Source organism: Panicum hallii, chromosome 8, assembly GCF_002211085.1.
Source record: "Panicum hallii strain FIL2 chromosome 8, PHallii_v3.1, whole genome shotgun sequence".
Lineage (NCBI taxonomy): Eukaryota > Viridiplantae > Streptophyta > Magnoliopsida > Poales > Poaceae > Panicum > Panicum hallii.
The window spans coordinates 197162-268596 of record NC_038049.1 but is presented as its reverse complement, the minus strand read 5'-3'; the positions used below and the strand labels follow the sequence as shown (position 1 = coordinate 268596).

The window sequence follows — 71435 nt, the reverse complement described above, 5'->3', positions numbered from 1 at the left end:
TGCAGCTATAGACCCAGGACGCTGTTTTCAGTTGCCAATTGGTTGGTAACATCAATGGAGTCCCTTTAAACCAATCACAGCACTGCCTGCTCCTATTGTGGCCACACCCTCTCGTGAATCCCTACAGTAGCCCACTCAAAAATTTGTGCCTCGTTGACATAGCCTGAGGACTTCAAGTGGCCTTAGCCAACCGACAAGATAAAGTCAAAGGGCACCATAGATCCATTAGCCTTTGACATGGGCCAAATTGCTTGTATTGTGTACACCACAGTGCTTACGACTTCCATCTAGACACAACCTGCATCAAGTTCAAGATGCCAAAACAGCCACAAGTTAAAAAATTTTGCACTTCTGCTGCATAGAGACGGGAAAAACAGTATTTCACTGAGGCAATGCCTCTTTGTCAAGCAACACGTCAATGCATCATTCTTGTAAGATAATGAGAACAAGTGGGACTAATAGGATAGTGCGCAGTTCTCCTAGATTTTCCTTTTCTTCTACTAGGTCAACTATAAAAATAGTCACACCACTATAGCTTTAGTGGCAATGCAATGATTGTTTAGTTGATGTGTATGAAGAACTTAACAACAGACTATATAGACATGCAACTATGCAAATAATTGGTTCAAGTAGAAGGAACTTCATAACCTCCTAAATTAACTCAAATAGGATGCTTATATCAATGTAAATTGTAAATCACTATTCATATGCAATGCGAAGTTCAGAATAACTGGTCGACCATCTCAACTGTCATATGCTTGACCACATAGATGAAGGATTTCCAACTGTCATAAGCTTCAACTGGAGACCACATAGGTGAAGGCTGATAAGACCTCTCATTCTGGTGGGATGCATGATATGGAGAAAAGATTTTGGTTCTGTCCTACATCTTCCTACAGGTGCGGTGCAATGGTGGGTATGCCTTTTCATCACGATCACGGTCTCTCGAACCTTTTCACATCAAATTCATTAGAAATTTAGAATCATGTCATTGTATGGTTGATGTGCTGCCCTGTGTAATCTAATTTGTTAAAGAGGAATATTTTACCAATACTAGTAGGATTTTGGTGTTACACCTCCCAACATAATGACCTGAACTAACCACTGCATCTAAAATCAACAAATAAGTGCTTTTTACAAGCCACAGCAATGCAAACAGATCCTTACTATGCTTTCTCTATAAAGAGAAAATTGATAGCAGTTCAAGTTATCATGAACTATATCGATACAATACTAAGTAGAAAGTAGAGAAAACAAGAGATATACATATCCAATTTAATCTTTCCAGAAGGCATATGAGAACAGTACAACTGATCTAGTTGATTCGTTACACTGTGGGCAACATGGGAGCACAGATATGATAGAATATTTGTTTACACTAATTTATAATTTTGCAGGTTCCAGGTACTATAATGACACACAATTTGTCCAAATGCAGTTAACAGAACATGGTACATTTGGTTTTAGTACCATTGCTTCATATGATTCCAAGGCAATCACTATAAAGCATATCGCCATGAATATTTTAAGAGGTTCCAGTGCTATGTTTACTGCATCAGTGTTCCTAGTTAAATAGGATAGCAGGACGAATAGTCAATAGAGATGATTTGATGCTACTTCAGAAAGCCAACAAACCCTAAGAATCTCAACATTGACAAAGCGGCCATGCACCCTCAGATGCAAGTTTCTTCTCAGTTAATAAGGAAAAAGCTGCTCAAATTGAGGCACTACGTAGAAGCTGTTTCAAGGTTAGAGGCCTAGACATGGAAATGTTTTCCAGTGCATAAACTAACGTTCGCGATTATAGAATTCAGTAGTGTAAGCATCTTGTGGCAAACCCCTAGCAACAATACCTACTTCAAATTTCAATTTGAATGTATGAAAGCCCACAATTGACAGGCATTGAAGAATGAAGTCAGATAGACCCATCACCCATGACAGGCTGATAAAAAAAGATTGAGCTAACAGTTAATATCTTCCTAGAATCATAGCATACACTGGATTCGGCACTAATGTAAGTTAGCATTGTCTAGCACACTTCATAAAAAAACATGCAACAAATAGCATTGTCTAGCACACTTCATAAAAAAACATGCAACAAAAAGGTTTTTCTTACAAGTACAGTAAACTCGATCATACTTGAGAGAATGTAAAACCACCTAAGAATCGAATTAATACAGAATTACTAAGCCTGTTATGTGAAAAAAAGATGACCAAATTGTTACCATGTCTTTGGGCATTGGCAAAACAGTAAACCAACACATCTTTTATTTTTTTTCCTTGAACTGTTTTTCCTTTCAGACAATGGACAAACTTATAACATGTCTACTGCACCATTTATCATATTTCATGAACTTGTGTATTAATTATAGTGGGTCAAGTGGAACTGCCAGCCTCGACAGTCACTGGTCAGATCAATATATATCTTAATTTTGCAAGGTTGGTTTGGCAAAACATGAAAGTAGGAACTGAAAGGAGAGTTTCCCTACAAAAAAACATGAAAGTTGAGAGCTTTATAGTGTCACTGGGAAGAGTTCAAGATCTAGACCACGTATGCAGGAACCAAAAAGGAATTTTTCCCACCTCTCAGGTATGACTATTTTCCATGGGTACAATAACAATACAGCTGATGGTAAAAGAGTTTCATTTGAGGTTGAAACTTGAAACTGAAATTTTTCAATGGGAAATTCTTCAATTTTCCCTTGTTACATAATGATTCAGGGATGGTAAGTGACACCACATTCCTATCAAAGTGAAATAAAACCTCACGTGTGTTTGATCAGCCCTCTTACTTTGCATATTTTCTTCTTGAAATGCACAGACCTAAGGAAGCCCAAGAAAGGAAGATAAGCTGGACGGTACAGCCTTAGTTTATGTCTTTGCTTTTCTGCAAAAACAACAGAACTTTAGACTTGTTTGGAAGATAGATAATCAACTTATTATTCGTTTTCTACAAAACAGAGTACTTAGCACTTGGACATCATATCGTACCTGATCTGATTGTGGACATCTCAACCTTACCACTTGGATAAGAATATTTTGGTAGTAGCTCATGTGTTTTAGCAACACTTCTCTCCAAAGAAGCATTTGTTTCCTCAGAATTTAGTTGTTTCAACTCGTCACTTTCACAACTTGCGTCAGTACTTCTTTTATAACTAGTCAAGCTGATCTCCTGACCATGGAACGCATGGTTCAATGGAATAGATGTTTTTATTTTATTGTCATTGGACTCTGTCTCATTTTCCGCAGTTCGTTCTATGTTTTCATCCATACTTTGCTTTATTTTCCCCTCCATAACTTTCTGCTGAATTGTAACATCCCTGTGTAATTTATGACACGAGTAAAATGCAAGATCCAATGGTGCCTCGTCATCTACCCCACTTGGGGGGCACTCTACTAGTTCTGAAGTACCTCTGTAAGTCTCAGCATCAACTTGCATGCCCCTAGACTGGTCCAAATCCTTGTCCTCAGGGAAAACAACAGAACCAGAAGGAATTTCATGATCCAGTAGGGTTTTCTCCCTCTCACTACTGGCGCAATCAGTGTGATATTTGGTATAAGATTTAGCATTGGCTAGGATTTCACTAGATTGGCATGGACCATGATCCTCGAGATTACTGCCAGAAGAGCATGTTAACTTGATACTAGTACCACAAGTTGAAGGAATATTGTCACCCACAACAAGACTGCGTGATTCTGTTCCATCTACTTCCATTGCATCCTTCACAAATTTGACATGCTTCACTACGCCTTTTGGACTAACAGAACAACCTGGACCAGCCTGCACGAAAGGATCCGGAACAACTTCACTGTTTCCAGCCTTCGCAAGAACAGCATTTTGATAATTGAAAGATGTTGGCAAGAGAGACTGGCTGCAATCTGTTAGAACTTCAGTTCTGTCAACTTGTAGTGTCTCTTCTTGGGTTTGAGATGGGATTTGTTCTTGATCATTAGATTGTTCTGACTGTTTAGCTAATAAAGACACATCAGAATTGTGAGGTTTTTCATATGACCCTTCCATTATACCATGTATGGGTGAACCAGGAAGTTCATCAATGTTGGAAGAAGGTTCTAGGTGATTTACCCCTCCTTCAGATGATACAGAATTCCAAGCAATCCAATCAACAAGCTTGAATTTTGTTGAACTCAACTGTTCATTTGGCAACAATCTGTCAACTCTAATTGTTTCTTTGTAGAAATGTTTCTTCCTCAAAGCCTTCAAAATAAGTGACCTGGCAATGAGCAGATGGCACAGTATCACATTGCAATTCCGGCAACATATGCTGCCTTTGTAAGTAGAAAGTAGGTGGCATAATTTGACAGAATGGCTGGTTGCAGGTTGCAATCATAAATTTGAAACTAAATAAAACAAATGGATGCTAAATATTTACCAGCACTACAAGATGCTCCTTTGCAAATGGGTTACACTGAAATACAATGCACATTCGCTCCTATCACATTTTCTAAAATAAGGTGCATGCTTGAGAAACGAACAAATGACCTGCAGTTTGTGGACATTGCAGATTTTGCTCGGTTGATGGGAAGGCCAAGCAAATAATCAGATAGATTGATGACATCATAGGGCCCTCTGAGCTGGGAAGCAGTGTGAGCAGCGCTTGAGATGACGAGATTCTTTCCTTTAGTCCAATCCACCAAGAGCTGAAAATAGAACGCATTATTAGATATAAGTGCTGTATATCGGAAACCAATGTTGGTTTGGGTGGGATTTGGATGTGTGATTAACCTTGACTTCAGCTAAGAGGTTTCTCTTGGCATTGATGTCAGCAGAAATGAGTGGGGAGTAGGCAATCTCAAAATGCAGCCCCTTTTGCAGCGCAAGCTTGAGCATGGGGAGCTTGATGCGGAAGGGCAGCTTGCTGTGGGAGGAGAAGTCGATGGAGATGAGATCAAGGTGTTGGGCAGAGAGGGGAGCCTGGCAGAGGTGGTCGAAGGCGGCCTGGGTGAGAGGGCGGGCTGCGACGAGGTCGTAGGTGCGGAGGAGGCGGGCGGCAGAGGGAGCGACGGCGGAAGCGGCGGCGGCAGCGGAGTCGAGGGAGAGGGTGATGCGGGTGTACTGGCGGAAGGGCTCGGAGGCGGGGGAGGCGAGGCGGCGGCGATGGAGAGCGGCGGAGGACGGGAGTGGGAGAGAGGAGAGGGGCGGGAAAGGTTCGGTGCGGCAGCGGTTGGAGTCGGCTAGGAGGCCGCGGTGGGGGTGGTCGAGAGCGACGGCGGCGTAGCCGAGCTCGAGAGCGCGGGCCGTGGCGGCTAAGAGTTGGAGGCGGGAGGAGGAGGGGTTTGAGTTGTCATCGCCGCCACCGCCAACGGAGGAGGGTGGGAGGAGGCTGAGGTCGTAGAAGAGGAGCGGCGCCGCCATCTGGGCTGCGGCGGCGCGGCAAGCAAAGGAGGAGGAGGAGGAAGAAGAAGAAGAGAAGGCTGTAGACCTTAAAAAGGCCCGTCAATAACAACAACAGACAGCCCAGGCCTGCGCTCTAGATAAGTCGGCCCGCGTACAGATAGACATAGATGGAATTTTTTTTAAAAAGGGGATAAAAAAAACAAAATTCGAAAAAGGGGTGCCAGTTGGAGAAATTTAGGGAAATGGGTGCCTCCCGCCCGCTGGGAGGGCGGAAAGGTTGGGCGGGATGCTCAAAAAAAATTTCCAGGGACCTCTTCGCGAATAAGAAAACTTTTTTCATTCGCGAAGTGGTCCCTGAAGGAGGCCTCCCGCCGGCCACTGGGCGGGATGCCTCCCGCCCGGCCACTGGGCGGGATGCCACCTGGTCCTGGTGCATTGTTATTTCGTGTGTATGTGTTTTCTGGCTTCCAAAATTCGTAACAATTCACAGAAAAATCCAAAAATAGCAAAACTAGTTTTGTTAGAAAGTAGATTTCAAACTCTATAACTTTTGTTAATGGAGTTTAGTTTCAAACAAAATACTTTTACTCCTATTTTAAAACTAAGATTAAGAAAAGTTTATGCATAACTTTAGGATTTCATGCTTTGTTGTTTATGAAGTTTGGTATGACTATTCTATAAACTCTAGGTACCTTTGTGCAAAGTTTCAAACTCAAATTTGATGTAAATTTAACTTCTTTTGTCTTGAATTTTTCAAATTTGAAATGTTAACTAAACCTAATTATAACCCTTTTCTAATTAAAATCTATTGTTATTCTCTAATGTGATATTATTTAATATCTAATATATAGTCAAAGTTCTAAAACCTATAAAGTTGTAAAACCTATAATCTTATGCTCCTGGCCCATTTTTGTTATATTTTTTCTTAGATTATTTGTTTCAGAAACTATTTGAAATTCAGAATTTTTTCAAATATAAGATTCATTCGCCATACTCTTATGTATGCACATAAAATTTTAATTCAATTTTCCAAAGAAGATTACGGTATCTAAAACTCGTACGAAGATAGTTAAACGATAACGTTTGCAACGTAGAATCTAAATATTACGATAGTACAATACATGAAGCCATTTAAAATAAAATAATATGATAATGAACATTACAAATATTACAAATACATGAATCCAAATATTGTGTCTTCAGTCAATGCGGCAAATAATACAAATACGTATCTAGGTCTGATAGAATCTCAACGCAGCAAATATTACATATGAGCAAACAACGTGTAAATAAAATTACAACTAAATGATGCCTGATGACGTACTAGCACTCGATCGGCGACGTCTCCCACTTGTTGATGCAACCGGAGGTCTTCCATCTGTAGCATCACCTGTAGGGCCAGCTTCAGCACAACTGGGGCCAGCATCATTGGTTGGACAACGTTTATACGTGTGTCCAATCTGATTACATGCACTGCAGCGTTGTATCCTCGGACGGAGCTCTGACTCATCCATATCATTACGAATACGCCGTGACTGACGGCGTCCTCTCTTAACCCGTGATGATCTTGGGTCTGGAATATAGATAACAGGATTCGCTGTCTCAGTGAACGATCCAACCAAACGGAACCCATAGATCTCATACTGCCAGGTGCTAGCAATTGTCTCCTTTCTGAAGTAATGTGAAACATATATATCGACAGGATGTCCAATATCTGCACAAGCAGCCATTACATGAGAACAAGGTAAGTGCAGCAACTTGGGCCTCATGCATGAGCAACAACAAGTTCCATCGAACTTGAGAATGCACTCCTTTACAGGAGTTTGACGTCTCATGCCATGTCGCGCCCTATCTTTAGGAGATACCTCAAACTTGAGCTCCTGTGTTCCACATTGCCGTACATGGTGTAGCCGGGCGCTTTCTGCCTTCTTAGTCATGTATTCTGTTACCTTGAATCCAAAATTTCTGTCTGGATCTCGCATGTATACCTGATTTTTATTGAACCGCTCCCGAAAGTAATCGGTACACCCGCGGACAATGAATTCAACAATTGCAACCAGTGGAAGCCCACGAACACCTCGCAGCACCCAATTGTAAACTTCGGCGAAGTTGGTGGTCATTATACCGTATCTTGCACCATCGGTATCATAAAGTAACGCCCACTTCTCCTTAGGTTCATTCTCAATCCATTCAGAAAATTTTTTCACCGCTGACCCAGATCTTCTGCGAGTACGTGCAGTATCTGTTGGCAAAGAGCACAAAGCCTCTGCTTCATCCTGTGCAGTTATGTTTTTTGATGCGTCCTCGGCTCTTTTCTTCCCGGTCAGTTCATCAAGTTTCTGCCACTGCTTGTTAAATTTTTGTTGATTCGTTTCCTTGCATAGCCTCTTGAACATATCCATAAGGTGCTTGTTCTTGAATTGCCTGAAAAAGTTTGCACCGATATGCCTCATGCACCACCTACTGCGAATATCACGCCACTTGGGCGGCTCTCCGGTCTCCACACACCCCTGCTGCAAATCTAGAATTGCCCTCAGTATGCCGGCGTGACGATCATGAATCAGGCAGACATCTTCCCTATCCCGAACGACTGCAAGCTTAACCCGTTCCAGAAACCAGTACCAACTGTCTGTGTTCTCACTCTCAACAAAAGCAAAAGCAACAGGCAGCAATTGATTGTTTCCATCCACTCCAATAGCTGTCAGCATTTGCAATCTATACTTTCCTGTGAGAAAGGTCCCGTCGATGCACAGGATAGGCCGGCAGTGATGGAATGCGTTAATGCATGGACCCAAGCTGAAAAAGACCCGCTGCAATATGTGGGGCGGACCTTCTCCTCTGTCTAGAGTTTTCAGGTCATAGTAGCTTTCAGGATTTCTCTGACATAGGACGGCCAGCATTCGAGGAACATTATCATATGCAGCCTCGAACGTACCAAACCTCATCTCCAACACCTTTTGTTTTGCACTCCACGCCTTACTGTATGAGATGGTATACTTGTACTTTTCCTGAATGTACCTGATAATAGACTTTGGTTCATATGACAAGTTCTCTACTATCGTCCCGTACATCTCATTTGCGATGTATTGCGACGTGAGGTTGCGATGGCTCTTCTGCACCCCAGGCAAATGACAAGTGTGCTGAGTGACAATGGAGCATTCCCAATAATCTTTCCATTTACCCTTGTAGGCATGCACCCGCCATGGACAGCCATCCTTCACACATACCACATCGTACTTACGAGATTTGCACTCGACTGTCTTAAACTCTCGCATAAGAGAGAGAGACCAGCACTTAACAGCTTCCTTCACCTCTTCAATTGAGTGGTACCTTGCACCCTGGATAATTTCATTCTCCCTGCAATCCGAAGGCCAGCTACATCCGTCATCTACGACAAGATGACTGAAGTCGCTGCTTACCCAATCTTGAGGCACATCATCGTCGTCATCAGACGAATCGGCATTCATTGCTTCATCCAATTCACGTTCTTCGTCTTGCAGCTGTTCAACAATAAAGGGTATGTTCTCCCCCTCATCAGCCACGCATTGAGGTGCTGCCACCTGCCTCAATGTTTGCCTCCTCGACTTCTTCATCAATATTTTCATCCCCCGGACCAGCTTCAATGTTTATCAAAGGAGGGTTTTGGTGCACACTGACAAGGAGTACCAGTGGCCACTGCCAATGACTTGCATTTTGCAGATAAGTTAGCCAGTCCTCGTTGCTTGCAAGTGGCATAAGCTCCCAGATCAAAGCGTGAGTGGTACGATTTATGACGCATTGAACACTCACAGTGTGTGTCTCCTGATTAATCCTTAGTCCCCTCATTAACCAGTTGCATAGGGATTCAAATGTCCTCTCGTGCGGTCTGGTAATTCCTCTGACCGCACAGTTGAATTCACTTAAATCTACCCCATTCGGCCCATAAATCACATTTCCTTCTCCGTAATATATACTGAAAATACCCTTCTCGGAAGACATATCTGTCAATCATTAATAAACTAGTTATACTACATATTAATACACAACGAACAACGATCCTAAATTTCAGCGACTCTCAGATTATATTTTACAGATTCTAAACTATTCAGATTATAAATTATACTAAAAACAAATGAAAATACTAAAACTATTCAAAACATAACTACTCTAACAAATATTTCCTAAATTATAGTTATTTTCAAGTACTTATATGGCTAGAACGAGAATATACCTCAAAATCGACGCGTGGACAGGGCTTCGCCGCTTCCTCTTCTCTCTTCCTCTTCTCTCTTTCTCTTTTTTCTGATTTTTGCTGGATAAAATGGCATTTTTGGGGCAGGTTGGGGTTTAAATAGCCGGTGGGGGGACCTCCCGCCCGACCAAAGGGCGGGATGCCTCCCGCCCGCTGAACGGGCGGTACGCGTGGACATCCCGCCCTTTGGTTGGGCGGGATGCCCTCCCAGGGACCTCTTCGCAAATAATTTATTTGCGAAGAGGCCCTCGGGTGACATCCCGCCCACTGGGTGGGCGGGATGTCCCGGGCCCCACGCGTCCCGCCCGTTCAGCGGGCGGGAGGCACCCATTTCCCTAAATTTCTCCAACTGGCACCCCTTTTTCGAATTTTGTTTTTTTTTATCCCTTTTTTAAAAAAAATTCGACATAGATGGAGGGGGAGGAAGCAGCCAAGGCCCAGCCCAGCCTCCCCCTTGTGGCCGATCCATCGGATGGTCTCAAATAAAAGTTACCCCTTGCACTTAACACGGTTGAAAACACTTAATATAATTGCTAAGGTTCTATTTGGATCCATCAAACTAATTCATTAGGTATTAGTTGGAATTATTTGTGCTGAACCAGCTAATTGGATGATAGTTATTTAGCTAGTTAGAAGGACTTTAACCGCGTATTATTTATCCTATTTTTATCCATCCTAGCTAAAATTAGCTGGTGGACCTCTAGCAAAGACAACAATTGTTTGTAAGTGCTTTTCTAGCTGATCATATGGAGGAGGAGGACAAACTTTCCATTTTAGCTAATTTTTCACCAAGATTTAAAGGCTTGCCAGATTGTTGTGCTCTTATTTTTCTTTAGAAAATCTAGGACGGTGACTCACTAAGGGCGTGGCATAGAACAGTCGACAGTGTGATTAAAAAGATCTCCTTTAGTAGATGTGACGTCATTCACACTTGGATGAATTATATAAGTTCCATATATCCCTTTATACTCTATATGTAATTCAGTGTTTTAAGAAGTGGCTGCGGACAGCAACTTAAGCTAGCGCTCGATTAAGTATACAAGATTTTGCCAAACCTTGTAGTACACGCTTATTGTCAGCTAGCGCTTGGTTTACAAGGTTTTAACAAGTGGCTTTGTTCCTTTGCCCCCCACCCCTGTAACTCTTTGTGTGTGTGTGTGTGTGTGTGTGTGTGTGTGTGAGGAATCTACTACCATCCATCTCGCTTATGCCGTCAATATGGAAACAAACAAACGGACAATGCAAGCATCCAAGACAACCGGCGGTTTTTGTTTCTGGTATTTTTTAGACTAGTGGAGATGCACGTGCCACAGGCACATATTTTAAAAAATAATTTGATTACATCAATAACTACTGAAACATTAACTTCTATATATTTTCTTACTTATTGAATGAGAATTCGATTATAGAAGATATATATCTATACAGGGAGCCGCATGCATTATCGTCCCTCGTATGGATAGCTTATTGGCTGGTCAATATATTTCCTAATTGGATGGGATCGGGATTATAAAAGTTAATCCCCCACATATAGCCCACCAATACTTTTCCTAATCGAGTTGAATCAATTATAAATATTTATTGGCCGGCCAATACCGTTCCAAATGGAGTTGAACCAAATAGTGTGATTGATTGGTCAATCAATACATTTGCTAAATGTATTGGAGTACTGTATGGAAGGTTAAATAATACTAATATAATATACTAATAATAAAAAAGTTCTTTTCCTTCTACAAACATAGCTGTCCAATATATTTCCAATTAAATTGGTGCAATATTTAGAAGTTAACATGAATTTATTTCCCCCCACATACATGGGTTGACATACACTTTAAATATATATACTATATATGTAATATAAAGCTACCCATGTACGTGGGTACAAATGGATGTCATGGAAAGACATGAACCATCACACTAACAAGATTTTTCTACACTTTCTTCACCATTATCTGACAGCTTAGTTGGATGTCTTCCATAATGGATGTTTGTTCAGATCAATAGTTCAGAACAACAGATAATTACTTAGATATCGATTCAGCAGAAATGCAAATGGTCATGCACCATTATGAACATACTACGACAAGTTCATGTCTTGGCACCCAAATGGTCTGTACAAAGGATGCTCCAAAAGTCTGTGTGGGCCGGAGCCAGAAGAGGTTGGGGAATTCACGTCATATTGTTGGCCTTCTGCTCGTCGCCTCCAGCTTGTCAATCGAATGGGTTTGACAGGATGGCAGCAGGACCGATCCCGTCATTACTGCAGAGACAGCAACTCGAGTCAGGGATTAAACACGAAGCCAATCAGGCATACGGCATACCATAAGCATTTCAGATGGAACAAGACATTGATCGTTGTATCATGACTCTTGCGCCGCAATGTATAGAGAGGCAAAAGCTTCAGAACATCTGGAATAATTAAAAAAGTATATTGATCCAAATATATTAACTCATATCAGGCAATCAAACCAATCCATGTCTTCACCTAGCACCAAAATTAGATTAGCAAATCAGATCAGCATGGCAAGGTAATTGTTCTACCTCTGTATTACTGAAATCTGAAGAGTATTTGGTCAATTGTGCACCGCATTAAGCCATCAATTTTTTTAAAACATTAAGCCATCAATTAATATAGCTAAGCATGAATTATTAGTTGCACAGATCCAACACAAAATAGGCCCTAAGCCTAAAGGTCAACATACACACTTTAAAAGATATAATGACATGATTTCAGGAAAGTAACCAAAGGCTAGTTCATTTACCAAAGATATAATGACAGTACTCATAAAGGATCACTATGTCTGTAGGTGCTAAATAAAACAGTGTGACAATAATAAGAAACACACCCAGTCACAAAGTAAACTGGGTAATAGTTGGCAATCTATCTAGGAAGCATAGTCATTAGGATCAATAGTGGTTGTAGCGGCATGATAAAATGTTTTTGGTACAAAGGATTTATAAATCTACAGGTTCTTATCAGACAAGTTTTGAGAACGGGGAAAACTCAAATGATTATGACACAAGGTTCTTTAGAAAATCTAGTAAACAAGATTTTTTTTATTCATAAAAAAAGCAAAGCTGAAGGTTGATAAGGCAAGCTTCTCGCTGCATTCTTTGTGATCATATATGAGTTTCATTTCTGTATCTATATCAATACAGATCAAGTTGATTATTTCAAAGTCATTGGTTATCCATTGTCTTCCACACTTAGCACCTAGATAATGCAGTGACTATAGATAAAGGGCATAATCCTGAATTTGTAAACAGAGAGCACAGACTCACCCATGGATTTGCATCCAGACAACACCATCTCCTCTGGTGAACCAATTTGACAAACGAAATAATTTGACATCCCCTGACCATTAATCAAAATTTTCATAGGTCTAGGACTTGTCACTGGGAATTGAAATGACGTCAAGTCATGTAGTACACGTTCTGAACTCGTAACAGACAGTAAAATTATTTTAAAATACTCGTCAAGCTAGATAAATATTAGAAATTTCATAAATGTAAGCACCTTGGATAGGGAACAACAAAATTTGAGATTCTAGCATTCATGAGACGTAGCATTTAGCATAACAAAAGACATGGGACACTAAAACCGAAGCTATTATTGATTGGAATTTGTTTCAGTTTCACATCTTAGGACAAACGCGAATGGCTTCAGTTGCACATTGCAAATCAGGGTCAAGGTGGCTCACCATGGCAGGATGAAGTGGCCGGTGCTGATCTTTGCTTCAGCTAGGTAGAACACGCCTACGGGAAGGCTGGCGGGTCATGCACCACCGTAGGAAGGTTTGAACACAATAACACTTAGTGCACATCCCAGGATAGGTGCCTGCAAAGGCCGTTCACATGCTGGTCAGAGATCGATGTTTGTCGCCTGCACAAACAGAATCCCAAACTTTTCACTCCTTGAGGATTATACTTTGTAATTGCAGATATCCTGTGCATATATATATGGTAAAGAAAAGATTTTACAGGAGGCCACACAACAACCAAGCAAAACTAAATCATTGACATATTACTCAAACCTCTGACTGCAATTATATATGATAGCAAATCAACTAATCAAAAGTGATGATGAAACGAACCGGATTCCCAAATCGAGGAATCCGACTCCCTGTATCATTGTGATAGTTCTTGGATCAAAAGCTATCACATACTGAACTCATTTCAGACATAATATCATAGTCATACATTGCATAAGGTCAAACACGGGTTTAATTATTACATAAATCCAAAGGATCTGTAGTACGGAATTTATTACAAGCCTCTCGGCTAGAACGAATAAGCAGAAGGCGCAAACGGTAGCTAGGTCTTCGGCCGTCCTTCATCTTCAGGAATCTTCTCCACAGGCAACTTGAGCGTAGCTCGGGCCTCAGTCGTACCAACCGTCGTCATTGGGGTCGAACTCCGGAATCGGATCCTGCATCGTACCAGGCTATCCCTAAGGAATGTGATAGGTTCACGTCACCATCTGAATGCAAGCTTTATCGTGGGCTATACTATGGATATAACAAAGCTCAAGAGGTAAAACTGAGATTTTCCTATGCATGCAATATATACATACAAGTATACACATCTTCTCCCATCCCCGACTCGGGCCCTTCCGGCATCCTGGACTCCCGTCAACGCACACCTTCCAAACCACCAAGTCGATGCGAGAACTCTCTCTCCTCGCATCTCAACTGTCCCCTGGCAGGAAGTCATTCTAGAGGGAGGTAGAAGTCATGAGTAACACTAACTAATAAGAGCAACAGAGGAGTAGAGATGTCCATGACCGAGGACGCGGCTATACGTATAGTTTTCACCCTGCAGGGGTTGTACACCTAGACCCACTCGAATCGACACTAGACGGAGATCAGCTGACTAATATACGAAACACCGGTCTACTGAAACGGAACTAGGAGCCACGACACCATCTGGCTTTCCCGGGTCTTGGGCGCATCCTCCCACGGGAGGTCGCCCCGGGACTGTGAAGCCTCCTATGCGTCTCGGGGAACGTGAGGTTAGCACCTCCTTCCCCTGCACCGATACTCAATCCTCCCACCGGCTTGGTACCGCGCTTGCTAACCCCGGACCGGGCCTACCCTCATAATCGGTAAGTGGTGTGCACGCTTAACAGATTTCCACAAGTCATAGTTACTCTCATCCGGTCCTTAACTGCCGAAGCGGGCATCTTCGTCAAAAGCGTCTCCACCACGATGATCCGCGACTGCACCCTTAACGGGTGCCTCCAACATCTCAACCTCGTAACCAAAACTGTACCCGCCACAGGTACTCCGTAGGGTGTGCCAAGATACACACCCTAAGCCCTTGATCCAAGATCGAGTTAGGTTGCCCACTCCCGGCTAAGATCCTAATCACCGACTCCTGAAGAGTACCACTTCACACACACCAAGACTATCCATCCATTCTCATACATACACATTCAAAGATTGACAAGGCATTTCATATAATAAATAAGTATGGGTACATAAAATAGGCCATGCAGGTTCATCTCGATAAAATTACACACATAGCGACAGCAATTCTAATCAAGCAATGCCTAATAGGTATTCAATTCGTAGATGGGCGTGAACCTAGCATCTCTTCGAAGTCCTCCTGGGCCTCCGGGTAGTCCTAGCCGTCGGTCAACTCCTCGTGGTCGGATCCTATTCGTAAATACGAGTAAGAGTAGGGACCAAAGTGCAAAAGTGCACAAAACTCTTCAAACAAGATCCAAATCACCACAAAACCTACTCTAACTGGTGGTTTATGATTTTAGAAGAATTATGGAACTGGTTTCATAATTTTCGGAGGTCCGATCGATTTATTATGAATTTTCTAAGGAAAAACCTATTTCTAAAATTAATAAAAGAATTTCGGAAAAGAAAATCAGTCAATAGTGACACGTGGCAGCACCAGAGCGTGCCACGTGGCATGCTGACATCAGCATGACGTCACCAGGGGGTCCAGGTCTGCTGACGTCAGCGTTGACCGGTCAACAATCACCGGTCAAGGGGGTCAACGGGTCCCACTGGTCAGCCTCAACCCGAGGCCGGGAAAAAGGGAAAAAGGGAAAAGGGGTCGGCTCAGGTTTTAGGCCAAAAGGGGTGATGGGCCGGCTTGAGGCCCAGCTAGGCTCGGCTAGGCTCCGTGGTCAGCTCAGCCTGCGGCTCAGCAGGCCAGCTCGGGCAGGTGGGCTGTCCAGCCACGTAGGCAGGCTTTGGCTTTAGGTCTTTCGCAGGCTGACGTGATCTCGGCCTGATTACTTCATGGGCCTCTGTTGGGTTGGCGGCCTCCTCCCCCTTCGCCTCCTCCTCCTCGCTGGCTGGCTGCTTCTGCTCCCTTCCTTCTGGCTGACAGGTCAGCCCCACGCGTCAGTCTTGGCGGGATCCGGTGTGGCGGGGCACGGATCTGGTGCGGCAGGTGGGTGCGCGTGTGGGTGCCGTGGGCGTGTGCGTGTGTGAACGCCCGGAGGGTGTTCGGGGAAAAGCCTCAAAGGCTTGGCCGCGACGTCGGGCGAATGCGACGTCGCGGCCACGTCGCGGGGTCGACGCGCACGGCGAGGTCGTGGCGCGGGCATGGCGAGGCTGGGCGTGGCCGGGTCTCGCGGCACGGGTGCGCACGCACGCGCGCGGGTCCTGGCATCCCAGGGCCGCGGCGTGGCCGTGCCGTGCGCGGGGCACCGGCATCCCGGGCACGCGGCACGACGCAGCGGCGGAGGGGCGACGGCGGCTGCGGGGATGACGGCGGTGCGACGGGTCCCTGCACGAAAAGGCGGCACGGCGGCCGGAGGGGAATGGGAGGTCCTACGGCCGGGCTACGGAGGGTTCATCGGCATCGCCGGCAGCAGAGGGGAAAGGGAAGGAGCGGCGGCGGTGAAGCTCATCGGCAGAGCTGAAGAAGGAGGTGCTCGGGGCAGCATAGAGGTGAGGCCGGTGGGTCGAAGCCATGCAGGGTGCGCTGCGGCGTTGGTGTCGTCGTGCGGGCGTAGGCTTGGTGAAGATGCTCCGGCGGCGGTGGCGGCGTCCTCCTCCTCGAGTTCTTCTCCCCCTTCTTCTCCTCTCCTGGTGTGGCGACGGCGGAAGGGAAAGGGGGCACGGGTGGCTAGGGTTTGCGGTGCAGCGACGTCGGGGTTTTATGGGGCGACCCTAGGGCTTGCGGCGTGGGCCCGGACGCCGAGGGCGGCGATGCCCGGCGTCTGTGCCATGGCCACGCGGCGCGCATCCGGCGGCTGCGGCGGGGGCTAGGGTTTGCGGAGCGGGCGGCCGGGGCGCGGGGGAAAAAGGGAAGCGCGCGCGCGGGTGGTTACGGGGGCTGTCGCGGAGCGAGGCGGCGCGCGAGCTGGCGGGTGACGCGAGCGAGCGGGGCCGCGGTGGGGGAGAAAAGGGAAAAAGGGGAGGCGCGGCGGTTGGAGCTCCCTATCGCGGAGCGGGGCGAAGTGGCGGAGGGGAGCGAGAGGGAGCCGGGGTCCCGGGCGACTGCGGGAGGAAGGGGAAAGCTGGCAGGTGGGACCCGCCCGTCAGCGGCCCCGGGCGGAGGGAAACTGAAGGGTCGCGACGCGTCGCGACGGTGGGCTGGGCCGGTGGTGCTGGGCCGTGTCGTGCGGGCTGGCTCGCGGGAGAGAGAGAGAGAGAGAGAGAGAGAGAGAGAGAGAGAGAGAGAGAGAGCATTGGGCTGCGCACGTGGGTTGGTTTGGGCTGCACGAGTTGGTCCGGTTTCTGGCTATAGGTCCAAGGGGGTTTAGGAGGTTAAAGCTTGGATTTGAATTTGAATAGCCCATTCAAATTCAAATCCCACTCAATTGAATCAAGCAATTTGAAAACGAATCAAATAAAATCCATCAACCCCTCCAAACCAAGATAATTTGCAAAATTTTTTTTTGAAATTCATAATCTTTGCTATCTAAACACCCTAAGGCACAAACATGGGATGTTACAGATGAAGTCAACACCACTCATGACACCAAGTTTAGAAAGGGAAAACAATATAGAAAGGAGACACTATAGCACAATGTTAACTTGGTTTGACTTCCTTCTCTGTAACTCTATAACTCTTATTCTTGGTGGCATAAAGTACACATGTGCTCTTGGGAAGGAACATTTGAACAGAGCTATAATCGATTAATTATAAACAAAGTAGCAGAATCTAACAATCTTTGACTTGTAATGTCCCCAGGTAACTGGCAAATTTCTGTAGAGAAAAGATTGCAATGTACCTAAGAAACATATACTCAATCAAAATTTCACATTGTCCCCTTCTGCCATCGCTGATCAAATCCTCATTGCACACACACCCATAGTCAGTCATGATCAAGTCCAAGATTGCATAATGCTAAAGCATATAAAATACCAGTTGCAAGCACCCCCTACATTTTTGTAATACATCAAGTAACTTTGCTTCATGAAAGAGAGAAAGAAAGCTTTCAAAACTTAACTAGCCAACAATCCATCAATGTTTACCGGCATAACCATGGCTGGTGACTCACTGCCTCTCATATCAAATATCATGAGCTGAAGAAAAAATGAAAGCAAATATTTAGTAACCTAACAAGTAATATTGATTATCACAACAATGAGCCTGTCCAAGCGTGTTTTTATTGTTGAAACGTCAGTTTAGCTGGACAACCAACAATATTAGCCTTAAGCAATTAGGTACCACCAATAGGCAAAATGAAAGCCTTACATTTCGTTGGAATTTTTTTTATGTATGTTGATCTTTATTTATCTCCAAAATCACAGATGCATCTTAATAAAAACCTTGGAGATCACTCAAATTAGACCAATCTGATTGTCCAAAAGAAATATAAGCCATGCACAAATATGTAGAACGAACTCGCCATCTGCTGTGCTTACCACGAGCCGTTGCTGTTCCATGTTGGAGCGAAATTGAGAAGAACAAAGATGCGAGAAATCTGGGCAAGCACCTGCTTCGTCCTTGGACTGCAGAACAGCCATCTCACCACTCCCAACGGCATCGGAAGTCAGCAAGGTGTGGGTATCTTGAAGGACACAAAGCCATATTGGCTGCAGAACAGTTCCCTGTAGTAGGCTGCGAAGAATAAATTAATTGTATACTAAATTTGAAGTTCCAATTAAATTGAATAAATACATGTCACCTTGGCATAAAACTCTTGATGGCACAAACTCTTTGGATCCAACTCTCTCTGTAGCATCAAATCAAGCGCATCTACAAATTGCAGAGAAACAGTGAAATTGCAAAAACCCCACACATCAAGAAAGAATAGAGCAAGCACTATGCATCGGTCTGTGATCAAAATACTTTGGCATAGTAGAACTTGGCAAAGGCGATGGCCGGCCGGCCGACGTGGCCGCGTTCTTCGCAGGGTTGTGGGCCGCCGCTGCTACCTGGTCTTAGAACGGATTGCCGATCTGTTATTTTGATACAAATAAGTAAGATCTCCTGCTGCGATCAGCCGAGGCCAAGAACTTGATCGTGAAACGAAGGAACCAACCTGCGAAGCCTTCGTCGTTTCGTTTCTCCTCAACGTGGCCTCCAGGCAGGCAGGTCGCCTGATCGGCGGCGTCGTGCATCGGCAATAGTGGATACTTGGCGTCGCCGTTCGTCGTCGTGCGTCGTCGAGCGGCAGCATCGGCGTCGGCAACAGGAGAAGGTCGGCGACACTCCAGCCGCGGGGGGCGGGACAGCAAAGGCCAGGAAGAGCGTGTGAGGCGTGCCAGGGAGAGAACGTCAGTGAGAGGGAATGCAATCAGCGCATGGATAGCAAGGAAATCAGCGCACGTCATGGGAAGGAATTTTTTGCCAAAACATCAGCCTCCCAGTCAGGCAATTAGGAAACACTATTATGGGATCATATTTTACTAAAACAATAGGCGCCCGATCAGTGCATGTAACAATGGAAAGTAAAAGGGACATGTGCCTGATTTGCAAGTAACAATGGAAAGTTTAAAGCGGGTATGGTGCGTGGGTATGTTGAAACTTTAGGTGAAAAAACAAGATTTTTGGATGGAATTATTTTCATTCTATCAAAAAATAGATCTCTATCCTCTTTCATCAAATCCATAGATCTGAGTACGGTAAGTCTAATCTTGGTAAACCAAGAGTTTCAATTATTTTAACTTTTATAGTATAGAAAAGGAAAACATCAACGTAGAGCTAAATTTATTTGACGCGAAACAAACAAGTTAAAAGCACAGTTCGTAGTAGACAGGGCACGGGACAACTAGGTCAATAACCTAGCCAGCATTATATATATATATACATACATATCAGCTAGGAGTAGTTTTCAAACACAAGCGATATGATGGGGAAATTTATTTGAAAACAAAATAAAGTTAGGATGGGACAAGTTAGCAAATGTGGTGATCGAGAAGCAGCTGCATGCAGGCTGAAATTACAACCAACCACTCCAGATTCTTCTTCTGTGTATATATAAACATATAAGAGAAGAAGCAGCAGCAACCGCAAATCCAATGCAAATAAAGCTAGTTCTCGGCCTCTGCGATCGATATGATCCATGGCCTCCCCATCGCCACGCCGCCATGCCCTCCCTCCGCCACGCCACCTTCGCACGCTCTCCTCCACGCTCGTCCAAGAGAGCGTTGCCGCTGCCGCCGCGCTCGTCCAAAAGTGGCACCCCGACGACGACAGCGGCTCCCTCTTCCTCCACGCTGCGGAGCACGAGGCCCAGCGCTTCCTGCGCGCCGCCGCCGACCTCCACCGCGCCATGCTCTTCTTCGCCTCCAACGTCACCCACGGCGGCCACGGCCTCGTCCAAGCGCAGGCGCTGCTCCTGACCGCTATGGGCAGGCTCGACCTCGAGCTCCAACTCCTGCTGGATGACATCACCCAATCCGCCGACGACGCCACTCGCAGCAACATCCGCGCCGTTGCGGAGGCCATGATGGCCGCCGGCTACGGCAAGGAGTGCATCTCCACATTCAAGTCCCACCGTCGCGCCGCGCTGGCCACCGAGCTGCAGCGTCTGCTCGGCTTCTTGTCGCCTCCTGACCACTTGCACAAGCTCACCTGGGAGCAGCTCGACGGCAGCATCATACCCTCCTGGCTCGCCGCCGCAACCGTCGCGTTCAACTCCCTCTTCGCCGCGGAGAAAGGCCTCTGCGACGCGGTGTTCGCCGGCGGCAACGCGGCTGTCGGCGAAGCGGTGTTCGCGGCCGTGGCCAACGACCAGGCCACAAGCCTCCTCGCCGTCGCCGAGGCCGCGGTGGCACGAGCAAGGCGCGCCCCGGAGCGCCTGTTCCGGGTGCTCGACGTCCACGACGCCCTTACCGAGGTGCTGCCAGGGCTCCTTTCCGTGTTCGGTGACAGCTCCGAGGTCGCCGCCCGCGCCGCCCTTGTGGTCGCCAAGGTCGGCGAGGCTGCGCGCGGGATCCTGGGCAGCTTGGAGGTGGCCATCCAGAAGGAGCCGTCCAAGGCCACGGCGGCCGGCGGCGCGGTGCACCCGCTGACCCGCTACGTGATGAACTACCTCGTCTTCCTCGCCGACTACCAGGAGGGCCTTGCTCTTCTTGTCTACGACGACCACGAGCAGGAAGCATCGTCGTCGCCGTCGGTAATAATCCAGCGCCTGGTGTCGGCCCTGCTGGGCAAGCTGGAGGCCAAGGCCGGCTGCTACCGGGAGGTGGCGCTGAGCTACCTGTTCCTGGCGAACAACACGCAGTACGTGGCCAACAAGGTGGTCGGCAGCGGCAAGCTGCGGGGGATCCTCGGGGACGGGTGGGCGGAGGCGCAGAGCGGCAAGGCGCGGGCGCACGTCGGCGTGTACGTGCGCGCGGCGTGGGGCAAGGTGATGGCCGCCATCTCGGGAGCCGAGGCGCCGGAGGCCGTGGAGCAGGCGGTGATGGAGGCGGTGGGCATGCAGGAGCAGTGGGTGGCGGCGGACGAGGAGACGGGCGAGGCGTTGAGGGCGGCGGCGACGGCGGCAGTGGTGCCCAAGTACAGGATGTTCTACCGGCGGTACGGCGCGGCGGTGAGGCTAACGCCGGGGGACGTGACCACCATGATCGCCGCCCTCTTTGCCGGGCCGGTGGGATGTAGCAGGAAGATGATGTCCGAGCTCGATCAATCAGTGGTATAGTATTAGTTAATTAACTAGGGGTGGGACAAGTTTAATTAGGAGATGATTTATTTGCTAATTTGCTCTCTCACTCACACACACCGCCGAAGGTGGAGGATGAAATCAATCAAAGAATAGTATTACTGGCCGGCCGGCCGGCCGGCTCTCTTTTATTTGACAGATTCTGCGGCCTCGCTAGCTGTTGCTGGATCATAGCTCAGACACACAGACCAGACAGCAAGCTGAGGTCGCAAATTAGCAAGGGATCAACTAGGTCAATCTACACTATTATATTGGAGATCGAATTACTTGCCCCCTTTGCATTGCTCAGCTCTAATAATCATGTATCATAAGCACATGATATTATAAACTCGATCTTCACCATCTTCGCCTAACAGTGTTGTGGGCCTATGACATAAAACATAGATAATGGTTGTTAGTTTGGAAGACTACTGAGACATCTCAATCTCATTTTGTGGCGCCGTTACAGAATGTAAGCATGATCTATATACAGTTTATTGATTTTAATTCAGTAAGAACCTTGAGAGAGTGGGGGAAGCAGATTGACATCCACATTGCGTGCACCTCCGCCTCCTGAATCTGAGCCATCAGTTATTGAGATTGAACTCCCACAGCAGGTGCTCCTGCAAGGTCATGGACCTTGATGGCACCCTCCGGCAAGTTTAGGGATGTGCTTCTGCAATCTACAAGTTCACGGGCCTAGAAGACACCTCACAACAAAATATGCTCGATTTTACTCAACAAATAGCTTAGGGGGGGTGTCTGGACTTTGTAAGGGAAGTAATTTGAACTTTTTTCCCTCCCAGCCAGATTACCTCTCCAAAATGAAGAACAATGTTCTCAGAAACTATTAATTTATTGTTATAGAATAAATTCATGCTCTAGCTATTAAAGATAAAAACAAATTACAAATGATAGGACTATGCTAATTTATAGAAAGAAGTTTGGGATGAGGGCTTATCAAGTATCTAGTTTGTGTTTGCTAAACTTAGCCCACTTAAAGATAGCTAATCCTTAACCACACAATCTGTGTTGCCATGCATAGATACAAACAACACCACACAAAAAATATGTATCTTCAAATTAATAGCTGTCCACACAATGGGGCACTCCGAAGTATAAATTACATAGGTACAGATTGTTTAATGCCTTAGCACAATCGCTTCATTTTCATAGCAAATGGCCGACGATGATATCAAGTATGAAGAGGTCAATTTATCTTGTTTATTATTTTAATTAGAACTTAATTTATGTGGATAAATTTTCTTATACTTTGTCAAGCCAATATGAAGAGTCATTCAATAATTCTCATATCAAGTTTCTTCTCAATATCATTTATTCGGACTTTTCGGTTCCAGGAATTTGTTTTGAATGCACGAGGAATGAGTCTGTTTACATGTCAATGGAGACCTTCAACCATAATTGAACCAAAAGCCCTCATCTTTCTGTGCCATGGTAACTTGGTTGCGGATATGATGTTGCCTTTCAGTTTCCAATACAACTTTATTGAAGTGAAGTTGTCCTTTTTAACATTATTTAATTTGGTTATCTCTTTTACTCTACAAATTTTAGGATACGCCATGGAATGCAGCATTTCGATGAGAGGTAAATACCATAATGATGTGACTCTTATGCAAACCTTAACCTAAAAAAATAATTGTATGATTGCCTTGGTAAATAAATATATGGTAATGGGTTTAGACCAACCATCGTACATGCTAATTAGAAATCACGTCAACTACTCTTCATGTATTCTTATTAGGGTAATAGAATTATAATTCCAACAAGTTTTAGCATAAGTATATAACAAAAATTCATAATTATCTTATACATCTTGATATTATTGCTTTTAGGCACAGGTACTAGGTTGGCCCAAGCTGGATTTGCAGTGCATGGAATGGATTATGAAGGCCATGGGAAGTCTTCTGGACTTCAAGGCTATATTACGAGTTTCAATGACATTGTAGTTGATTGCTCTAAGCATTTTGCAAGTGTTTGTGGTATGTATAATTGATGTAATCACCTATTCTAAGCTCCATTCATACTTCCCATATGCTTCATCATGCAATCTTTTTATTATAATTCCACGTGATATCTTTATTTTGTAAGAAGCCATCAATTTTCTCTTAAATGGTCATTTCCAATTCTTTTAAGAAAAAATCTCATATAGAAATGTAAATGAAATGTCTAGCACTAAATTGTTTGACATAATTTTTGAACCTCAAAAATATTTTTACACACTGATATTATGATTCCCTTGTATAGAGAAACTAGAATACAAGAATCAAAGGAGATTCTTGCTCGGAGAATCCATGGGGGGAGCTATTGTGCTTATGCTTCATAGGAAAGAACCTACTTATTGGGATGGAGCTATTTTAGTTGCTCCAATGTGCAAGGTTATTTTCGATAATTTGTGTACTCATTGGCATTTGACTTTTTAGCAATAATAGTGTATATGTATGTATTGACATATGTATATACACACACGCACATGTTTAAGTCTCATCATGATGAAATTTATCTTTCAATGGGCTAACATTCACATAGATTGTAGAAGATATGAAGCCTCACCCCATCATGATTTCAATTTTAAGTAAGCTCAGCAATGTGATCCCAACATGGAGGATCATCCCTAATGAAGATATCATTGATAGGGCGATTAAAAGTGAAGAATGGCGTGAAGAGGTACGTGGAAAAGATAGGAAGGCTTAATTTTTTTCTAGAACTACTAGTTAATACCATCACTTATTGTCAGGTAAGAAACAATCATTATTGCTATAAGGGAAAGCCGAGGCTAAAGACCGGCTATGAACTTTTCATGGCAAGCTTGGATATTGAAAGCAACCTTGATAAGGTACTAGAGCAAGGCTTGGAATCGAACTTTTTGTTAAAATGTTACTATTGTTGGTTCTTTATTGAATTATATTTTAGGCGTATGAAATTATGGCATTAATTTTATCATGACTACTCCTATGATTAAGAAAATAACATTTGAGGTATGGAGTGTAGCAAACCTAACATTTTTTTTAGCACTAGCCATTTTGTTTATATTGTTATTGAACAGTTGAAGTGACATGTTATATTTGTTTCGTAATCATAGATATTAGTTTTCTCATATTTTACCAAACAATTGAGGTAGTTAACACTTATGTGGGATGCACAAACTAAAGGTATTTTAAAATTTGTTTGACTAAGTAATCATCTTGTGTACATTTTATTTTTACGTGGAAATGTATGCAAAGTATGCATCATCAGAACTGTAACAAGTTGTTTGGAAATATGAAAAAATATGCCAGTACAACTGTTTTGGCACCATATGTTATAATAAAAAAGCATCCATCATCTATCGGTGCTTGAATTAGATTGTTCTTGCTTGTCTCTATTCCAAATAGGTTACTCTACCATTCATCATAGTCCATGGTGGTGGTGATGCTGTGACTGACCCATCTGTGAGTGAAGCACTATATACATTAGCTGAGAGCAAGGATAAGACACTAAAGCTGTACCCAGGGATGTGCCATGCTTTGACTTCTGGTGAACCCAAGGAGAACATTGATATTGTGTTTGCAGATATCATCAAATGGCTAAATGAGAGGGCGGCATCAACTCCGTAACTTAATTAAGGGCCTGTTCGGATTCCATAGAAAGAGAAAGAGAAAGTGCAAAATTTTTGCTCTTTTGCACTTTTTTTGCACTTTTGGATCCAAACACCCCAAAGTGCAAAAGGGCAAATGCTACCGTAATTTTGCTAATTATGGATTAATTAGGCTTAATAGATTCATCTCGTCATTTAGTCCTCATCTATGTAATTAGTTTTTTAATTAAACTATATTTAATACTTCTAATTAGCGTCCAAACATCTGATGTGACAGGAGCAAAAATTTTGCCATTTGCCCTTTTGCCATTTGCCCTTGGATCCGAACAGCACCTAAGTCATCGACGCGTACTACAGTTATTAACATTAGATGTACAGTGCCGTTAATCAGCGGTGAGTAGTTAGTTGCCAATATATACCGTCATGTAAAGCTTCTCAGTACAAAACTAAATGTACTTAATTAGCATGTAGCTGTTGCAGATATGTTTGATATATTGATGTGAATGCTTGTTTAATTTGTTGTTGCATATATAGTTGGGTGCGAAACATGTAGGAAGATGACGTCCATCCATCCATCCATCCATCCGTGAACGGATGGAGTAGTTGATGGTGTTGACATATGCGAGACGCTCCTCATCTCACAAGTCACCGTTAGGGACAACGTTACTAGATAATTCTTCTTCTAAATTTATATATAAAATAAAATAAAATATATGTGGACAGTACAGGTTTGTTTCTTTATTATCTTTAAAAGGAAAAAAAGATCTGCTGGTGTATTTTGAATCCTACCAGGAGATCATATATCCCTCTCCGTCTCATTATTCCCTCTTATTCTTGCTAATAGATAGATAGATAGAGAGATAGAGATATCCAGATACTCCTGCTTGCATTGGCCTTCATCTCCTCTCATAAATGTAGTCAACTCTTCGCTCCTCTCCTGTTCCCTGCCTGCTGCTTTATTTGACGTTTTCCAATCAATCATCCCTATTATAATTGGGCCAGTTAGTTGAATCAATCGTCTTGGTCGTCGATCGCGATCAATTGGGCCAATTCAACATTCGACTCCTCCGGTGGTCTTAATTGCTGCATTCCCCAGCTAGCACAGACTAGACTAGAGAGATGATGAGCAGCGGCAACGGCGGCGGCCGAGATGATGGCGGCGGCGAGGACGACGACGTCCTGGACCACGAGTACCAAGAGGTACGATCGATACTCCTATTTGATACTCATGTTTGATCTAACAGCTCTCTCTGCGGTCGTCTGCGCGTGCTCCGCCGGCCATCGATCAATCTACTACTATCTATAGGAGTATGTGAGGAACTCGCGGGGGATGAGCCTGTTCGCATGCAGATGGCTGCCTGGGAAGAGGTGGAGGAACAAGGATCCCCATCGTCCTCCCAAGGCGCTCGTCTTCCTCTGCCATGGTTGGTTCTTGGTTCGATTGATGATCTTCTTATTATTTGGAATTTATTTGCTGGATTATATGATTTTATTTGGTTGCAATCAAATGAATCAATAGGTTATGCGGTGGAGTGCGGCGTTACGATGCGCGGCACCGGCGAGCGCCTTGCCCGTGCCGGCTACGCCGTCTACGGCCTCGACTACGAGGGCCACGGCCGCTCCGACGGCCTGCAGGGCTACGTGCCAGACTTCCAGGCCCTCGTCCAGGACTGCGACGACTACTTCGCCTCCGTCGTCCGCTCCCACGCCGACGTCAGACACAAGAGCAGGCGGTTCCTCGTGGGCGAGTCCATGGGCGGCGCCGTGGCTCTCCTCCTCCACCGCGCTCGCCCCGACTTCTGGACCGGCGCCGTTTTGGTAGCGCCCATGTGCAAGATCGCCGACGACATGCGGCCTCACCCGGTGGTGGTGAACATCCTCAGGGCCATGACCTCCATCATTCCCACATGGAAGGTCGTGCCCACCGCCGACGTCATCGACGCCGCCTACAGGATGCAGGAGAAGAGGGACGAGATCCGGGGCAACCCCTACTGCTACAAGGACAAGCCGCGGCTCAAGACGGCATTCGAGCTGCTCAAGGTCAGCTTGGACGTCGAGGAAAACCTCCTACACAAGGTAATTGTTATTATTAAGTGGTGTCCAATTACTGGCGGCGTGTCTGACCGGCCAGCACAATTAAGGAAATTGACCCACCCTCCCCAACGCTATGAGCATTTTAGACTGAAGAAAGAGCACTTTAATTTATATTATATGCTGATTTGATGTTCAAAGAACATCATTATTCCTACCACTCACTAGTTTACAACATTGAAATAAGCGACAAAACAGTCTGGCTGCGTGCATATCAATTTTTTGATTGTAGCTAGTCTAGCTTATATGTGTACTCCTATATGCAAACTCTAATGGACGAAGCCATGATGCATTTGCTGTTTTGTACTATGATAAGCAGGTGTCCCTGCCGTTCCTGATCGTACACGGCGGTGCGGACAAGGTGACGGACCCTTCCGTGAGCGAGCTGCTATACCAGTCGGCGGCGAGCCAGGACAAGACGCTCAAGCTCTACCCAGGCATGTGGCACGCCCTCACCTCCGGTGAGTCGCCCAACAACATCCGGACGGTTTTCCAAGATATCATCGCGTGGCTGGACCACAGATCGTCGATGGAGGAGCCGCCAGAGGTGGAGCAGAAGGCCAGGCATGACGACCAACGGCATCACCAGCGGCACCATGCAGGCAACAGCAAATAGGATCCAATGGAGCAATAGTTCAATTGTGATACAGAAGAGAACCATTATTTTGTGGATTACATGTAGTGTATCATTGTCAGTATGAGGCAAGCATGCATGGAGAGTTAAAACAGAGGAGGCTAGCTTGTTGGGTTGTTGGCAAAAAGGGTATATAGAAGCAGCAGTACATTACTGGGTTGTTGGCCCAACCGCCCAGCTCAAGTTGGAGATTGACTCTATTGATGCTGCAAGGCCTAGCATGGCATGGTCACTGTATATTGGACTAAAAAAACACATATAAACACCTCATATAATCTGTTTAGCAAACTAAGGCTTAATAAACTCTTTCTATCGAGCGGGCGGGCGGGCAACTCAGGCCTTCGCTGATGGAGTAATGGGCCACATTAGGGCCACTTCATAGAATAGCAGCGGGATCATGAAAAAACTAAAATGGTGGCCCAAATCCGCCCGTGCCTGCACCTAGGACTCTCCACATGCGCCATGAGGCTGCAATGGCTTTGACAAAAACGCAAGAACACAAGCCTTTGGTAGGCTTGCAGATTCCATCGCCAGATTTTGCCCTGTGTATGATGATAATGATTGATGATTGGCACAAAAAGCTCCTTAATTACATGCATGATACCTACAAGGACGATGGTCAAAAGGCATGTATCGTACCAGATATTTTTACAATCTCCATAACAAAGGCTAAAAATAGCAAGGAAAGTATTGCCGGGTGGCAAGATATAGGACACACGTAAACCTCAATACTAACTTCACAGCTCAGCATCTCCATGAATTGGTAAACCTTTGGTTATTCATGCACACATGTAAATGTAGCCAGGCATCCAATATGGCACTAGGTGGAAGCCCAAAGCTGAAAATATAGAGCAGAGTGAGCCTACAAAGTGCAATTCCTAGAAGGAGGCCCAGGCCCAAAACCAGCCGCAAACAGGGCATATATCCACCAACCACTGCCATGAGGAGCGCACGTACAACTTGAGTTTGAGATGCATGTGTACTTTTGAACATTGTTTTTTTGGAATTACAAGCAGCTAAGGAGAGTAACACAAATTGGCAGTAGGATGCATGATCATCAACTGGGCAGTAGCCCACCTTCACCAAAAAGCCAAAAGAAAAGCAAAGGAAGAAGAATATGTGTGTGTGGTGCGTGCAGTGCGCGCGCGCGCGCCTTTAACCAACTTTATTCTAGGTATGCCGGCCATGATGGAGGAGGGCCTGATCGATCTAGAGGAAGAATTTAGGTAGAGACGTCGTCAGTCATGTGTTCCCTTCCATGCACCCCAAAGGACATGATGTTCATTCGCTGCTGCCTAGGGACACGCCTGGCCGTGACGACCCGTACGCGCGCGCGTACGGCCGGCGCTATAGCACAGCTAGCTCTGCACGCAGCCACACATCGTCCATCCACCAATATAATATAATATTCTGTCCCTCGCTCTTGTATATTTCTCATCACTAGCTAGATACTTCTAGATCGAGAAAATTAGATAATAACCCCTTTCCTAGTGCAAGTTCTCTCCTAGTGAAAATTACATATTTTCATATTTACTAGCAAATATATCCGTGTGTTGCTACAGAAAGCTATATAAATATATTGATTAGCATATATATATATATGTATATATTATACACTGTATCTATTTTATAATAATATAGAGGACTTCAGTCTTTTTTTACTCGCACTATAAATGGTTTTAAATCCATAACTCAACATATGGTTACCCAGATACGGCCGGTCCAGAGATTTTAGGGGTGTGAAATTAAAAATTAGGGCCCTTCTAGTGCTGATGTTATCGATGAAAACGCCATGTGCATATAAAAATCAATTAATATTCGAAAATATACATATATATTACTTTAAAGTTTCTTTTGACATTTCTAGATACGAGGTCATTGATGATGGTATCGATGTTAACATGCTTCATAAAGTTTCTACAAGGTTTTAGATCAACTCATAGTAATATTACTGAATATTTTGTAGAACTCTAAAATCCTAATATCATCCCTGAGCAATATGTAATCAACCAATTATAAATGGACTAGTTCAATTAACACGATCTAATTGTAATTCGTAAATCAAGCTTCATTTTGGAATAAGATGCTCTCTCTGAACCTATGTGATATAATGCTGAATCTGAACTTTTGTTGTTTGGAATTGCAATCGGGCCAAGGTTAGCCCCTGAAATTCTAAAAGAAAAACGTCCATTTTACTCCCCTCAACAATTCACTTTATCCACTTAACTCTCTAAATAAAATTTAGGCTCAATTTACTTCCCCAAACTATACCAATAATTGGTCCAATCTACCCCCTACCGAGATTTCTCTTTTATTTCTCCGCATACAAGTGGAATTTGAACTTCAAATTTTGCATTGTAACTTATAATATGATGCCATATGCTAGAAAAATACATTATGATTTTTTCATAAATATTTTTTATGCAGAATTGTATTTTTATGATAAATTACATGTTAAATATTTCCAACTTATGAAAATAACCATAAAAATTTCTTAATGTATTTTTTTAACATAGGGCATTATGTTCTCTATCCACTCATAAAATTTGAACTTAAAATTCAATTTGTTTACGGAGAAAAAAAGAAAAATAGCATTAGGGGTAGATTGTACTAGCTGGAACTGTTGGGGGAGTAAATTAATCCTAAATTTTCCTTAGAGGGTTAAGCTGACAAAGTGAATTGTTTAAGGGAGTAAAATAAATTTTTTCCTTCTAAAAATAAAAACCATCCAATCATCTTGATCTGTTGATCACTAGAGGATTAGGTCGAAAATCCTACCTCCGGTTGCTTGCCTCGCTAGATGACTGGTGCCTGCCTGCACAGTTGCGCACAGGTTGATCAGCTGGAAGACTTTGTGAGACGGCGTCCGGCGACTCATGCTCACGCGCAGGAATCGTAGCACCAGTGCGGCGTGAATCCTCCTCGCGCCGGCACGGAGCCACCGCGACACGGACGCGAGCCCGCCGCGATGGCACGATGGCTGTCGCCGCCGTCACGCTGCCTGCCCGCCTCTGATCTCCGTCAATCTCGCTGAAAAAGAAGAAGAGAAAACGAGCATACGAGCGGACAGGATTAATCAGATGAGGAGACGTGCGGTGATGCATCGCTTCATTCGCTCTGCCGACCCTATCTGTACAAAGTATTCTATACCTGCTGCTACTGTATACACACTGGGGAGGAGCCCCATGATTTTGGGGGCGAGAGGGGCGGCCGCGCCCCCCTCGGGGCCGGGCCTATACCCGGATTCCAATTAAAATTTCGATTGACATATCAAAAAATTATTGCTTGTTTTAGCAATAGTATAGAAAAAAAATTCAGCCTACAGGGAAAAAGACCGCCCCTACGATATTATCTTAAGAAGGAGATCTTCTCACACAGGTTGAGAGATCCACTGAGCCCCTACCCTACTCCGTACATACTGGTCCGTCGCCCGTGATGTTAGAGATAGACCGGATCCCAACTATATTTTGGAAAATGGGGCAGACGAGGGGAGTCGAACTCCCGAGCTGATGGTTTCCCATCACGGGCTTCCACCAGCCGGATAAAGCCCGTTTGCAGCAATAGTAGAGAACAAAAGGAAAAGGATAGCCAGCATGACTGAAAGAAATCGGTGCTCGTAGCCTAAGACGGGGAGGGGTGAATTAGGCTAATCTAAAAGCTTAACCTATGGCTTAAACTAGTTAGCATAAAATATAAGCTAAAACATATAATCTAGATGTGCAACTAGGGTTCAACTAGTGTGAAAACCTCATCCCAAAGAGTTTTGCAAACTATAGCCAATCCTACCAAGATACTGTACTAAGAATATAAAGACACACAAGATTGCAACAAGAAATGCGGAAGCTTAAAAGAAAGGGATGAGTGGAAGCAAACTTTCGACACAAAAATTTATCCCGTGGTATTTGTTGGCACAAAGCCACCTCTAGTCCACGTTGTTGAAGCACTTACTAATATTGCTTCCTGGTAACCGAGTATCTTCCGAAACTTTTCTTGACTCGCCACCAAGACTTAGCCATCAAGGCTCTCGCCAAGTCCCTGGTCATCTCGATATCGTCTCCACTACGGAGCTTCTCCATGGAGAAAGGGGGTCTCCACGTTCCCTACACAAATCCATCGTCACCGCTCCACAACAAGCCGGAGGGTCGATGACTTGCCGGCGAGCCACCAAAACACTAAGGGGCCGGCACACCGAGATACAACTTGTGGTTCACTCAAAAACAATCACACAAGGCAGCAACACCTTGCTCTCTCACTCTCTCTAGAGCTAATCCTAGCACTATTACCTTCACAGGTTGTGCTAAACCTAAGGATGTGATCAATGAACTCTTGGGTGATTTGGAGAACTTCTTCAGAGTGTGGGTAGCTTCTCACGAACTCCAGCAATCTCAAATGATCTGGGATGAGGCCTTATATAGGCTAGGGATCCACTCCTAGCCGTTACTTGTTTTTCTACCAAAAGCTTAAAGCGACGGTTAAACCGGTCATAGCCGTCGGTTTAACCGGTTACTTTGAATCTGCATACTAGCCATTCTGTTGAATGTCTCTCTGTCACGCCTGAGCTTGCTTGTGTCATTGCACCGGCTCAATGCACCGACGCACCTTCGGTTCAATCAGTGCTAAAGATTTTGTTTGGAAACCCTTTTGAAACCAAAATATTTTGCATACTGAGTCACCACAGCACGCTTGCACCGACGCCTTCTTTTGCACCATCGGTATAATCGGTGCCTCTGTCATTTCTTCATTTGATTGCCATATCATCTCCTCGTTGCACCGACCTCTCCATTCTTATAGCGTCGGTTCAATCGGTGCAACTAGTTTCTTCTGAACTTGATCGTTGTTTCAACTACCAATGCACCGACATGTTATCTTTTAGGACCGTCGGTTTAACCGGTCCTCTGAATATTTTTGCCACTTGTTCGAATTGTCGCTGCGATCTTTTATATGGATTGGACTCCATCCATGAGATTTAGAAATCCTACAAACTTAAGCTTACAAACTCGTTAGTCCCATTGACTATGTTGTCATACAATCACCAAAATTACAATCATAACCTAATGGGGCACGTTCCTTACAACGACAATAAAAAAAAACACAAGTTAATTTCCAAATCTAAATATAATCATTTATGCGCTTCAACACCGAGTAGGAGACCCAATCTGAGTTGGACAGGTCATATATAGCACAAGAAACCTAACAACTGCATTAGGGCATCAATTCCTTTTGCTGAGCGAAGCAAACCAATGCAAGCAATGCAGCATTAGCCTTTGATTCAACCGTTGAGCTAGCTAGCGCTGATGCAGCATGTGCTCCATGCAACTTTAACCTTTGACGCCCTCCTGCGGCCATCAGCCACATACTAGCTAGCTAGCTAGTGCTGTGAGCATCGCAGCATGCACGCCCTATCTCCGATCCTGCGGCCAGCTGCAACTAATTTGATCGCATGCTGCTTCAGCTCGCTATATGCATGTATTCGATCGACCGCCGCGTCCCAGATGGACTTTGGACTTCATTCATTCTCTAGTGGAAAATACTAGCTAGCTAGCTAGCGCAGCATCCACTACTACTGCTGCTACTACTTATGCATGCATGTCGACGTGGAAGGCATCATCTATCGATCAGTTCTCAATTCACATCCCTCTACCCCTCGGCCGTGTTACCTAATTCTTAGCAAACTAAAATAAAAGCCTAACTAATGTTTCATATATATATATATTGCATACTATATATAAATTCAAATGTGCATATATGTATATATATACATACGATGAGGCTAAAATGCAATAAGGTGCATTCTCTATACAAAATGCACCCACTTGCAGTTGCAACCGAGATACTACACTGATTGCAACTGGGAGAATAGACTAATTGCATCTGGACGCGAACCAGTTGCAACTCCGACCGACCCGGTTGCAACTGGACGCAAACCAATTGCAACTCAGACCAACCTGTTTGCAATTCAGACCGATCTGGTTGCAACTGGATGCGAACCGGTTGCAACTGAGACCGACCCGATTGCAACTGGACACAATCCAGTTGCAACTAGAACTATCACATTTGCAACTAAAATACACCCAGGTGCATTATAACAAAACACTATATATATATATATGCTCTGCAATATAATATATGTATATATAGTAAACATATAATTTGGAACAAAGAGTGGTTACATGTGTGCGAATATAATATAACCTGATTGAAATTGTTCTGTACATCAAAAGACAAATAAGATATACAAAGCAGCTTATTGAGAATTTGTAATATAATATATATTCATGGATTGTAAATGAAGGGTCAATGTAAGGAAGATGCATGATGACGTATTTGGTTGATCCAAAAGAAGTGGAGCAGCAAGAGTGGCCACTAAGGTACCAACAAGCTCCAACTTTTTAGAGCTATGGCCGCACCCACATAAACCAAAAAGACAGACAGATGCACCACCAATTGCAATATGCAAGCACAAAGTAAGCAAGAATCTACCATGAAAGCACTTGCTCTTAGATTTATATATATACATACATCATCTCTCTCTCTCTCTCACGTACTCACGTAACAGCTACCAAATAAGTCACATCATATCATCTCATCACTCGCTCGCTATATATAAGGTCAGGTGCAGTGGTGATCGAGAGGATTCGAGGTGCACGCCTTCAATTTGTTGGCGCCGCCGTTGCATCGTCTCGTCGCCGTAGAACTGTACGTATATGCGCATGCAAGCCTCCTTGATGAATTTCTAGCTAGCCAGCAGCTTATTGCAATCGCCGGCCACCAGCAGATTGAAGCTAGCTAGCAGTCCCTACATATATATAATGGCACCACCAAGGAGGCCGACGACGTTACCACCGCCGCCGCCACCCAGCAGCTTGGTGATGATGGGGCGGCGGCGCTGGCGTTCGTCTCTGGCCTCGGGCCTACGCGCCGCCCTGTCCTGCACCATCGTCGGCCTCGCCTCCCTCTACGCCCCGCCAGCCCTCCGCCGCCACATCACTTTCCCGGCCTTCTCCTACGTCGTCACCGTCATCATCGTCACGGACGCCACCCTCGGCACGGCCCTGCGCGGCGCCGTCGGCGCGCTCCACGCCACGCTCATGGGCGCTGTGCCCTCCGTGCTGGCGCTCTGGCTCGCGCACCGCACCGGCGCCGCCGAGTCCGTGCTGGCCACGTCGGCCGTCGTCGCGCTCACCACCTTCGCGGTGGCGCTGCCGGAGTCGGTGGGCCCGGTGGCCAAGCGGATCGCGCTGGGGCAGATTATCATCATCTACGTGGCCAGGTTCCAGCAGGGGGAGCGCCCCACCCGGGACTTTGCTCTGATGCACCCGGCCAACGTGGTGGCGTGCACGGCGCTCGGGGTGGCGGCGGCGCTGCTGGCCGTGCTGCTGCCCGGCCCGAGGCTGGCCACGCGGGAGGCCAGGGACAAGACCAGGGCGTACAGGGAGCTTGCGGCGGAGAGGGTCAGGGTCATGGCCGACGCCGCCATCGTCGTCATTGGCGAGGCAGCTGCAGCGTGCAGCCGGCAGCGGCGGTGGCAGATGGCGGCGCGCACGTCGGAGGCCAACCGGCTGGCCTCGGCGAGCACCGCCCTCCTCCACCGCGTAAACGCCATCAAGGAGGACGTGCAGTGGGAGCGAGGAGCAGCAGCAGCAGTGGACGACGGCATGGCGGCCATGGTGGAGATGCCACTGACGGGAATGCAGATGGCGCTCGCGATGATGATGGACAACAAGTGCAAGCAGCAGCTGCTAGACCATCACCATCATGCCGACCTCATCATGGAGATGAGGGACCAGATACGCCTCGCCCTCCTCACGCCCAACAACAAGCAGACTGCTGCTGCTGCTGCTCCTGGTGGTGGTGGTTTTATCCGGCGATCCAGCTCCAAGCCGCAGATCAGCTTGTGCTTGCCAAAGACGACGACGTTGCAGCCGCAGCAACTGGCTCCCTGGCTGTTCCTCTTCTCCCTCTATCAGCTCAGAGGAGCGGCATCCGGCTTGTTGGTCGCCAATAATGGAGCCAATGCCGGTGTCAACAAGAAGGTCGCGCCAGCAGCAACGGCGGCCCAAGAATCCGACTTGCCGGGCGACGACGACGACGAAGAAGAAGAAGAACGGCAACAAGCAGCCACTGCAGGAGAAGGGAAACGGTTGGCTAATAATGACGCCGATTGTTCGACGACGACCAAGAACAACCACCCCTGCTGGTTCTGGCGGCGGCTCGTGGCGGCTGCCAAGTGCGGCTTGTCGCTGGGCCTCGCCGTCCTGCTGGGCCTGCTCTTCAGCAACGACCACGGCTTCTGGTCGGGCCTCATCGTCGCCACCACCATCACCACGGGCCGCGAGTCCACCTGGGCTGTGGCCGCAGCGCGGGCCCACGGCACCGCCCTGGGCTCCGTCTACGGCGCGCTGGGCTGCCTGCTCATCTCGCAGCAGCGCCTCCTCACCATGGACCTGCGCTTCCTGGCGCTGCTCCCCTGGATGGTCCTCGCCACCTTCCTCAAACGCAGCCGCGCCTACGGCCCTGCCGGCGGCGTGGCGGCCGCGCTGTCGGGCATCATCATCATGGGGCGCCGCTACGGCGAGCCTGCCATGGCCTTCACGGTCGCCCGCCTCGTGGAGACCTTCATAGGCATCTCCTGCGCCGTTCTGGCTGACATCATCTTCCAGCCAGGGGCGAGGCCGTCGGTGCAGGCAAGGGAGCAGCTCACCCGCTGCATCGCCGCGCTTGCAGCCGCTGATGATCCATCGCAGTCACAGCTGAAGAGCCTGCAGTCGCAGCTGGCCCTGCTCAGGAGACATGCGGCGGAGGCCGGCAGCGAGCCCTCCTACCTGTGGCTGCCGCCGTTCCCGGCGGCCTGCTACGACAAGATCCAGGGCAGCCTCGGCAGGATGGCACAGATGCTGCATCTCTACCACCAGGCACGCATGGCGGTGGACGTCGGCGATGACGACATGTTCCAGCGGCGCTTCCGCAGCCTCGTCTCCAGCTCCCTGAGACACTGCCACCGCATGCTGCAGGCACCCGCCGACGCTATTATGTCATCGTCGTCTTCGTCACCTGATCATCAGGAGGCCAAGGACCTTGAGGCTGGGAATGCCATTACCTCCTCCACCTCCTCCTGCTGCTGCTGCTTCAAGGAGGACGACGACCGAGAAGAGGAGGCAACGACACCGGAGGAGGTGGTGGACTCCTTCCTAGCACATGCAGGAGAGGCAGCTGCCTTGCTGGATGACGACGACGACGGCGATGAAGCCCACGCAGAGGAGGAGGAGAAGGGGCTGCTGGTGTGCTGCCTGGCCTCCATGGGACTGTGCATGGGAGAGATCATCAGGGAGGCCCTGCGGCTGGAGGCGAACATCATCGACCTCAACAACCTGCAACGACCTCATCACTGATGACCGAGTGTGATCATGCATATGTTATAGTAGAGTCAGTCAAGCATCATTCGTACGTCTAGACAAGTCAATGCAAACTAGTGTGGTCACCCCGGCCGCTCTGATTCTACAAGTCAAACTGCCCTCATGGTCAATTTAGCCATGTTCATAGCACTGCACTGATGAAGACTTGCGCTTTCTTCATAATGCATGGCAAGGGAATTAGTGCAAATAAATGAAGACATTGGCATTACTACGTCAGGGTGACTCCATGTGACTATATAATAATGTCTAGGTTAATCAAAAATAGTATCTTTATTGTTTTGTCCCCGGCCCCTTTGTTTTATGCAAACCAACAATATCCAATATTTCTGGTATTTCCATCTTAAATTTGTTTAATGTGGTACTTAATAGTGAAAATTAACTCAGCTTTATTTAACTGGCATGGGTGCAGCATTCTTCCATGGTTGGAATATAATGCTTTAGTAAATACTCCCTGAAAGCTTGTTCAGGCGACCCAACATAAATGTTTTGTAAATTGCTCCATAAAAAAAAATTCATCATTGTGCTTGATTATTATGTTGAACAGTTAAGGGACTGGTCAGATTGCAGTTCATATATATGTCCTGTGGAGTTGCATCGTGCATTCGTTTTGATTACTCGTATGTACAAATAAGGCAATTATTTTCTGTAGCTAGCCGAGCAGCTAGCTGGGCAGGCTGCCGGGTGCTCCCATCCATCTACCATCTTGTGTATGCACAGCTAGCTGCTGGTGAAGCTGTAGAAATTTGACGACGCTGTATCTGTTTGTGACGTCACTGCTTAGCTCAGGGAGAGGGTAATCTATTTATTTATTTATATGTAATATAATCAATGCTTTGGGAGCGAGACTGGAACCCGCGAAACCTGCATTGCACCTGTGCAGTCAAGTCAAACTAATCCTGCTTTCAATAAACTGGTAGATAGCAATCTTGGAAGAGATCAGAAGAAATGGGAACTCGTGAGCAGTTGACCCGCTGATAGAACGAACAATTATTCAATGAACCAATCATGCATCAAGAATGGAGTAAGCATCCACACCGCATCCATTGTAATCCGGGCGCCCGAATGAGAGAGCGAGCTTGAGCAAGACGAAGACACCCAAGCAAGAAGCAGCAGCAGCAGCATTCATCAGATGGAATTGGACGACGAGCAGGAGCACCAGAGGCGGCTGTATGATGATCATTGTCGCTGGACATCGACAGGGAATCAGTGCAGAAGCAGCAGCAGCTGCCGTCGTTGTCATCATCGTGGCGGGCTGCCGCGGCCAGCTTCAGGGAGAGCCTGTCACGATCCCTCTCCCTCAACCAGCAACACGATCAGGAGATCAATGACGATGAGGCCGAGCTGAAATGGGCGGCCGTCGAGAGGCTGCCCACCTTGGACAGGCTCCACACCTCGCTGCTCCATGGAGATGGAGACTCATTGGAATTGCAAATGGTGGACGTGCGCAGGCTGGGTGCGGCGCATGGTGGTGGACACCCTCATCGCCAACATCCACCGTGACAACCTCCGCCTGCTCCGCAAGCAGCGCCAGAGGATCGACAGGGTCGGCGTCCGCCCGCCCACGGTGGAGGTGCGCTGGCACGACGTCTGCGTGGAGGCGGAATGCCAGGTGGTGCAGGGGAAGCCGCTCCCCACCATCTGGAACGCCGCCATCTCCAACCTCTCTGTGCTGTGCCACATCTCTTCTTCAATTCGTCCTCTGCTCTGCAGTATCATTATTGCAAATGATCGATCAAACTGGATTTATTGACTCTTAGCTATATCGATCGATCGATCGATCATCAGGCGGTAAGCAGCATGCTTGGCTTCAACCGCCAGCATGCCAGGATCCGCATCCTCAATGGTGTCAGCGGCGTCGTCAAGCCTTCCAAGCTGACGCTTCTCCTGGGACCCCCGGGCTGCGGCAAGACTACACTCCGCAAGGCGATCGTAGGGAAGCTCAATGCCAATCTCAAGGTCACAGGAGAAATCGAATACAATGGTGTGGGGCTGAGTGACTTCATTCCGGAGAAGACGGCAGCTTACATCGATCAGTATGATCTCCATGCCCCCGAGATGACCGTCAGAGAGACCATCGACTTCTCTGCAAGATTCCAGGGTGTTGGCAACAGAGCAGGTTACTGAAAATATTGCTTCATCAAACGAATGTATCAAGATTAACTTAACAGGCAATTACTCAACCATTCCTGCTGTTTTTTTCCCTCAGAAATCATGAAGGAGGTGATTAGAAGGGAGGAGGAGGCCGGGATTACCCCTGACCCTGATGTTGACACTTATATGAAGGCAAAAAAAAAAAAAAACTAGTCTTGATATGTTTTTCCATGCGTCCACATCAATATTGATAGAATTTACGACTAGGATTTTTTCCTTTTGATTATCTAATATATAGGCAATATCTGTGGAAGGTTTAGAAAGGAATATACAAACGGATTACATTATGAAGGTATAGTAACTGTTGCCTGAGGAAGCTTGCTCGATCAGCCCACTGTGTAAGAAACTTTCCCAATGAATAAGCTCTTCCTCAATTGACAGATCATGGGACTTGACATATGTGCTGACTTAATGGTGGGAGATGCAATGAGAAGAGGTATTTCAGGTGGTGAGAAGAAGATACTAACCACAGGTGATTCCACAATCTAGAATTAGTTGAGGATGATGTCATTATTTTCCCAGCTACAATTATGTAGGGTCTGAATTAAAGTACTACAAGTCATCAACTAAAAGTCAATAATGTTCATGTTATTTCTATTTATTTACATATACTATTATAGCACTTTGTTAAACCGATCTATCAATATAGGGCAAGGCAATACTGCAAACTATGTTTTGATTTATGGAAACCATGCAAGCCACCCTGATTGACGAACTGAAACAGCATATGGTATCCCTCCCTAAGAAAAAGATATATGTGTATTCATTCTTACATAACCTAGGCTCAGTTGGTCTATATTGATTCAATTGTGGGTGCTTGTTTCCTTTCTAAAAATTTTGTCTTATAATCAGGAGAGATGATAGTAGGACCCTCAAAAGCGCTCTTCATGGATGAAATATCAACTGGGTTAGATAGCTCCACAACCTTCCAAATTGTTTCTTGCCTCCAACAGTTGGCTCATCTCTCAGAATCTACAATACTAGTCTCACTTCTTCAACCAGCACCAGAGACTTACGAGCTTTTTGATGAAATTATCTTGATGGCTGAAGGAAAAATTGTATACCATGGATCTATGAGTTGCATTATGAGTTTCTTTGAATCATGTGGATTCAAGTGCCCTGAAAGGAAAGGTGCTGCTGACTTTCTTCAAGAGGTACTTAAAACTTTCTAGTTATCACAACTTTCAGTAATACAAAGTGGTTATGCAAAAACAAGCAGCAACAACATCTAGCAATTCTTATTTATTTTCTATATATATCATTACTTATTCATAACATTTGTCGGGTGACTTACTGCACTCAACCAAAATATTTTCCCCCAAGAACAAAATGACAACGCATGAAGGTATTGCATATCTTTGTTTCAACTTCCTAAGAGGAGAATAGAGTCTTGAACCTTGACCTTAACCATAAAAATGTTGCACTCTATTATTTGGGTTACATGATTGGCCATACACTGATATGATTCATTGGAGAGATCAATCTGAACATCTCTCTATTATCAAATGTATACTCAAGGAGAATCATCATGCTTATGTAGTGATACAGAAAACCAATTTGCATGCCAAACTATGGTGATGTTTGGATCCAAGTACTAATGCTCAAAAGTGCTAAAGTTTAGCACTAGCCCATCCAAACAGGGGTGCTAATGGGGTGGGCTAAACATTAGCTAAGACTCAAAAACTTTAGAAGGGATATGAGTGCTAATAGATGGTAAAGTTTAGCACTCAACTTTAGCCCATCCAAATAAGCCCTATGTCTGCTGCCTTATCATATTATGTTGTTAGGTAAACAAGACATTTAGGCTGATCATTTTTTTTTTAAAAAAAGGCTTTTGGACAGATGTTCTAAGTTTCACCATTCATCTAACTTACAAAGGAGTAATGGCTATAGTTTGTGAAATGATCTTGAAAAATGACTACCAACTGTGCATATGAAACAATAATACGCAAGTATTTGGGTAATTGATTAACTTACAATCTGAAGCCAAGATTTCTTATTCTTCCATACTTACCTGTAGGTCTTGTCAAGAAAAGACCAACAACAATATTGGAACCGCAGAGAAACATACAACTTTGTTACTGTTGACCAGTTTTGTGAGAAGTTCGGCGTATCTCAAATTGGTCAGAACCTTGTTGGGGAGATTTCAACGCCTTATGACTAATCAAAATGGCATGAAAATGCCTTATCTTACAGTATCTACTCGTTATCCAAGTTGGAACTCCTCAAAGCATGTGTCGCTAGAGAGCTTCTCCTCATGAAACGAAATGCCTTCATCTACATTACAAAAACTCTTCAGGTAAACCACTAAGAAATGATCTATTGTCGAAAACACTATTGATAAATAAAAATTGTTAAACAATGATCATATGTGAAGATTAATAGATAGGAATACTTAATTGGTTGAGGGGATACACATTGGTATATATATAGTCTCTAGGTGGGTTCCCTAACTAGCCATGACCAGACTACAATGATCAACTGAGTATATGACATGTACACAGAATATCTCAACCAACAATATGGAAACCACACTATTTGTTGCTTTGGCTAGACAAAACTGTATGGGATGTATCTATTGCAGAAAGCTTTTTCACATTGTGGGGGTCTGGGGAAGGAATTTCTAGGTTGGGTAACATCTGTATTTCCAAGATATGAATATTTTGATAAATTCATTGTGCTATTGTGGACACTAAAATCAAGAATTTGCAATAAAGAATAAGAACTTTAAAGTCCGATAATTTTTTAATCCTTTTTACTTCAAAATAAACTAATAGTGTAGACCATAAACCCTCCCAATAATTAAGGGATATCTATTCGAGGAACATGGAGACTAATTAAAGTAACACTTCATATAAGTTACTTTTTTGTGAAACATGGTATATAGACACAGATGATCACATACACATATTTCATACATGGATCTAACTATTTTGCAGTTAAATCTTGAGTATTGGAAAAGTGAAATCTTGAGTATTGGAACATAGTTAAATCTGCACTGAATCCCTATACTATTATGAAAACAAGTTAGCATATGGATAACTTGCACATAACTTTAATTGATATGCATTTCCAAAACAATTTGATTTTTAAGAATTCGAATCATCATGTGCTTATAGGGACTAATTAACTACATTATAGTGTTATGGTGAAAAACTGAAAATTATGTCTTACAATTGATAAAAACTAAGATGATTATGATTTTATATTTTTTTTACAATGTGACCACAAGACTTCACAATGCATTATTACTGCAGCTTGGACTACTTGCTGCTATTACTGGGACGGTATTTTTGCGCACACATATGGGTGTTGACAGAGTTCATGCTAACTATTACATGGGTTCACTATTCTATGCACTGCTCCTGCTGATGGTGAATGGATTTCCTGAACTTGCCATGGCAGTTAGTAGACTACCGGTCTTCTATAAACAAAGAGACTACTACTTCTATCCTGCATGGGCTTATGCTGTACCAGCTTTCATCGTCAAGGTTCCAGTCTCGTTAGTTGAGTCAATAGCTTGGACATCAATATCTTACTTCCTCATTGGCTATACTCCAGAGGCATCTAGGTAGGAATTGCAATATTTTTGGAACAATTCAGTCACATCATAATTATGTTGTTTGTCAAATGCTTTGTGTGTCAAAATTTTATCTGCGTAAGCTTCTCCAAATGTAAAGGTAAACCACACATCTCATGTATATGCCCATTTTTTCCCAACAGTCTTAGGCAGAATATGCCTAGATGAAATTTTTAATAAATTTTGCAGTGACCTGATCCACTAAGGTTAAATATAACTTCCCCTTAGGGAAATCACACATATCATGTACATGCCCATGGTCCCCCGCTAGTAGTCTAGCCAAAAGATACATGGCCGCGTGAATTCTTTAACTAATCTTGCAATGACCTGATTCACTAAGGTCAAATGTAAGTTCCCCTTAGACCATATTCTAACGTGCATAATTTGTGTATGTGTGCAGATTCTTCTGTCATCTTCTTGTCCTCTTCCTAATCCACACTGGAGCATTCTCAATGTTCAGATGTGTTGCCTCTTACTGCCAAACAATGGTGATTGGTTCAGTGGGTGGTACAATGTCATTTCTAGTCATCCTTCTATTTGGGGGTTTCATCATTCCTCGTTGTAAGATACTCCCATGCTTTCTTGAATCTATACTTCAAGCAAGATATGGCCCTCAATTATTAAACAATTGCTAATATGTTTTTGGGTCAAACTGCTATAGCATCCATGCCTAATTGGCTTAAATGGGGATTTTGGCTCTCTCCGTTATCATACGCTGAGATAGGCTTAACTGGAAATGAGTTCTTGGCACCAAGATGGATGAAGGTAAAATTTTAACATACAAAACTTGTATATTAATAAAATATGCACTCTAAATAAAATAATATCTCTTGGACTTGGCGTATTTGTTGCAGTATACACTTTCGATTCATGCTGACACAATGCAAAGGATATAACAAAAGATATGTAGTATGCAGTTTTTTAGCACATCGGCATGGTACTTGTCGGTACATACAGACAGCGGTACCTCTTATTAGTGTGCCCAACCCGAGGGGCGCGGGGTTATCCGTAACCTCTGCTAAGCCTTTGGGTGACGGGGCGTACAGTCCGGGCCTGACAGCTGGGGTCACGGTCTCCGGACCTCACCCCGTGCTCTAGCAGGTCCAGCGCCTCCACGTACCCACGAGGATAAGGCGCTCAGGAACGGCTACCGCGGGTTCGGACCACCACGGGGTGGTCCGGACCCCTACGTGTGGAAGCCGGGCCCCCAGGGGGGCCTGTGCGCCTGGGCCGGCCTGGGGGCCCGAACCTCCCTTCACACTCGGGAGGAGGTCCGGTGCCGCCACGTGCCCCTGAGGAAGCGGCTGCTAAGCCAGCTCTGCCACGTGTCCGGTGGCAGCCAGCCTTATGCGGGAAGCCAGCCCAACTACCGTATTAAATGCGGCTAGGTGGGGTGCGTGTGCCCAAGACAGGGCATGGGTTGCCCACTAACAAGTCGGGCAGGTATGCTGACACCACGGTAAGCCCGTCTGTTACCGAGGCGGAGCGTCGCATCACCGCACCGCGCACGCAGGCGAGGGGCGTGTAGTCACATCACAGCGCCGCGCGCGTGAGCGAAGGGTAATTATGACTTGCTGCAGGAGGGCCGCGGCGTGCACTGTGCCCCAGCACGACTGGTCAACATAGCCCCTTCGTCTGTCAGCGGGAATTGACCCTTCAGTGACGACACATCTCTCACAGTGCATGTCACTGACAGCAGACACTGTGCTAGCGAGACGGCACATGACCATACCCTGGTAGAGGATGCGCAAGGGAGCCGAAGAGGAAGATTTCCGAATCTGTAGCATCTAAGGCTCCAATGTGTATGATATTTAATATGTCACCGAGTCCACCTGTCGGTTCCCCGCTCAGTGTACGCGCCCCCCTTGAGCCTATAAAAGGGAGGGTGCGCACAGTAGAAAAAAAGGCGGAGAAGTTCACTCACACACTACCAAGTTCCAGAGACACTCAGACTCACAAGCAATACAACACACAGTGGTCGTAAGGTTTTACGCTACGGCGGGCTGAACCACTCTAAACCCTTATGTGCTTTCCATATTCTGACGCCTCTTGATCAAGCAATCCTTAACTTTCCCCAAACTCTTCCTAAACTAGGATTAGGCGGGTGCACTCCGCCACCCGGCTGGAGAAATCCTCCGACAGTACTCATTTTTTTCTATGTTGATAGTTCACAGTATCTAGTATGACACTTGGAAGAAGGATACTAATGGACAGAGGGTTAAACTTCTCCAGTTATTTCTACTGGATTTCAATTGGAGCATTGATTGGGTTTATTATGTTATTCAATATAGGTTTTGCCACCGGTTTGACTGTTAAAAGGCGTAAGTGCATTATGGCTAAATTTTTCTTTGAATTAAATTCTAGAATACTTACAGCTTCCAAATACAACTGAATTGTAAAACAAATTAAAGAATATGCTGAATAGTTCAAATGTACAAAGGACAAATTGTTCTAATCTTCCGTACACACCATATTTTCAGCTCCAGGAACTTCTCGAGCTATTATTTCTCGTAATAAGTTTACCACATTTAATGGAAAAGACCAACATACATCCGAGGACATTGAAGATGGGATGCATAAGTCACAAGCGGAAAATTCTTCTAATCCAAGCAGGACTGGTTAGTCTGAATTCTACAGTATGCAACAAAATACAACTAAGTGAGCTGGAACTCGCTTTTCTTGAGAGGAGTTGAAACTTACTTTTAAATAATCAAATCTTGTGAAGGAAGGATGGTATTACCTTTCACACCCCTTGCAATATCATTTCAGGATGTGAACTACTATGTGGACACACCTGCGGTAATTATCTTGCTCTAAAAAGTTAGATATGTACTTAGTGAAAGAAATCTATGCTTGATGGATGAACACATGGGCTTTTAAGGCACTTGTGCCTCCCAATGAATTAAACAAAGAGGGGAAAATTGGAACTTACTAGCAAAAGAATGGAACATGCATGGACTAATAAAGTATGTTTTCTTATTGCAGGAAATGACGGAGCAAGGTTACATGGAGAGAAAACTTCAACTACTCCATAACATCACAGGAGCCTTCCAACCAGGAGTCCTCTTAGCACTAATGGGGGTTACTGGGGCGGGAAAGCAACCTTGCTTGATGTTCTTGCTGGGAGGAAAACTGGTGGTGTTATCGAAGGAGATATAAAAATAGGAGGTTATCCCAAATTTCAACAAACATTTACAAGGATATCAGACTACTGTGAACAAACTGATGTTCACTCCACACAGATCACAGTGGGCGAGTCGGTTGCATATTCAGCCTGGTTGCGCCTTCCAATACATATCGACTCCAAAACACGAAATGTGAGTTATACTTGATTAAATGATATAGATAAGAGGGTTTTCTGATTTTGTTTTTTGATAATTGTATCTTAGGTGCTAGGAGAAATTACAAAGAACCGCAAGACGAATGCTATTTTATTTTCGGTCGTAGGAATTTATCAATCAAGTTCTTGAATCAATTGAGTTGGATGAAATAAGAGATGCCTTGGTTGGAATACCAGGGACAAATGGACTATCTACGGAGCAACGGAAGCGGCTCACAATTGCAGTTGAGCTTGTATCCAACCCTTCAATCATATTCATGGATGAGCCAGCATCAGGCTTGGACGCAAGGGCAGCTGCTATTGTCATGCGTGCAGTGAAGAACGTTTCGGATACAGGTCGAACCGTTGTGTGCACTATTCACCAACCAATTATAGAAATATTTGAGGCATTTGATGAGGTAATACTCTTCATCATACAAGATTATAATAATAAAAAAAGTAAACACAAGATATTTTACAGGTTCTGGTACTTGCTCTATAGCCTGAGGATAGTATGAAGCACTAGACGGGCCTGCATGAAAATTCATGCTAAATTAGATGAAACTCCTAACAATTCAGGAACTGGAATTTATCCAGACATTTGTTATCTACATAAAAAAAAAACGAACTGCATCAAAACAAAACCTACCTCAACCATTTTATGGTCCAAATGTTTGCGATGCAAAGGCCAAAGAGTAAAATTAACCCTGAACCCTGCAATTCATTTAAATCATATCCCACATGTGTCACTAATTAGCTTGTGAAATTCATATGTAGCTGATGCTAATGAAAAGGGGTGGAGAGTTGATCTATGCCCGGCCGCTTGGACATCATTCATGTGAGATGATCCAATATTTCCAGGTAATTAAATAAAGGTCACCTTTATACATGAAAATTATATTCACCATGGGACTTAAATCGGTCTAAATATTTTTATTATGTAAATAGACTTCACCATTGTTTTCATTTTTATGCATTTTTATGACTTGTACTACATTGTTCTTTGCTCTTCTAAACTCCTCATAACTTCCATTGTACATGACACATGAAGCAAACAAGCTATGTTTATCAAAGAGCAAAGTACACAAACTAGCTACATTTATAAACTTTGAAATTGTAGTTTCAAACTCTTATGGTTTTTTAAGTGGTTAACCCAAGGTCCAAAATCTTCTGGTCAACAGCTACTCGATCAGTTGTCATGATTGATATGGGGACATAGCATGACAATTTCAAGAACTGCCATTATTTTTTACTCTTAATATATATATATATATATATATATATCTACATTTCATTTCAATCAGTGATACAATGACCTACTTTTTTATCCTTGAGTAGAGTGTGTTCCAATAGTTATTAACATACTTCTGAAATTATTTCCTGTATTTCTTTCTAGGCAATATCTGGGGTACCTAAGATCAAGGACAACTACAACCCTTCAACATGGATGCTAGAAGTTACCTCAACATCTGTGGAAACTCAACTGGGAGTTGATTTTGCACAACTCTATAGGGACTCATCAATGTACAAGTAAGATTTAAAAATCATCACAAATAACTATAAATCATTCACGTGTCACTAGCAATCTTAATTATTAATATCATCATTAAATAATATAACATGCAAAATAAGTTCCATAAAATGAGAGGCTTTGTGCATTAACATTACTTAACAAAAAGAAAATTAATGGTCCTGAAAGCAATTTGATTAGACCAAAACAATTTATTAATGAGTTGTATCTTTTGAAAATTAATTTGTGCATAACATTTGTGCTAATAGTAAGTTGTTGGTGATTGAAGGGATAAGGATGAACTCGTAAGACGCTTGAGTATACCTCCTTTGGGTAGAAACAATCTCAATTTCCCAACACGGTATCCACAGAAGTTTCGGGAGCAGTTCAAAGCTTGCCTTTGGAAGCAATGTTTATCATATTGGAGAACCCCTTCATACAACTTGGTGCGAATTGTGTTCATAACAGTCTCTTGCATTGCCTTTGGGGTGTTATATTGGCAGCAAGGCAATATAAATCGCATGTATGTAAATCATCACTTTGTTATATTATTCTGCCCCATATCTATTAGCTATATTTTCTTAACTCATGTATTGTTTTGTTCGTGGGTAGAAATGACCAACAAGGTCTGTTCACCATATTGGGATGCATGTACGGCACTACTCTGTTTGCTGGCATAAACAACTGCCAATCTGTGATGCCATTTGTCTCGATTGAGCACTCTGTCGTGTACAGGGAAAGGTTTGCTGGAATGTACTCTCCCTGGGCTTACTCATTTGCACAGGTAAATATAGACTCGGCACAAGCTACCTATATATACACTCTCTATTCTAGAATATAGTTATGTTTAGGTTTGTCCTAAATCGAACCTTTTCGATTTTGACAAACAATAATCTAAAAATAATTTATTTCAAATAGAAAAGTTACATGTTATGATAGTTGGCTTCTTGATGAATCTAGTAACACCATTTTTATGTTATCAATGTTTATAATTTTTTGGATATTCATAGTCAAAGTTGAAAATGTTTGACTTAGCACAAACCTTATCGTAGCTATGTTCTAGTACAGATGGAGTATTAATTAATATATGCATACGTGCACTTTATTTGAGTTTCTTTTTTCCCAAGTACGTCGCCATGGAGATTCCTTCTGTGTTTGTGCAAATAGTGTTGTTCATGTTCATAGCTTACCCAATGATAGGGTATGCATGGGAAGCAACAAAGTTTTTTTGGTTCTTGTATACCATGTTTTGTACGCTACTACTCTACTTCCTCTACCTTGGAATGATGATGGTGTCAATCACCCCAAATATCCAAGTGGCGTCCATATTAGCATCTATGTTCTACACCATACAAAATTTCATGTCCGGCTTCATTGTGCCTGCACCAGTAAGTCCTTCCACCTACTTTATCATGTAGTTTGCTCTATTCCATTTGCCCATTGTTTGGTAAATTTCCATCTAGTTCATCGTTGAGTTTGTCTCCAAGGTCCACATGTCTGCGAAACGGAGGAGTGGCAAATACTCAATTACAATCAAATAGAGGGTCAAATCATCCATTTTCCATTGCACATAATCTTTTTGTTACATCTCACCTTCATGCAAGAATTTACTAAAGCTACATATACACAAACTTTTTTGAAATGAAACAAATTTTTTTTGAAACAAATCATGTACACAAACATGTTGCACATGAGATCAGAATGAAAATTTTTAGTTTCACATAAAGAGTAGACCAAGGAAAATATTTTATTATGTATATATACTACTAAGGTCATATCAGTGCTGATTAATTCATATTAACTTATTGTTGGTGCATTTATTGCAGCAAATACCAAAATGGTGGCTATGGCTGTACTACACATCCCCCATGTCATGGACATTCAATTTATTCTTCACTACCCAGTTTGGTTATGAGGATGATAAGAAGATTGAGATATTTGGAAAGACAACTTCAGTCGCAGCATTTGTGAGAGATTACTTTGGTTTTCATCGTGACTTGCTACCACTGGCAGCTATAGTTTTGCTGGCCTTCCCCATCTTCTTTGCCACTCTTTTCGGTTACAGCATTTCAAAGCTCAACTTCCAAAGGAGATAAATCTATAATTAGTTAAAAGCAAAATTGATTGCATAGTGTAGCATAAATTTTTCATCGTACATATGTATTTATAGAAAAATAATTTTATGTTTGCTTGCCAACATTAAACTAGTGACTTGTATATATAGATATGTACCACGCTGTTACAAATAGTGCTTGAAACGAGTAATTATGAAACGAGTACGGACACATTATCTTTAGTGGCATACCTAAAATACAAATAGATTGTTCGTTTCAAGTGCTTGAAACAAAACTTATTTTCATCTTTCTGTTACTATCTTAGGCGCCTGGATTCTATGACTGAAAATGAATGGGTTTCAAGCATTTGTAAAATAGTAAAATCTATTTTCAACACAAAGCTGAATGCACTTTTAGCTTCGAAGCCAAGCTTGTAAACCATAATTTAACATTTGGTATAATTGAAGGTGCTCACTGCATCATTTAAGCATGATTTAATAGGAAAAATGCTTTACAATGCTAAACAATAAATGGTAGCATAATGTATGTGCATCATTTTTTAAACATGTATTATCTACATGGTTCCATTCCATGGAGATTCGATTTTATCTTACTCAAATAGAATGCCACACTTCTTTTGCTATCCTTTTCACAGGTTAAAAGGGGTTCTAAGGTAAATTATCAAACTCCAAATTATGGAGCCTGTCAGACAAAGATTTAGCCTTAGGTATTTATATTCTCATTTCATTCCAAACCAAATGGGGAGAAAGTGTATCTGATAAATGGGTTACATTCTGGTGAGGAATAGTTTTATGCTTTTTCTCATGTTTATTTATAGCGATTTTTTATTTTAACCTTTTTTAGTTATCTTAAAATTAACCTATCCAGAAATTTATTTACTTCTTTTGGTCATGCCAAGCCGCGTGGCGCGGTTATCGGTGTTTTACCGGCTGCCCACCGAAGGGTATACCCAAGGTGGTAAATTTAGGTGAGGAGACACTGAACTCGAAGGTGCAAGGAACACAAGATTTAGACAGGTTCGGGCCGCGAGGTGCGTAATACTCTACATCCTGTATGGTGGTTTGTATTTCCTTGGGTGTTGATATTTTGAATGGTCCCTACCCCCACTTATATATCCGGGAGGTCAGGGTTACATGGATCTAGTCAATACTAGCCAAGGAATCGTACCCGAGTATAACTCGAGTATTTTTCTTCTGTATCGACTAGCATTATCTCCTACCCAAACGAGTAGAAAACAACATAAATAAGAGATAAGACAGGCTTTATCTCTTAACCTTGTTTAAACTATGTTATGTACACAGCCCCATAGCCCCGGGTCTGACAAGCCCCCGAGCTCTTCGTAGCTGAGTACTGCAGGCTTCTCGAGTACCCTCGAAGCTGTGGCAGAACCAACCTGAATTATACCGGCTCAAGTACGCGAGTCCACTCCCGAGAGCTCCAACGTGCTTCAAACGGTATAATCCCTTGGCCTGTCGGGTGACGTCCCGATAAACCACCGATACACAGGATCAAATAAGGTTACCTCACACGAAGGTGAGTCCAGAGATACAATTACCATCATATTTTACATCACAGGGAATTACATTACAAAAGTTTCCAAAAGCAGTATGAAGTTTCAAATTTAGAGAAAACATTACAAACTGTTAGAGTTATGGTTTTTAGCAGCGGAAAAACATACGCGATGATTACAGCACGTCGTCAAGACAGATGTCATGCTAAGCCCGGGCACGACATCACTCGGCATCATCAGCATTGGCCGGGGACGGATCCCATTCCACGGAACAACCATCAGGAAGAGCACAGGGCCAAGACAAGGAAAGAGTAGAGTCTTCAAAGGCTTTACCTGAAAAACATAAAGCTAGCAAGACTGAGTATACTAATACTCAGCAAGGCTTACCCGGTTATGGTATACTTAGCCACGTAACTAGACTTATGAAAGCTTATAATGGTTCTGGATTTAGTTTCAACTGAAAAGCAACTAAGAGTGGATCCTTAATTTCACCTTTTAGCTTTCAGATTCTAGTTGATTATCCATTCTAGGTAAGCACCTGAAACTACTCAAGCATGGTAAAATCTTTGATCAAGCATCATCTTTGATAATCATGAGATTGCTCTTATTACTCAATGTGGAAAAGGGGATAAGCAGTCTCATTCATCGTGAGAGGCGGACGATTCCTGAATCGAGATTCAACCTTGCAAGGTAAACCTAACTCACACGCTTGGAACACCACAGGGTCGTTCCGAAGCAACCGTTTGCCTTTCATTCCGACTCGTGGACAGGTCCACCACAAGCGACTGCAGGACCATACGCACTTCCAAAGTGCAGGACGTACGTCTGTAGCGCGACTACAAAACCCGTACTCCTGGTTGCCCTTGCAACACGTATTCCCACACATTGAACATAAGTAACCAGAAGAAGCAAGACGAGTGGTGGGAGGTATGTCCACTCCTCGGGCCGATTGGTTACTAGGCTTACCGCTTACCATATTTCGCGGCATGTGGGTAGTACTTTCAAACACTTAACCCGCACTTCCACACGCTGCGACCTTAACAGATTCAACAATACAGACGGGGTATCACCTCAACCATGATACCTCACAAAACTCCCGTCCATCATCCTTATTGTGATAACAGGAATGTAAACATTACAACTCCTATATCGCGCGAGTGACAGGAAATCACCCGACTTCTACCGGCCCTATTAGCTTAGCAGCTAGTCGGACTCAAGAGCTAGTATCCATCACATTGGTTCCTAGGAGAATGCAACTAGGGTTTCAAGCAATTCCTAAGAAGTAGGAATTGCCGTGGGTGGAAGATGGTCGAAGGGGTAATCCTCGCGGTGATTTGTGGTCTTGCTCAGCGATCGACGAGGAATAGGAGCTGCTGGATGTCGTGGATCCCTGGGACAAAACGACAGACTCGTGGACAGGTCCACCACAAGCGACTGCAGGACCATACGCACTTCCAAAGTGCAGGACATACGTCTGTAGCGCGACTACAAAACCCGTATTCCTGGTTGCCCTTGCAACACGTATTCCCACACATCGAACATAAGTAACCAGAAGAAGCAAGACGAGTGGTGGGAGGTATGTCCACTCCTCGGGCCGATTGGCTACTAGGCTTACCGCTTACCATATTTCGCGGCATGTGGCTAGTACTTTCAAACGCTTAACCCGCACTACCACACGCTGCGACCTTATCAAGTTCAATAACACAGACGGGGTATCATCACAACCATGATACCTCACAAAACTCCCGTCCGTCATCCTTATAGTGATAACAAGAATGTAAACATTACAACTCCTATATCGCGCAAGTGGCAGGAAATCACCCAACTTCTACCGGCCCTATTAGCTTAGCAGCTAGTCGGACTCAAGTGCTAACATTTAATACATTGGTTCCTAGGAGAATGCAACTAGGGTTTTTCATACAATTCCTAAGAACTTAATGCATAGAATACGTAAATAGATATAGATTGCAGTGTAATAACATAGTGGGTTATGTCCGGGGCTTGCCTTTACTGGTGGGGCCGAAGTCAGAAATGTTAATATCTTCCGAACTTTGGTTCGGGGCTTGCGATATTCCTTGGTGACGTTCATTTGGTCCTCAGAAACATCCTCCGTAGACTCCTGGGAGACCTCGTAGTTACCGTTGCCGAAGTAATCGTATCTACATGTAATGCAACATTACATTCAAGTGTGCACACAAAACTACTTTACTTTATAACAAGGTTGCAATTCAACTTTCATACTACTCACATAACAATCAGAAAGATCTGAACTAACTTAGATAGAGCTTTAGGTGGATAACTAATTAGAATTGGCTACTTGTTGAAGATTACAACAGAGCCAATTGGTACAACAAGGGTTTAGCCGATGGAAAGGTACATCGGTTTCCTAGGTGATCGATGAAAGCATCGCTTAGCTTGGCAGAAGGATGATTCCTAAAGCAGTTGTGTCTTGACTGAGATGTGCTTAAGTGTTAATCTAGGTAACTGGATGTGGTTGTGTCGACTCGATTACGTCAGCACAACTATTGAGTGACGTATAGCCGATTGGAGTGTGATTTGAGGATATGTGACCGATAGATATATAGCCGATCTCTCAGTCGATAAATCGACTGGTAGAAATGGGTGGATAAGGATGGGGAAACTAAGGATCGATCGGCCGCGTTTGACCGATACGGAAAAGTAACCAAAATTGACTTGGGTTGGCCGATGGCAAGAACCCTAAGATTGTGGGTGCATCTTCGATGCATCGACTATGTGCAGCCGAGGTAGGACAGAACAAAAGAGTGATATCGGCGGTAGCCGATACTAGAAAGGTAACCATCGTGTCGGCTAACCAACCGATGGTAGGAACATATCAAAAGAAAAGCATCGGTTGACCGTGGTTACACAGAAACATCATAGACTTAAAGAAAACGGATGCTAAGTGGTTGGGTTGATAACCTGACACTGAAGCATAACTGTCGAGACGTATTAGCTAAGCAATAGATGCACGCGGACTAACAAGGATCTATATACGACAAGGAACTTAAGGAAACAGAAATCAAAACGAGGACAAAGTCTGGATGGTAGGGATATGAGCACTAGGGTGACAGGATTAACTAACTGTCACACTTCTCCACTTAAAACATACACCCTATAATTTATCTTTCAGCTATAACACATGCATACAATATAAGGTACAAACAAAGCGTTCATTCCCTAACATTTAACCTAGACCACAAATCAAGACTTTCAATTCAAAAGCATAACATAAAACCTGTAAACGTTCACTGATTTGAAATAAAGAAAGCTTTGGAAATTTTACAAATAACATCCTAGAACTTTCTAAAACAAAACAATTAAGTCTCTGGTCAGGAAAACAGATAACATGAAAATAACGACGATATTCCGGCAAAGGAATCGCCGGCATTAAGAAGATTCAGTGAATCAGGGCAAACCTTGGGGTAGCCTTGGTTGTGGAGAAGAACGAATGGAAAGTGAATTCCCGTGGCGAACAAGATCAGCGATGAGAAGAGCTCGACGGTGACGAGATTCCGTGGGTGACGAAGAAGTTTGTCGGGGAGGGTTGCCGTGGGTGGAAGATGGTCGAAGGGGTAATCTCCACGGTGACTTGTGGTCTTGCTTGGCGATCGACGAGGAATAGGAGCTGCTGGATGTTGTGGATCCCTGGGACGAGACAATAGAGCCGGATGGGTTCGCTATGCCAACTCTGTGGCAGAACCAACCTGAATTATACCGGCTCAAGTACGCGAGTCCACTCCCGAGGGCTCCAACGTGCTTCAAACGGTATAATCCCTTGGCCTGTCGGGTAACGTCCCGATAAACCACCGATACACAGGATCAAATAAGGTTACCTCACACGAAGGTGAGTCCAGAGATACAATCACCATCATATTTTACATCACAAGGAATTACATGATAAGAGTTTTCAAAAGTAATACAAAATTTCAAACTTAGAGAAAACAGTACAACTGTTGAAGTTTTGGCTTTTGGCAGCGGAAAACATACGCGATGATTTACAATACGTCGTCAAGACGGATGCCATGCTAAGCCCGGGCACGACATCACTCATGATCATCAGAATTGGCCGGGGACGGATCCCATTCCTCGGACCAATCTTCTGGAAGAGCACAGGGCCATGACAGGGAAAGAGTAGGGTCTTCAAAGGCTTTACCTGAAAAATATAAAACTAGCAAGGCTGAGTATACTAATACTCAGCAAGGCTTACCCGGGATTGGGTATACTTAGCCCATAACTAGACTCCAGCTGAAAAGCAACAAAGAGTATAACCTACTTTCAAGTTTTAGCTTTCAGATTCTAGCTTGATTAGCCATTCTAGGTAAGCACCTATACTAAACAAGCAAGATAGAGATTATCATTCATCAAGATTATTCCATCAACAATTACACTTTTTACTCGATGTGGCAGAAGGATTAAGCAGTCTCAATCCTCGTGAGAGGCGGACGATCCGAATCGAATTTAACCTTGCAAGGTAAACCTAACACACACGCTTGAAATACCAACAGGGCGTTTCAAGCAACCGTTTCCCTCATATTCCGGGTTATGGATCAGGGCCACCACAAGCGACTGCAGGACCGTACGCACATCACTCATGCAGGACATACGTCTGTAGCGCGACTACAAAACCCGTATTCCTGTTTGCCATGCAGAACGTACTCCCACACGTCGGTGCGTGTAAACATAAAATAAAAGTCGAGTGGTGGAGACAAGTCCATTTGCCAGGCCATTCGGGTACTAGGCTTACCGCTTACCATATTTCGCGGTATGTGGCTAGTACTTTCAAAAGCTTAGCCACCACTACCACACATTTCGACCTTAAAACTTTTATCAAAACAGACAGGGTAATCCTCAGGTCATGATACAGCACATGACCCTGTCCATCATCCTTATAGTGATTGCAGAATTGTAAACAAGCAACTCCTATATCGCGCGAGTGACAGGAAATCACCTGACTTTTACCGGTCCTATTTAGCAGAGCATCTAGGCGATAAGGACTCGGGTTCAATACATTGGATTCCTAAGAGATCATGCAACTAGGGTTTCATTTCAACTCCTAGACGTAATGCAAGATATATAATATAATAATGAAATTGTAATAACTTGAAATATTGGGATGTGCACTGGGGCTTGCCTTTACTGGTGGGGTTGAAGTTAGAAATGTCAATATCTTCCGAATTTTGGTTCGGGGCTTCAGTTAATCTCTTGGTGACATTCATTTGATCTTCAGGAATATTCTCCGTAGACTCCGGGGAGATCTCGTAGGTACCGTTTGTAGAAGTAGTCGTATCTACATGCAATGCAACATTACATTCAAATGTGCACACAAAACTATTTTACTTCACAATAAAGTTGCAATCCAACATTCATGTAACATACTACTCATATAACAACCAAAAAGATCAGAAACTAACTTAGACAGAGCTTTAGGGGGACAACTAACTAGAATTGGCTTCTCGTTGAAGATTACAACAGAGCCGATTGGAAACAACAGAGGTTTAGCCGATGGAAAGGTGCATCGGGTTTCTAGATGATCGATGAAAGCATCAATTACCTCAGCAGAGGGGTGACTCCTAAAGCAGTCGTGTCTTAACTGAGATGTGCTTAAGTGTTATTCTAGGTAACTAGGTGTGGTTGTATCGACTCGATTACGTCAGCACAACTATTGAGTGACGTACAGTCGAATGGAGTGTGGTTAAGGGTATATATGGTCGATAGATATATAACCGATCTCTCAGTCGATAAATTGGCTGATAGAAGTATGTGGACAAAGATGGGGAAACTAAGGATTGATCGGCCATAACTGATATGGAGAGCAACTAAAATCGGCCTGGGTCGGTCGATGGCAAGTACCCTAAGATTGTGTGTGTCTCTCTGATACATCGACTCTGTGCAGTCGATGTAGGACAGATAAAAGAATTGTATCGGCAGTAGCCGATACTAGAAAGGTAACAACCGTATCAGCTATTCAGCCGATGGTAGAAGTATCGACTGACAGCTGTTACACAGAAACATCCTAGACTCAAGGAAATGGGTGCTTAGCGGCTGAGCTAATAGCCGATACTGAAGCATAGCTATAGAGATGTATCAGCTAAGCAGCAAATACACCTGCACTAACAAGGATCTTTATACGACAAGGAACTTAAGGAAACAGCAATCAAGACGAAGACAATGTCCTGATGGTAGGAATATGAGCGTTCGTGTGATGGATTAACTAATTATCACACTTTTCCACTTGAAACGTACATTCTATAATCTATACTCAGTTACAACACATGCAAATCACAAAAGACACAAATAAAGCATTCATTTCCTAATATTTAACCTAGATTACAAATCAAAGACTTTCAACTCAAAATCACAACATATAACTTGTAGATTTTGATCTAGGGTTTCAAACAAAACTAATTTTGTACTTTTATAAACTTCTTACAGAAATCTATAAAATGTAGAAGTTCATTGATTTGAAATAAAGAAAGCTGTGGAAATTTTATAAAGAACACCCTAGAACTTTCTAAAACATAGCAATCAAGTCCCTGGTCCGGGAAAATAGATAACAAGAAGTTAACGGCGATATTCCGGCAAAGGAGTCGCCGGCATTAGGAAGATTCAGAGAATCAGGGCAAACCTTGGTTGTGGAGAAGAACGGGTGAAAAGTGAACTTCCGTGGCGATCAGGATCGGCGAAGAGAAAAGCTCGACGATGACGAGACTCCGTGGATGACGAAGGAGTTTGCCGGGAATGGTTGCCGTGGGTGGAAGTTAACCGGAGAGACATTTCTCACATGATCCGTGGCGACGATAGTTGGCTTTTAATCTGCTCGCGTGTGACCCGTTGCCTTGCACGCATACATACCTGCGGAATCGAGCCGAGTCGGCCACCGGTAGAACACTCTCGCTCGCATCCGTGGATGTGCTAGTCCAAATCCATTCGGACCTTCATCTTCGCTTTGCCACCTTTCCTCCGGCTCGCCGTGCCATAACTGTCCTTCCGCTTCCACAAAGACCGAGGTCTGTCCGCATCAGGGCCGCGCCTTTCGTTGTCTTCTCCTCAACGGCTTCCGACGTCCTCCATACGCGGCCCTGCTGTTCCCGTGCGAATCCGCCCTGCACGCTGTGCAGCGGCTCCTCCGCTTCCAGCTGCCTAACCTGTGTTCGCCCGGCCTTGCCGCATCACTCCCGTGCTCGCACACACGTTCCAGCGCTGCTCGCGCTACCTGTCCTCTGGCCGCCCAGCGCTTGCACTCCAGCGCGCTGCGTGCCGCTCGCTCCCGCACGCGCCGCCACGTCGTGCTCCACCAGCTCCCGTACGCCAGCGCGCGCACGCCATCGCCCTGCGCTGCTAGCTCCTGCGCACGCCTCCCGCGCGCCCGCATCTGCGCGCTCCACATTTGCGCTTGCACCACTCCGGCCGAGCCAGCACCGTCTGCGACGTTCAGCTCCTGGGCCCTCCGTGCATACACCTGCCCAGCCCCGTACGCCAGCTCGCGCCCGCGGCGCACGTCTGCTCAGCTTTCCACGCGCTCCAGAGCTCCGCCTGCGCGTCGCTTGCCCGCACCACTGCCACTCTGCGCACCACCCGAGCCATGTCGCACCGTGCGCGCTCTCATGGCCAGTGCCGCCAGCGCCCTGCACCCGAGCCGCTCCACCGCGCCAGCCACGGCCCGCACCAGCCGCTGCCCCCGCCTGCGCCTGAGCCCCGCTCCCTCTGAGCGCCTGTGCCAGGCCCACCAGCCCCGAGCGCCCGCCGCCTGTGCCGTCCTGCTCCGTCGCCCTTGTGCCTGGGCCGCGCGCCGCTCGGCCCCGCGCACCACCCTGCCTGCGCCAGCCCGCCCTGACCGCCTGGACCGCTCGGCGCCGCCTTGGCTCCCTCCGCTCGGCCGCTGCCGCCACAGCCCGCGACGCCCGCGCCCGGAGCCGCGCCTGCTGCCGCGTGTGCCTCCGCCCGCCCCGCGAGCCGGCCGAGCCGCTCGCCTTCAGCGCTCGAGGGCCCGATCTGCACTGCGTGGAGGTGGAGAAAGAGAGAGAGAGAGAGAGAGAGGACAAGAACTGGTTTGTAGACCAAAGAGAGAGGGAGGCGTCGGCAGAGGGTAAAGAAACATCAGGGAGAAGAAAAACAGAGGGGAAGAAGGAGTGGAATTCCCCAAGGACTTATACATAATTACAGAAAACTGCAAGGGCCTGTTTGTAAAACAAAATTTCCCATTGATTTACAATCCAAATGAAGAAATGCCCAAAACGAAAGTTGGAGAGTTTTTCAAACTCTACAACATTTCTTTAGGGCTCAAGTTCAAAAACTCAAAACTTGCATTTTTACACGTGAATTTTTGAACAAAAGTTGGATTTGAATTACTTTTGTCCTACAGAGCGTAACTTTATAAAATTCCGGACCTAAATGCAAGCATTTATGACACGTCATGATGACGGGATAGACTCGTCATAATGATTGAATAGACATATCATAATGACTTGCACCCTTTTACACTTTAGTCCTGAATAACTTTGGAAATTACTTTTGTAAATCAAATATTTGCATAAAAGGACTTGTACTTTTATAAAATTACATAAACACCCTTATTTTTACCATTTTACCCAAACTTTTTACACACTTCACTACACACATTTCAAATGAAACTTTTGGTTAAATATATATTTTTACAAGACATAAAGTAAGGAAAATATATTTCATTTATTTTGAAATTACCCTAATCCAAATACTTTTTGCAAAAACAACCCTAGGTTTTTCTGTAATTATAAAAATACCCTTTTTACTTGCACTTTAAATTTTCAAAAGCTTCACATAAACACACATAAGCTTTATACAAACAAACACATATTTCACACTAACAAAATATATGTCTAGCATTGCAAGTACATGAACTGTCACAGCCTCCTCCGCGAACCTCAAGTTCCTCCTGCTCACGAGCTGAGCCTTCTCTGCTCACGCACGTGTGTTGCTGAAACACATCCGGCATACCCGCGTAGCCTCCTGCAGGATCACCGTGTTTGGTCGCATCTCCCGCGCGTTGTTCTTGTACTGCTCCCACACCACTGGCTCTTACCCTGCTCGCGCGTGGTCTATTGCCTTGCACACGCACGCGCCTGCGGAAACGAACTGAGTTGGCCGTCAGTCCCGCGTCGCGCTGCTTTTGCTTTGACCTCTGCATGGGTGGAGGGAACTCGCCATGCGTGGCTCCTCCGAGCTCGTTGCATCCGGTCGCCACGTCCGCTTCGCCGCCTTTCTTTTTGGTTCGTCACGCAATAACTGCTCCTCTGCCTCCGCGAGGACCGAGGCCTGCCTGTATCAGGATCACACCTTCCGCTGCCGTCCGTGCCAGGCTACCTCCGTTCTCCACGAGCAGTTTGCAGTGCCGCTTGACTTCGTCCGTGGCTTCCTCCTCAACGATCTCCGACGTCCTTCACGCGCGGCTCCATTGCTTTCCCCGTGCGGGTCCGCGCCGAGTTGTCGCGCCACGGCATCGCGAGCCCTGAGTTCCGCTCCTGCGTCATCGCCGACAGCCTCGTCGACACCTCCACATACGTGTGCCTGCGCGTTCCAGCACCGCGAGCTTCGCGCTCAAGCTCGCGCAGACCGTTCCACTTCGCGCCACCGGTACCGCATCCGCACACGCACACCTGCACGTCATTGTCTTGCGTGCCGTGCAACTGCTCCTCCTTTTCCTGCTGTTGGCCACACGCCGCAAGTCCCTCCGCGCTGTCCAGCCCCCTCGCGCCGGCGTGCGAGCTCCTGCACATCGCCTCCAGCGCCCTCCGCGCGTGTTCCGCTCAACACCTGTCCACACCGCCAACTTCCGTACCCCATCGTGTGCACGCTCGCGCCACCCGCTCGGCGCCGAGCTGCTCTGCCCGCTGCGGCCGCTGCCCTGTTCCACACCAACGTCGCCAGCGCCGCGCGCCGAACCGCTTGAGACGTGGCTTCACCTGCACGGTCAACTCCCACGCGCCGCCCGCATCTGCTCACGAGCCCGCCGCCTACTGCTCGGCCGAGCCACCATGCTGCGCGCGCCTGCTCCTGGGCCAGCTGCTCGCCCGTTCCCGCCGTGCGTTGCTGGCCTCCGCGCCAAGCCGCCCCGCGCACCTACGCCTTGGCACCGCCTGGAGCAGCGCTCGCTCCGCCTGGGCCACCTGCAGAGCGCCTACACGTCAGCGCCCGCGCCTACGGCCGCCCTGCCTGCGCACGCCCGCGAGCCGACCGCGCTGCGCGCCGCCGCGCGCTCCGGCGCCAACAGCCTCCGCTCCTGCGCTGCGCGCTTGCGCCTGGCCGCTGCCGCGGCCCACCGGCCGAGCCGCCCCCGCGAGCGCCTCCGCCCGCGTGGGCCGCCCGCCGTCTGCAGCAGTGCTGCCGCCAGCCGCCGCTTGCCTGGTGGAGAAAAGGGAGGGAAAAACGGGATTGGACTGTGCTGCCGCCGGTGGGGAAAGAAATGCCAGAAGAGGATAAGGGGAAGAGAGATAGCAGAGAAGAAAGACAACTGGGATTCTCCAAGGGCGTATATGCAAAATCAGAGAACTGCAGGGGCTTATTTGTAAAACAAAATTTCCTGTTGATTTAAAACTCAAATGAAGAAATGCCCAAAACGAAAGTTGGAGAGTTTTTCAAACTCTACAACATTGCTTTAGTGCTCAAGTTCAAAAACTCAAAACTTATATCTTTATACCTGAATTTTTGAATAAAAGTCGGATTTGAATTGCTTTTGTCCTAATAGTGTAATTTTATAAAATTTAGGACTTAAATGCAAGCATTTATGACATGTCGTGATGACGGGATAGAATCGTCATAATGATTGGATAGACATGTCATGATGACTTGCACTTTTACACTTTAGCCCTGAGTAAATTTGAAAGTTACTTTTGTAAATCAAACATTTGCATAAAAGGACTTGTACTTTTATAAAATCACATAAATACCCTTATTTTCACCATTTTACCCAAAATTTTTACACACTTCAACACACACATTTCAAATGAAACTTTTGGTTAAATATATATTTTTTTACAAGACATAAAGTAAGAAAAATATATTTCACTTATTTTGAAATTGCCCTAATCCAAATACATTTTGCAAAAACAACCCTAGGTTTTTCTATAATTACAAAAATACCCTTTTTACTTGCACTTTAAATTTTCAAAAGCTTCACATAAACACACATAAGCTTTATACAAACAAACACATATTTCACACTAACAAAATATTTGCCTAGTTTACAAATACATGAACTGTCACAGAAGCAGTCTTCGGCTTCTCTTGAAGCTCCGTCTTGAAGTTCTTCTTCGAGTACTTTCTTGGCTGCATCGAATCTATGAGGTGTTCATGCCCCGAATTACTTCTTTGATATGGTGTGCGATTGAAAAATCGCACTCCATATGGAGTAGCCCCCCGAGCCTCAAGTTGAACCGAAGAATCAAACTGAGGGTAGCATTAATCTTGAATCTTCCTTACTTACTTTTCAAATAAATCCGAAAAAATAAGTAGTCGATGCCACATATCCTGCAGCCCCCGAGCCTTGAGTCCAAATCTCTTAGGTTTGGAAATAAGGATCCAAAAGTCGTGGCATACAGTGAAAAAATATTCCCATAAAAAATAACTGGTGTGATGGTATAAATGATGGAAGTTAGATCTGGAACTCGAAAAACCCCTTTTTTTGGGACAAATAACCCTGAAAAAATGATTAATCGAATATTCTATCTAAACAATCCACCAAATGACCCCTCAGCTTCCGAATATTCCCTAAAACGACTCTTCAACTTCGAAATAGTAAAACTGTATCCAGCCACTGGTTATTTAACCCCGCGGTAACGCCAAGTAAAAACTGTGCTTCCAATCTGGAATCCGCTAAGAACTTCCCAAATCTCCCAAATAGAGCCGTACTCCGCCTTCACCCTCTTGGAGAGCCCCAATCCAACCAAAATCTCCCCGCCCCTTTCCCCGCAGCCCCCGAGTAACTCGTGGCGAGCAAATCTGGAAATGGCGCCAAAGAGACCTGAGAAGGATGGGAAGAAGAAGGAGGCACAGCCGCTGGCTGGGGAGTGGACTCACAGTAAGTGCTCCATCAACCAATAAATTTGTTTCCGAGGGATTGCTCCAAGACAAGAGTCTTGTCAACTGGCACCCCTCTTTTCGCGAACCTTTCCCCATGGAAAATGTAGATGAAATCGTCACATTTTACTATTTTACCGAACGGGGTCTTGGCCTCCCCTCTTGCTCTTTTTTACGTGGCCTTCTTTATTTCAACGGGCTTGAACTCCATCATCTCAACCCGAGTTCTATTTGCCATATCACAATCTACATCCATTTATGTGAAGCCTTCCTCGGAATCGAACCCCATTGGGATCTTTTCCGCTTCCTTTTCCGAGTAAAAGCACAACCCACATCCAAAAATCTATCCATTGTAGGGGGTGCCGGCATCCAGCTTAGACAGCAAGCCGGCGATAGGTACGTCTTCTATAAATTCCCCTCCAACATTCCTAGATGGAAGAACCACTGGTTCTACATCGAAAACCATGCTCCCCAGCTTCTAGAAAAATCCGGCAAACCCTAGTCGTGAGGCCAGAGTGGAACACCGAGCTCCTCAGAGTAGACCTGGACCAAGTCGATGAGTTGCTAGCCATCATAGCAGCTCACAAAGAAATAGGGGTGACCGGAGCATTCGTAATGTTCTCTTTCTTCAGGCGCTGGATCCAGCCACTCCAACAACGCCACACTTTAGGCTTCGAGTACATAGGCGATGAAGATTCCTCTCGGATGTGCGCAGAAGAACTATCTGATGACGCTGCACTCACCCGGGTCAGGCGAGTGCTGCTGGATGTGGATGCGGTTCCCTAAGTTCCGCAGCTATTTTCGGCACAAAATCCTCCAAAACCGGTAAGTATTCGACTACTTTGTGTTGAAAACAAGTTCTATTCTGCCACTGCTAACTGAAAATCTTCTATAGGGACACATAGAGTTGTACCGGAGCTACCCTCCGCAACCCGACATCCCTCGATCGGACCACCTTCTCCCCAGCGCCGCAGCCGAAGCGAAGAGAGCTCAAGCAGCCGAGGCACTGCCGGGCAGCGAGACCACAGAAAGCGGGAGCCCCCTGGCGGAAAGGGAAGTCGAGGGGGAGGCGAGAAGGGACAACTCTCCCGGACCATCCGTGGAGTTGACTGAAACTCTGCCTTCGGTTCCGCAGGGTCGTCGGGTTGTGCGCAAACGGAAAGCGCAAGTAGTCGAGTCCTCCAGGTATGAATTTCCTGCCTTGTTGTCATATATCGGTATTGTTGCATGCTGACATTATCTTTCTGTAGTACACCTGCTTCTCCTGCCGAGCCCGAGCGCTAAGAGGTGGGAACGGATCCATCAACTTCTGCGACAGGAGCGGTTACCATTGCCGTGGCGGGCACCGCGTCACCAGCTGATGTGACCCCGCCGCCAGCAACGAGTACCATGGTTGAGACGCCACGGGCTCTGAGAGTGAAAAAGGTTGTCATGAAGAAGTCTTCGCTGTAAGTATAGATCTTTGCTTGCACAATAAACATGCTGTTCATCTCGACTTGTGCAATAACATAACAGTCTGCTTCATTAGGTCTGCAAGCGAGATGAGGCACAAGTCAAAACCTGCTGCAGCTGCCCCAGCGCCCGAGCCACCAGCCTCAGAGGAACCCACGCCCAAGGAGCCAGCCCCCGAGGGGGACACAACGCTACCCGACCTGCCACCCCCGAGCCACAACAAGCCAAAGCCAGGGTTGGTGGTGAGGAACAAGTCGAGGCCACTGAAGTTGCTCCTGCAAATGGCACAGGTAGGTGTCTGATCGCCCACGGCTAGCTGCTTAGACCATAGACAATATGTACTAAATGCCAGTGTTTTCCTAGACGGAAAACGTTAGACGAACGGCGAGGGGCCGTTTAGGGTTTAGACGGGCTAAACGGAATTAAACAGCCTAAACGGTTTGGTACCGTAGCATGATTTCAGCAAGATTAAAGAGAACTTTACTAACCTTTTGTGAAGTAAACTTGAACCTTTTGATTTCGATATCCTCCCAAGTTGAGATATGTGCCTGAAAAAGAAGGAGCTGCTATTAGAGTATGGTGTAGAACTGTACAGGTGTAGATAATAGTGCATTACAAACAGCATGTGAACAAGAACAAGATTAAATAGTAGAATACATTAAACATGCTCAATTCAGCTCCAAAATCAGCAAATGATAGAAAATAATATAGCACCGCAAATAAGTGATAAGCACAAACATAGATATTTCTTACAAACCAAGCACCACAAATAGGTTCTTACAAACAAAGCAATAGTTCATAAGTTCGGTAGGTAGAGATTAATAGATAGTGATAATATGGAATTATGGATGATGGTCAAAGCCTCTAGCTTAACCCATCATCCGTCATTGTCTTCCTCCCCCTCTAGCTCATAACCAGTTGTGATCACAACATCTTGGTCCGACTCAAAGTCAATATCTTCCTCATTTATTGGCTCTCCATTAGTTTCGGACAAGGGCTCTTCTTCAATCTCTCTCTCCATAGCTAATCTTGCACTCCTACGAAGTTTTGTGACCTCATCAAGACCACACGTCTCAGCAATTAATCTCCATGTGAGACCTGTTACAGGGTCAACATCAGACCCCTCTTCATCTGCACCTTGGGCCATCCATCCTTGAGCAAAGGTTGCTTCGGTTGCTACAAGCAGGTCTGCCCTTTGTTGTTTTGAGCTTTATTTTTCCTCTTTGCATGGAGATGATTGAATCTAACATAGAAAAGTTGTTGAACCCTCTCACATGTGAGCCTATTCCTTTTCTTTGTATGGATCTACAATATATCAAATTCATTGAGCTGCAATTAGTGTTGCTAAAAAAATATGACACATGCTGAAATGATCAACTAAATTTTTGTAGACTTACTCCTTCAAAACAGCTCCAATTCCTTTCACAACCAGAGGCACTTGATGTTAAAGAGAGGATTCTAATAGCAAACTTTTGCAGTGTTGGAACTTGTGTTCCATAATTTGCCCACCACTTAGCTGCACAAGAAAAATACATAAGATTTATACAACAAGGCTGAGCAGCCAACTACCAAATTTGATGCAAATAACTTAAATATCTGGACTGAAATTATAATCCTTGCAGCCCAACTGAGCTACATTTTTACCAAAATGTCCAGCTTTATCTTTGAACTTGTGGAAGTCTTCATTAAGCACTTAATTTTGCTTGTCATAGTCACCATGGTAGAATGTTTCAACAGCAGCAAAAAACCCATCTATGACATCCTCATTGTGAAAGATAGAGGGCTTGCTGTAGGTATAATAAGGGTTTAAGCAATATGCAGCCATGTGAATAGGACAGTCCAACCGTTTCTTCATTTTTTCATCCACAATTTCTATTATGCTCTTGTACAAACCAGTCCCATTCTTGTCCACATTTCCAACAGCTATTCTAATTTCTTCATTAGCCTTAAGAATTTCACCATAAACCCAAGGCATTGATGGTTTAGTATCTCCATCAACCATGCGAAGAACGTTAACTAACGGCTCAAATACTCTCAAGCAAAGAGAAACACCATTCCAAAAACTAGGCTTGACTAATGTGGCTGTAGCTTGTACACCTTTGGCACTTTTCTTCACATGGCTAATTTTCTCCCATTCCTCGCTTTGGGACATCATCCTTAGCTGATCTTTCTTTTCATACAAGCTTTGCAAAGTGAGAAAAGCAGAAGCAAATCTGGTCACACCGGGTCTAACAATGTCTCTTTTCTTTGTGAATTTCCTCATTAGAGACAATGTCTTGTGGTGGGCATAAATAAAGATGGTTAGACTTTTTGCTGAATCAAGTGTGTTCTTGAACTTTCTCATCTTCCCAATTCCTTCAAGCACTAGGTTTATAGTGTGGGTTGCACATGAAGTCCAAAATATATTGGATCTCTTGACATAAAGCATATCCTTTGCTGCCATATTGTTTGCAGCATTGTCCGTGACCACTTGCACAATGTGCTTCTTGCCATCCCCAAACTTCTCAATAAAGTTGTGCACGAACTCAAAAATGAATTCCCCTGTGTGTGACTCAGCTGAGACTTCCTTTGACTGAACAAAAGATGTTCCAATGCAACAATTAATACACAAGTTCATTATACTCCTCCTCTTTTGATCAGTCCAAGCATCAGTCATAAGAGAGCACCCAGTTCTTTTCCATTCTTTTCCTTGATCTTTAACTATCTTTTTTGTATCCTCTACTTCCTCATGTAATAGCTTCTCCCTGTTGATAAGGCTTCTTTGCACCTAGTCCAAAGCGGCCAGCAGCTTCCAACACTTGATCAAACTCATCACAATTTATTGTGTTGAAAGGTATTCATGAAATTAAAGTACAAGGGTATTTCTTTCAAAATGCAGCAAACAAGATACTTAAATAGTTAAATATATCAACATCCAGCAAATATTTATCCATTTACCTTGCACATAAATCCACCTTGCAATATATCTCTTCAACTTGTGCAGCCTTTCTTTCATTATATGTTCTGAAATTTTTTGCTGGTGAAGGTTTCTTTGATTGGAACCCAAAGTACTAGAGTCAAGAGAGTTTGTGAATTTATCCATAGGACCCACTGCCTGTGGTTGAGAGCTGCCAATATCATCAAGGCCCGTGCCATCATCTGTGTCCATCTCATTCGCAACAGCATCTATGACCTCTTGTTTTTCTGATAGCCTAGCAATTTTAGCTTTCCTTGAGTCTCCAATAGCTTTCTTGCACTTCTCTCTATCCTCCGGAGTTGCATTGGGGCATGACCAGACTTGGCCTTTTATTCCAGCAATATGTAGCTTGAGCCTATAAATCCCTGCCTTCACAACCATAGGAAATAGCTTGCACTTTATCACATTCAAATCAGCTGGATTAACAAGGGTTCCATACTCCCACCCTATGTCTTCAGAATTCCTTTTAACTGCTGGCTTGTCCACTGGATTAGGGCTACGTGGATTCGAGGCAGCAGATGACATCCTGCAGGTTGCATGCAAGCAATAGGAGCAAGAACATCAAGACATGCTATGAGCTAGTATGCAATTATACAAATATAGGTCATATTTGGTTTTAATGTGCCTTGATTGTGCATCTCCAAATTATTGTTGGCACATTCATGGATCAGTAATTAACTAATTACTAATTAGTTCCATGGCAGAAGATCCTTACCCACCATGTTGTAATACATAGTTTCTAAGATTTTTTTTATATTTGTGTGTTGGTCTCCTGGCCAAAAGGATTGGTGCTTCTGTTAGCAGACAAAACTTAGGTCATGAAAATTTTCATTTTATCAGCAAGCAGTTTAACCTAACCAATTGTTTTTTCCTTTTGATTCCATTATGGTTGTACCTTTCTCTGCTTGTCATCAAGAGATAATAATTAGTAAAGGAAACTTCAGACCTGTATGCAAACTAATCTGCACTGAAGTTTGTACTTTGTAGATTATGGGTATCACAGGAATACATGTAACTATGTAAGTAAAACATAGAATAATGTTATATTGAAGTAAGAGTAAAGATTAAGTTGTAACTAGGATTGAGATCAGGACCTACATATATGTTGAATTGGCATATACAGTTTGCATACAGGACCTATCATGTTTAGCACTTGAAGTGATGGTAGAAGGCCAAGTGCCAATTGGTTGAAGCTTCAAGAGATCTTATGTTGGAAGGATTGTCAAGCCTTTTCAATTGCATTGATGTGTAAATGATATATGGTCGTCTATTAGATAAACAAAATAATTGCTTCTGCCTAGGATGGAAAATGACAATTTCATGAAAAACAAGATACTGTGTGGGGTCTTGCGGGAGAGCATTACCTCGCAGCAGGAACGAGCTCCTGCCTCCTGGCGGCAGACAACTGGGCGGGCGAGCTCTCTGGACGCCGGAGGAGCACCCCTGTGCGCGCACACCTCCCTGCCTGGGGTCTTGCGGGAGAGCCCCTGCCTGAGGTCTGGGCGTGGGCAGGGCGCCGGAGTAGAGTGCCTGGGCGAGGGCAGGGCGCCGGCGGAGAGCTCCACGGTGAGGGCGACAGCAGGGCGCGGAGGAAACCTTGTGGGCGGGCGCGCCTCCCTGGGCGGCGGCCCTGTGCTCCGGCGACTCCTCCCTGGGTGGCGGCGGGCACCAGGGAGGCTGGGAGATGGAGGCGGCCAGGCGGGGTTGAGAAAAGTGGAGGCTGGAGGGCGACGGCAGGGCACAGAGGAAACCTTCTGGGCGGGCGCGCCTCCCTGGGCGGCGGCCCTGTGCTCTGGCGACTCCTCCCAGGGTGGCGGCGGGCACCAGGGAAGCTGCGAGATGGAGGCGGCCAGGCGGGGCTGAGAAATCAGAAAAGTGCAGGCTTTGGGCGCTCGTGACATGTGCTCGTGGGCTCATTTAGGCTTTAGAGTTGAAAACGGCCCAACTTTGAAACGGACAGAAAACGGCCCAAACGGCGTTTAAAATCGCCCAGGCACCGTTCCGTTTCGGCCGTTTCGGCCGTTTAAACATGCGCTGACCGTTTAAACCGGTCAACGTTTAATTTTTCCGCCTAGGGCCTAAACTAAACGTCAATGCCTCGTCTACCGTTTAGACCCGTCTAAACGGCCGTTTAATACCGTTTAGGAAAACAAGGCTAAATGCATCTTGACTCGCAGGTGCCCAGCAACCACCTTCTGAAGAAACCGCAGGGACCTCAAGGGGCCCTAGAGACATGCTGATGGCTGGACGCGGATACTAGAACATCATCACCACAGATCTGGTGGATGATCCAATGCTGACGGACGACAACATAAAAACCTTCAATAAGGCCTCCAAAGAGTTGTACGATTTTACCCTGGTAAGACATGATTACTCTTCTGCCAGTATACGTTGTCGAGTTGCTTGTCTTAATTTCCCCCCTTATGCAGAATGTGATCAAGCACTCAGAAAAGAACATCGAGAAACTGAAAGCAGTCGTGAGTGGCCACCAGGAGCTCGCTGCCAAGGACAAACGCATATCCGAGGAGCTAACAAAGAACATCTATCTTCGGAGAGAACTTGACAAGCTGAAGCAAGAGAGGACTCAAGAGACGTGGCTCCTCAAGAACGACCTGCGCAATCTCGAGGAACAACTCAAGGAACAAAAGAAGGCTCACCAAGGCAAGCCCTTACTTCCCTGGACTACTTCCACTTAACAATTTATCTTGGATTCTGAAAATATCTTCACCGCAGAGCTTAGGAAAATCTTAACATATAAAGAAGAACTGCTTACTAACGTGAAGAATATGTTGTATCGCTGCACAGATGACTGTCGGTGTTTAACCGGCTGCCCACCGAGGGGTATACCCACAGTGGTAAGTTTTGGGTGAGGAGACGCCGAGATCAGGAACTCGAAGTTGCAAGGAACACAAGACTTTTAGACAGGTTCGGGCCGCACGGAGCATAACACCCTATGTCCTGTATGGTGGTTTGTATTCCTTTTGGTGTAGAATGACCTAATGATCTTCTATTTCGAGGGGGGTCCCTGACCTCCCTTATACATCCGAGAGGTCAGAGTTACAAAGATGCTAACCAACCCCCTCCGAGGGATCACACCAGAACTGATCTCGAGTAGATCCTCTCCGTGTTGGTTAGCTCTATCTCCTATTTAAACGGGATAAACAAGAGATAAACAAAATGAATAAGAGATAAGACGGGCTTAATCTCTTAAACTTCGTAACATGCCCAGCCCGGTGGCCCCGGGTCTGACAATGACGTCGAGAGGCTGCAGAAGGTCATCACCGACACCGAACAACAGTTCGCCGGCTGCCTTCAGCAGATCAAGACGCTGGGCGAAGAGAAGGAGCAGCGGCAAAAGGAGCTGGAGGACCTCAGGGGAGCCGCCAAGAAGCTTGTGGACATTATGGACCCACAAGAAGATGG

General features: G+C 45.1%; 6 protein-coding genes across 7 annotated transcripts in view; 5 read left to right on the top strand and 1 right to left on the bottom strand.

Annotated features, from left to right (window-relative positions):
* Nucleotides 1-5447, bottom strand: part of LOC112902383 — a 6066-nt gene extending 619 nt beyond the window's left edge. The window contains exons 1-5 of one of the 2 annotated variants that reach the window (XR_003230570.1): nucleotides 4745-5446; nucleotides 4502-4659; nucleotides 2992-4232; nucleotides 2584-2887; nucleotides 1-298 (exon numbers count right to left, since the gene is read on the bottom strand). The exon at nucleotides 1-298 is cut by the window's left edge and continues 619 nt beyond it. Coding sequence is in view for 1 of the 2 variants with exons in the window: in XM_025971440.1 (XP_025827225.1) it covers nucleotides 275-298; nucleotides 2793-2887; nucleotides 2992-4232; nucleotides 4502-4659; nucleotides 4745-5374 (2148 nt within the window). In the remaining variant the exon portion in view is untranslated. Of the gene's footprint in view, nucleotides 299-2583; nucleotides 2888-2991; nucleotides 4233-4501; nucleotides 4660-4744 lie in introns of both variants that reach the window. The other variant, XM_025971440.1, reaches the window with a different exon arrangement.
* Nucleotides 5448-19924: 14477 nt separating this feature from the next.
* On the top strand, nucleotides 19925-22032 carry LOC112902008 (exocyst complex component EXO70H1-like). Its single transcript, XM_025970900.1, has 2 exons — nucleotides 19925-21647; nucleotides 21737-22032. The coding sequence occupies exons 1-2, from the start codon at nucleotides 20074-20076 to the stop codon at nucleotides 21984-21986; spliced, it is 1824 nt and encodes a 607-aa protein (XP_025826685.1). The 5' UTR covers nucleotides 19925-20073; the 3' UTR covers nucleotides 21987-22032.
* An 801-nt stretch (nucleotides 22033-22833) lies between these two features.
* Nucleotides 22834-25268, top strand: LOC112902510 (caffeoylshikimate esterase-like). The gene is made up of 8 exons (XM_025971633.1): nucleotides 22834-22863; nucleotides 23013-23109; nucleotides 23227-23259; nucleotides 23508-23654; nucleotides 23920-24050; nucleotides 24202-24339; nucleotides 24410-24508; nucleotides 25047-25268. Exons 1-8 carry the CDS (start codon nucleotides 22834-22836, stop codon nucleotides 25266-25268), a joined length of 897 nt encoding a protein of 298 aa, XP_025827418.1.
* A 786-nt stretch (nucleotides 25269-26054) lies between these two features.
* On the top strand, nucleotides 26055-28151 carry LOC112902826 (caffeoylshikimate esterase-like). The gene is made up of 4 exons (XM_025972012.1): nucleotides 26055-26449; nucleotides 26556-26673; nucleotides 26769-27325; nucleotides 27660-28151. The coding sequence occupies exons 1-4, from the start codon at nucleotides 26369-26371 to the stop codon at nucleotides 27954-27956; spliced, it is 1053 nt and encodes a 350-aa protein (XP_025827797.1). The 5' UTR covers nucleotides 26055-26368; the 3' UTR covers nucleotides 27957-28151.
* Nucleotides 28152-34467: 6316 nt separating this feature from the next.
* LOC112902947 lies at nucleotides 34468-37603 on the top strand. Its single transcript, XM_025972144.1, has one exon. The coding sequence runs from the start codon at nucleotides 34784-34786 to the stop codon at nucleotides 37361-37363; it is 2580 nt and encodes an 859-aa protein (XP_025827929.1). The 5' UTR covers nucleotides 34468-34783; the 3' UTR covers nucleotides 37364-37603.
* A 966-nt stretch (nucleotides 37604-38569) lies between these two features.
* LOC112902055 (ABC transporter G family member 41-like) lies at nucleotides 38570-50205 on the top strand. Its single transcript, XM_025970952.1, is given in 23 exon segments — nucleotides 38570-38841; nucleotides 38843-39053; nucleotides 39173-39503; nucleotides 39594-39670; nucleotides 39777-39830; nucleotides 39920-40010; nucleotides 40391-40692; nucleotides 41559-41837; nucleotides 42796-43109; nucleotides 43519-43679; nucleotides 43780-43883; nucleotides 45286-45439; nucleotides 45599-45736; nucleotides 45844-45917; nucleotides 46104-46215; nucleotides 46218-46435; nucleotides 46566-46856; nucleotides 47215-47298; nucleotides 47834-47967; nucleotides 48237-48470; nucleotides 48560-48731; nucleotides 49075-49335; nucleotides 49774-50205. Coding segments are annotated over 23 exon segments (4089 nt in total). The 5' UTR covers nucleotides 38570-38818; the 3' UTR covers nucleotides 50044-50205.
* Nucleotides 50206-71435: the final 21230 nt, after the last annotated feature.

Coding starts and splice junctions, on each gene's coding strand:
- LOC112902008 (XM_025970900.1), top strand. CDS start 20,074: ATGGCCTCCCCATCGCCACGCCGCCATGCCCTCCCTCCGCCACGCCAC. Junction 21,648..21,736: donor TCCGAGCTCGATCAATCAGT/GGTATAGTATTA, acceptor CTCACACACACC/GCCGAAGGTGGAGGATGAAA.
- LOC112902510 (XM_025971633.1), top strand. CDS start 22,834: ATGGCCGACGATGATATCAAGTATGAAGAG. Junction 22,864..23,012: donor ATGATATCAAGTATGAAGAG/GTCAATTTATCT, acceptor TTTCGGTTCCAG/GAATTTGTTTTGAATGCACG. Junction 23,110..23,226: donor CCTCATCTTTCTGTGCCATG/GTAACTTGGTTG, acceptor TACAAATTTTAG/GATACGCCATGGAATGCAGC.
- LOC112902826 (XM_025972012.1), top strand. CDS start 26,369: ATGATGAGCAGCGGCAACGGCGGCGGCCGAGATGATGGCGGCGGCGAG. Junction 26,674..26,768: donor GCTCGTCTTCCTCTGCCATG/GTTGGTTCTTGG, acceptor ATGAATCAATAG/GTTATGCGGTGGAGTGCGGC. Junction 27,326..27,659: donor AGGAAAACCTCCTACACAAG/GTAATTGTTATT, acceptor TATGATAAGCAG/GTGTCCCTGCCGTTCCTGAT.
- LOC112902947 (XM_025972144.1), top strand. CDS start 34,784: ATGGCACCACCAAGGAGGCCGACGACGTTACCACCGCCGCCGCCACCC.